The sequence below is a fragment of the Lynx canadensis genome, chromosome C2 (assembly GCF_007474595.2).
Source record: "Lynx canadensis isolate LIC74 chromosome C2, mLynCan4.pri.v2, whole genome shotgun sequence".
Lineage (NCBI taxonomy): Eukaryota > Metazoa > Chordata > Mammalia > Carnivora > Felidae > Lynx > Lynx canadensis.
This window is the reverse complement of record NC_044311.2, coordinates 144,677,726-144,743,328: the sequence shown is the minus strand read 5'-3', so window position 1 is coordinate 144,743,328 and position 65,603 is coordinate 144,677,726. Positions and strand designations below refer to the sequence as shown.

The 65,603-nt window shown below is 37.6% G+C and overlaps 3 protein-coding genes across 3 annotated transcripts; 1 reads left to right on the top strand and 2 right to left on the bottom strand.

Moving 5' to 3' along the window:
* Positions 1-4,955: 4,955 nt before the first annotated feature.
* Positions 4,956-17,354, bottom strand: LOC115522946 (keratin-associated protein 21-1-like). The gene is made up of 3 exons (XM_030328488.1): positions 17,311-17,354; positions 14,289-14,564; positions 4,956-5,151 (listed from the first exon to the last, which is right to left on the bottom strand). The coding sequence occupies exons 1-3, from the start codon at positions 17,352-17,354 to the stop codon at positions 4,956-4,958; spliced, it is 516 nt and encodes a 171-aa protein (XP_030184348.1).
* A 1,178-nt stretch (positions 17,355-18,532) lies between these two features.
* On the top strand, positions 18,533-18,679 carry LOC115523664 (keratin-associated protein 22-1-like). The gene has a single exon (XM_030329843.1). It carries the CDS (start codon positions 18,533-18,535, stop codon positions 18,677-18,679), a length of 147 nt encoding a protein of 48 aa, XP_030185703.1.
* Positions 18,680-26,581: 7,902 nt separating this feature from the next.
* Positions 26,582-33,710, bottom strand: LOC115522945 (keratin-associated protein 21-1-like). Its single transcript, XM_030328487.1, has 2 exons — positions 33,639-33,710; positions 26,582-26,893 (listed from the first exon to the last, which is right to left on the bottom strand). The coding sequence occupies exons 1-2, from the start codon at positions 33,708-33,710 to the stop codon at positions 26,582-26,584; spliced, it is 384 nt and encodes a 127-aa protein (XP_030184347.1).
* Positions 33,711-65,603: the final 31,893 nt, after the last annotated feature.

Sequence of the window (65,603 nt, the reverse complement as noted above, 5' to 3'; positions counted from 1 at the left end):
TGACATCCAATTTCCTGGATTTGGTATCAGGGTAATGCTGATTTCATAAAATAACTGAGAAATATTCCCTCCCCTCCTACCTTTTTAATTTTTTCTTCTCTCTTTCTTTTCTGGAGAGATTCCATATGGCTTGCATTGTTTCTTCCTTTCATGTTTGGTGGAATTTACCAGGGAAATTATATGAACTGTGAGTTTTCTTTTTTGGAAAGACTTTAATCACAAAATGTAGTTTCCCACGAGTCATTTGACCCTTCAAATATATATTTCCCTTTGAGCAAGTTTTTGGCAATGTCCTGCCTTTTAAGGAACAGATCCATTTCACCTAAGTTGTTGAATTTATGAACATGATATTGTTCCCTGTGTCCTCTTACTGTTTTTGATATGATTATAGGGTCTGTAGTGATGTCCCTATTTTATTGCTACTCCTGGCATATGTATCTTCTTTTTTTCTTTTTATCTTTGTGAGTCTTGCTACAGGTTTATCTTTTTTTTTTTTTTTTTTTTTTTTTTTTGAGAGAATGAAGGCATGCCTGAATGAGTTGGGGAAGGGCAGAGGGAGAGGAAGGGAGAGACTCCCAAGCAGGCTCCATGCTCAGCACAGAGCCAGATGTAGGGCTTGATCTCATGACTGTGAGATCATGACCTGAGCTGAATTCAAGAATCACACACTCAACTGACTGAGCCACCCAGGCACCCCTGGTTTATCAATTTGATTGAAATGTTCAGAGTTGGTGTTTGGTTTCATTTATTTTCTCTATCTTCTGTCTTAAATTATATTAATTCCAGCTGTTAGTTCTATTATTCCCCCTTCCTTTTTTCATACTTTCTACTAATTATTTTGGAGGAATCTTGGAATACTGATTTGAGAACTTTCTTAATTTTCAATATAAAAAATTGACTGCTATAAATTTCCCTTTAAGCACTGCTTTATTTACATCACACAAATTTTGATACCTTCTATTTTAATTTTCATTTAATTCAAATATTTTTAACATCCCTGTAAATTTTCTCTTAAACACACACACACTTTGTATTTGAAGTGATTTTCTTATAAATGATACATTTATTATATACTTTAGCCAATTGACAGCCTAATTTTAGCCAATTTGACAATCTCTGTCTTTTAATTGATTACCTGAATATTCACATAGTATTTAATTATTGTTACCATGGGAATTATTTCTACCATTTTACCATTTATTTCTGTTTCTATGTCTCAGTTTCACTTCACTGCCTAATTTGTATTATTTATGTATTTTTAATATTAGATTTTGTCTTCTGACTTTTTGGCTATATCTCTATATTTTTTAGTGGTTAATCTTGAGAATGCAATATCCATAACTAATATTTCAGAGTATTCTCAGAGCTCATATTTTGCTACTTTAACTAAAAGGTATACACCTTACAAACTTAAATGTCTCTTTACCATTGCTTCTTCTTATTGCATTTGTTATATATATATCAATATACCTTGAAACCCCCTCATTCAATATTATAACATTTTCTTTTTAGTAGTTATACATATTTGAAAAATTTAACAGGGAAAGAGTTATCTATTTTATTTACTCAATGCATAAAATTTTCTATTGCTTTCCCTTTATTTCTGAAGTTCTGAGTATCCCTTTAGTATTATTTTCTTTTAGCTGGAAAATTTCCTTTAACATATCTTTTAGAAAAAAATCTCCTGGACACAAATTTTCTTATTTTTCCTTCATCTGAGAAAGTGTTTATTTCACTTTTGTTTCTAAAGCATATTGTTAAGTATAGAATGTTGGATTCTTTTCTATTAGCATGTTAGGTATATTTTCCACTATCTTTTGGACACTGTTTCTGACAAAAAAAATCCACAGTAATTTGAATCATTTCGTATATGTAATATATTGTTTATCTCTAGCTGTTTTCAAGAATTTTTCTCTTTTTTTGTATATCAGAAGTTTGGTTATGATGTATATGTGTCACCAGTTAGACCCCAAGACCTGTACTTTACTGCCCACCCGCTTGTACTCACTAACCTTTTTCTTACATATTCCTCTAAGCTCTTCTTTCTGGCTTTCCTTTAACTCAGACAAATGGAACCCAAAACCACCCCCAGGTGATGGCAACTGCCTTAACAAAATCTCCTGCCTGCTCAACACTGGTTGAGTTAACCTGACTTGTGCCTTTGCAGATGGACCAGGGAGTGACCTCTGGAATGACCTACAATAGTCTTTACCTCCTTATAATACTAAAATCTCTGTCCAGGGAGGAGCCTCAGCCTAATTTATGTGACATGCAATGTATGTATATGACTGTTTCCTCAAGGTGCATGCAAGACCTATGCCTGCCTCTACAAATAGGAGGCTTCCCTCTCTGAATATTCATCCTAACTCTAGAGAAAAGGAACCTATTCACCCTCTCTAGGGGAGTCATGGCTTTGGAAGCCATTCTCCATGATTTCCTTATTTGCTGCAAATAAGTTTCTTTGTGTGACCCCTCAGCCTGATGCAGTTTCTAACTCACCAAGGAGTGAAACTCACTTTGGTTCAGTAACATAGAATCGTAATTTTTTTTTTTAGTTTATCCTAATTGGGATTTATTACTTCTTGACTCTGTAAATTTGAGAATTGTACCAAATTTGAGAAAATTTAAGCCATTATTTCTTTATGATTTCTCTGCCAATCTATACTCTTCCTCAATTTGAGATTCCAATGCCGTGAATGTTAGAAATTTTGGTAGGTCCCACAAACTCCTGAGGATTTTTATTCATATTTTTAAACTGTATTGTTTTTTGCATTCAATAATTTCTCTTGATTTATCATCATATTCTCTGACTCTTTCCTCTGATATCTCAGTTCTGCTAGTGAACCCATCCAAAGAAACTTTTTTTAAAATTTCTGATATTAACTTTTAATTTCTGATATTTTTAGTTATAAACTTTTCATTTGGTACACTTAACAATTCCATTTCTCTTTTGAAGACACATTTTTTTTCTTTTCATTCAATGCTTATCTTTACCCCATGGATCACGGTTATAAAATTGCTTAAAACTCTGATAATTTGGAGGTTGGCATCTATAATAGTTTATCTGTTGTTGTTACCACAAACTTAACATCTTAAAAATCACACACTTACTTATTATTTTCGCATTTTTTGTTAGTCTCTGCTCCAGGCATGGTTTAGAATGGTCTTCTGCTTAAGGATTTTTCACAAGGCTGCAGTCAAGGTATCATCTGGGTCTTAAAGCACAGAATTTCCTCAAAGATTGACTGGGGAAGGATCCATTTCTAAGCCCACATGTTTGTTGGCACAGTTCAGTGACACACAGGTTATGGGACTGAGGGCCTCAGTTTCTTGCTGGCTATTGGCTAGATGCCACTTTCAGTTCCTTCCCAAATGGACCTCTCCGTTGGGCAGTATACTACATATCTGTGCGCTTAATCATAGCCTGTGAAGAAGAAAATATGGAAGAAAGATGGACATTATGGTCTTACATAACACAATCATAAAAGCAACATCTTATTACCCTTCTACACTTATTGATTAGAAGATGCCACAGATCCTGTCACACAGAAGTGTGAAGGATGTGAATATCAGTAGGTGGGGGAAATGTGGACCATCTTAGTATATACACCAGAGCACCTCTCTCACCTCCCTTGAGAATGCATCATAATTAGTAGGTTTTTGTATGCCATATGATTTCATATTGTACCTTGGACATTTTGAATATTATGTTGTGATTATCTGGATCTTGTTAAAAATCTTGTGACATTGTTATTTGTTATTGTTGTTTTCGTTAGCAGGAGATCAGCCTGGTAAGCTTCATTCTACTACAATTTGTCTCAAATTCATGATTGAGTATATCAAAGCTAAAGAAGAAACCTGAAGCCAGAAGGTAAGATTTTATACATTCAGCTATGTTCATATAATATGTTCTGAGGCTGCAATATCTCCTGTCTATTATGAACCCATAAAAATTAGTGTCAAATAACTTGCTGAAATATTGATACTAACCCGTATCTATGGCAGATTCTAAATCTTCTGAATAGAGCACTTGGGCAAACTGAGCCATATTATTTTCCCCTCCACTCCTAAATACGATTTTCTTTTGCTGATCTGAATGGTTGATAGGGCCTGTGAGCAACTAGGTATAAGTGAAGATTAGGGTTCTGTGTGGATTGCAGTGGAGAGAATTCATACAGGGCTTTCTGCACTGTAGGTTTGGCATGCACTTGACAAAGTTCCATATGTCTTATGTAAGTACTATAAGTGAAACTTAAAGACAGCATCAGTAATCTTAAATCTCTGGCCACGTAGGGGAATGTCAACTTCAGCCCCACATGCCAGGTCTCTGTTGAGACTGGAGGCAGCCTGAAGTAACCATTAAGCAACTACAGAAATCTATAGAGCAAGAAACATAAAGAGCTAAAATCATTATAAGGAAAAAATATATTTCCTTCTCTTTACAAGATAAGAAATAATATTTACAAAGGTCACAGATTTTTCTGTAGTCACAAATCTTGGAAGCACTACAGTAAAACACAAGGTGATATTGAGGACAGTTATTTCCTGAAGAAAAGTAATTGTTACCCCACTAGCGACCAAAAAAAAAAAAAAAAAAAAAAAAAGAGTCAAACTCTGCATAATACATAAGTAGAAAAAAAAGTTTTCTCTTTCAGATTTACGAGGAAATTCAAAATTTATTAGGAAAACAGAGAAGCAAATTTAGCATAAAATTACAAAAACAAGCACTATAGCAACGTCATCTTGTTGGAATATGAATTCACAGGTTGAGTTTTATATTCTTCCAGACATTAAGTGACATCAGTTCCAGATATCAGACTTTTAGCAAATCATGTCAGAAGTTTACAGGGTAGTGTAGAAAAAACATCACTTAGGGGTGAGGCAGAAAATTTGTGTGGTTCAGAACGGCTGAATCATTAAGTGATGGTTCAGAGGGTGAATTTCTCATGGTGTTCTCAGTAGTAATAGCCACAGCCAGAACCAAAGCCATAGCCACAGCCTAGTCTGCGAAAGCCACAGCCATAGCAGGAGCCATAGCCACAGCCCAGGCCTCCATAGCCGCAGCCTCCATAGCCACAGCCTCCGTAGCCGCAGCCTCCATAAGAGTTTCCGTAGTAGCTTCCACACATGGTGTTGGTTGTTGAGGTTGTGCTTGGGTAGAGAAGGTGAGGAGAAGTGTCACTTCACTGTGGACAGTTCCCCTGCGGAAGGCCTTTTATATGTCCTCACCCACCACACATGTCTTGTCATTGGCTAATTTGTAGGACCAATGTGAGTAATTTGTTGACTTCTGGTTTTAGACATGGCTTCAGAGGCAATGACAAGTTCTGTTTTGTTTCACCACATCTGAACCAGTTTGTGGGCCTTTAATGAGAATCAGTTGTCTCAGCCTCAAAGCTGTACTCACAAGATCTTTAGTTGCCCTTTGTAACCAATCTCTATGGCAAGAAATAGCTTTTTTATTGACAAACTCTGACCTGCTCCCAACAAATAATTTTACCTTCACGGTATTGACATTCAGCAGATCATGCTATTCTACCTTAACCTCAAATCTCTCCACCTGTTATTACCTTCTGCTCCAAACCTATTATTTTCCATGAGGGATTCTTCCCATTTTCACGTGAGCAATGCTTTACCACTAAAAGCCAAAATTAGTTACTTGGCTTCATGAAACTTTTGATAAAAAACAAATAGTTTGGTATTCGGAAATACTTAGACTTTCTCATTTGCATTAATGTTTCTTAAGCTTTTAACACTCTATTTTTAAAGCATGAAATATTTTCCTCATGGTTTCAAATTTATATCCCGAATTCACAGTGAGGAAAAAGGGAAATGATGAGATTTCATTTGATTTATGCAATGACATTTTCATGAAATATTTTTTAAAGAATTAGATGTTTATACTCTTTGTGATCTGATGGGAGTATGGCATTTTTAATTTAAAACAATAATACTGGCAGAGATAATGTTTCATGGAACCTACTAGATTTTCCCTAATAAATAAACTCTTGGTAAAATATCCCATACCATGGGAAATATGAGAAACACATTGTACTATTATAATTATTATGTTATTGCTTTTACTACAATGAAGTTCATTGTTGAATTCAATGATAAAGTCAAATAACCACTTTGAACTTCTACGTTCCTAGAAAAATCAAATCATAGGAGTCAATAGAGCATGTTTGATATGTATAAACTGAGTGTTACTCTATGTTTTCACATATTTACTAAATTTTTCTTCAGGAAAAATTTTAATTTAATTTTTACTAAATATAAGCTCCTTTGGAAGCATATTTTTAAAATGTATATTCATTAATCTCCACCATTTCTCTGTGTGAAGGTATGTGTATTGTATCTGTGTGTGGGCATGCGTGTGTGTGTGTGTGTGTGTGTGTGCGCAGCTGCCACCTTTCTTTTAAAGGGGGTTGGGGCACTTCAAATCTTTTCCACTTGCAGGGACAAAGTCTTCAGGCTGAATGCAAGGGGTTTCAGTAGGAGACTTCCAGCATGACTAAAATGATTAATGCAAAGGAATATGGTTGACTTACACAGGTATCTACCTCCTATAAGAAACTGGAGATTCAATCTGCTTGTTGACCTACCTACAAAAAGTTAGGATGAAAGATAATTGCAATAACTTACGGGTCTGTGTATAAGAAAGCAAATCTCACCTAGGGAGAAGATAGAAGGAATCTGAAGTAGAACATCAATGAACATGTGTATAAAGTCTTTTACCCGGTATTAGAAATAACTAACTCTGCCTGCCCTGAGAGTAATGGATATTCCCAATGAGGCAAACTAAAAGGAGGTAATCTGAATACTTTTCTTTAAGTTGTCTATGTTTGAGGGGTTTACATATGAACACACATACGTTCTGATAGAATAAATCTCTAGTTTCAGTAGTGGGTGTGCATAGATCAATCTTTTTATGAAAGGAACTAGCAGTTCCAAATCAGAAGATCAATCCGGGGATGCGTAATGACTCCAGCTTTCACAAGAAGACAAGGGAAACACTATCGGCCATTTTTTTTTAAGTTTAGAATGTTTAAGAGCCACATAATTTAGAAAAGCATAGCAAGCATCCATGCAAATGGCAAAATCCGAGAAGAGAAAATACATTTGTCATGAAAGAGTCGATACCCAAATGTAAACATTCATTAAAGGCAGAAAAAGATGAATATGGGGTGAGATGGAGGGCAAATTCAGAAATTCTAAAATCTCGACTAAAAGGCTAATGAGAAAAATGATACAAAAATATCCCGTGCCGGGCTCTGCGCTGACAGCTCTGAGCCTGGAGCCTGCTTCTGATTCTGTCTCCGTCCCTCTCTGCCCCTCCCTCACTCTCCCTGTCTCTCTCTCTCTCTCTCAAAAATAAAATGAAAACATTAAACGATTTTTTAAAAGAATCGTACACACGCAAGGTGACAAACAGAGAAGAGGAGCAGGGAAACATTTAAGGGCATTTTCAGGAGGGGAGTTCCTATTTAGCTTCATCATCAGACATTAATAATTAAAGGATACTAATATTTAAATGTCCCGGGAGTTGCTTTGCCTTTCCTGGGGAAAATAGCACCCAGGAAATATTACCTAAGATATTTTCTAAAACAATATTACCTACACAATATTTTATATTTACATACAGGAGACAAAAATCAGGTAGTGCTGAGAACTGCCGCTTGAGTCTGTTACTCCTCTTTACTTTTTCGCGGGTGTAAAATGTCAATGGTTTTTACCACATCTCAGAGTCTTTCTGAGGATTATGTGAGGTAATGCACCCAAGGGGTTTCACGCAGCAACTGCTCTGTGGTAAACAGCTAGTAAGTGCTGTGGAATGGTCATTATTATTAAAATAATAATTATACATTGTTACACAGAGTTCTGACGTAAGGATTCCATGAACAGCCCCAGGCAAGATAAACAGACAATATTCCCATGTATACAAAGAAGCAGAAAATACACCATGCATATGATAGTGCATGATACCCCATCGACAACATTTATTAAATTCCAGGCATGGTTTAAATGCTTTACATGTCTTAACACATTTCATTCCCATAAAAGCACTAAAATGTAGGTGGTGATTTTTATATTAGAATGGCGAGGCCCAAGAATTTGCATAATTTGCCCAATGTCATAGGCAGCAAAGTGATGGAATCGAAGTCTCACACAGTGCAATGTTGCTGGAAGCCGAGCTGTCCCAGCCTGAGTGGCAGGGCCCGGGCTGTGGACGGATTGGTGACTGCAGGCGGCCCGCCGACAGTGAAGCTTCTTGTCCTCCCGCTTTTAGGTAATTTGGCCTTAATAAAGTACCTGGGGTATTGTCTGTTGGGGAATGGCCCTCGGCAGGCCCCCTGGGAAAAGAACCATCAGGGAAGAAAATAAGCTTCCGCAAGAAATTGTGCGGCCTTACGTCTAGCCCTTGCCATCCCCTAAGGAGACTCCTCTACTTACAGGAAGGATAGCCTCATACCTTTGCCAGCAAAGACGGCCTGTAAAGGAGAGACATATGGATTTGAAAGCCCCACTCCGGCAACTAAAGAGTGTATCTCTGGGCACAGGTGACTTCAACCCCTAGACCCACCTGGCCTCCCGGAGGCATTCCAGATGATGACTGAACCTAGCCGGATAAGGTACAGAATGGTTCATTGGTCCCTGGGTGCACTGTCTCTCTGAGAATGTATGGGGCATGGGTTTCTAAGGCTTTTTCGGCCCCTTCCTGGCACCTCAGACGGAGGCAAACACATTGTTCTTCTGGCCTCATGGGGTTAGGAGGTCACGTCCCTGTAACTGTTCCACTTGAGGTGTTCAGAAATGGAGGGCCTTCCACGAGAACAGCAAAGCAAATGCTTTGTAGATTATAGATAAACGCAGATGCATAATGGAATAATGTAAGAAATTAAGAATCAAAGGGTATGTAAGAACTTTACGAGAAAATCCCCCTGTTATTTCTTAAAGGTTGATCACGCATAGGAACATTTTTAAAATGAGGCAATGTTAGAAAAACATAGATGACGTATGTTACAAGGAAATCACTAGCATGTATAACACCATGTTTGCTACAATAAATCAGCCAGTTCAACACACCGCTGTTGTCTGTGTCCCTTTTTATTTTTGTTTCAGTTTTATTTTCACCTTTTCGCGACGCCGTTCATCCTTTGGGAACCCCTGGGCCTGCTGGAGCCGGACTCTGGCACAATGTATTTATACATACTTTTTGTCTCGTGAGACAGCCTAGGAGTTGCGATTCCTGCTATAATAATGGATTATTTATAACGGAAATCCATGAATTTACGCTGATGTAAATAAAGGAACAATGAAGCAGAAGGAAAAAGTCCCTTGCAGTAGAATGCCAGCCAATGTAATGAAAAAAGATGAAAATCAGAAAAATCAACATTTGCAATCCATCATCATCATAAATAATTCAGGCAAGGAAGAAAAATAAGTGCTAAGACTAATGATCAATTGGGGGATTTGAATGGAATATTTATAAAGTCACAAAATATCTCTACCAAATTACTTCTTAATGGCTAACAGAATAATAAAAATACCTTTCAAGTCGAGAAACCTGGTCCTCACCATAAGGATCAAGTGTAAAATTATCACCATCAGTATTGGAACAAATCAACTTCGAGTGTGAACCGATAGAGTATAATGACAAGAAAACATTTGCACTCCCTTTATTTGCTTGACAAAATGCATAATCTTTTTCTAAAGTAGTTACATTTTTTTTTGTTTATTTATTTTTGAGAGAGAGAGAGAGAGAGACAGAGACAGAGAGAGACACACACAGAGTGAGAGCAGGGGGAGGGGCAGAGAGAGAGGGAGACACAGAATCCAAAGCAAGATCCAGGCTCTGAGCTGTCAGCACAGAGCCTGACACAGGGCTCGAACTCATGAACTGTGAGATCCTGACTGGAGGCAAAGTCAGCCACCTAACCAACTGAGCCACCCAGGCACCCTACATAACCTTGTTCTAATCATGAGGAAACATTAGGCAAATCAGAACTGAGGACTATTCTAAAAGAAAAAACAATCTCTGGTGATCTGTAAAAATATTAGGGTCATAGAAGAGACTAGACAGTGTGACAACTGGGTGCACTGTGTGACCCCAGATTAGATTATTTTTCTATGAGACCATTGTTAGAGCAATTAATTCCTGGAATGAATATTGTAGAAATGAAGAGGCAGAGGCAGACTGGATGGGGTGGGGGGAAGCTGAGTTGGCTGTAGGCTCAGTGGAGGGCTCAGGAAACAATATGGGAGATTCTGAAGTTGGGATTTCCCTGAAGAGTAGTTGGAGGTTGGGGCGAGAAGGCATGTCATTATACCCTACACTGATCCATCACGGGAGGCTGGCTGCAGGAAACAGGTATTGTTTTGTGCCAGGGGTACTCTTCAGCTGAAGGCACTTTGCTTGTAACACCCCCAGCAAATGGAGAGTCATGTCTTCATTGCTGAAAAAGATACAGTACTATTGCCCCCCAAAATTCGAGGAAATGGGGATCCAAGGTGAATGCACAACATTGAAACTTACGTGTGTTAGGGGTATAAGCATCATAAATGTAAAAAAAAAATTAGTGTAAAGTTCTTAAGTAATTCACCTATTACCCAGGACTCTCGGAGATACAATTTTGATACTTCATAGGTGGAATTTTGGTCTCAGGATTTATTATAAGGCACAAAGTTGCCTTATGTGCACTCAATGCTTGATTGACCTTTCGGTTTCCTAACTTTTGGCATATCTAATGATCTTAATCTTTGTTTCAGAAAATATTGGTTTATGAGGGGCACTTGAGTGGCTCAGTCGGTGAAGCGTCCAACTTTGGCTTAGGTCATGATCTCATGGTTCTTGAGTTCAAGCCCCACCTCAGTCTCTGTGCTGACAGCTCAGAGCCTGGAGCCTGCTTTGGATTCTGTGTGTGTCTCTCTCTCTGCTCCTCCCCTGCTCTTGCTCTCTCTCAAAAATGAAAATAAAAATATTAAAAAATTTAAAATATGTATTGGATTATGAAATATATGAATATTATAATTGATGCAATCAGAAAAAATAGATTTTGACATGTTCTAGTAAATAATTATCTTGCAATGTTAAGAATATATTAATGTATTGGGGCACCTGGGTGGCCCAGTCGGTTGGGATTCTGACTTCTGCTAAGGTCATGATCTCGTGGTTTGTGAGTTCTAGTCCTGGGTCAGGCTCTGGGCTGACAGGTGGGAGCCTGGATCCTGCTTCAGATTTTGTGTCTCCCTCTCTCTCTGCCCTTCTCCTGCTTGCACTCTGTCTCTCTCTCTCTCTGAAAAATAAACATTAAAATTAAAAATATATATATTTATTAACATTGTGAAATAATAGAAGACTGGGAAGTGCTCTAGATTTCATGAAATGCTAGATTATAATAAGCAATAAGTTGCAAAATATGATAGTTTTTATGAATTGAATTCTGTATCAGAAATAAAAGCTATATAGGGGGTGCCTGGGTGGTTCAGTCAGTTGAGCATCCGACTTTGGCTCAGGTCATGATCTCAGGTTTGAGCCCCATGTCAGCTTTGTGCTGACAGTGCGGAGCCTGCTTTCGATTCTGTCTCCCTCTGTCTCTGCCTCTCCCCAGCTCATGCTTGCTCTTTCTCTCTCTCTCTCTCAAAAATAAATAAACATTTAAAAAAGAAATAGTAAAAAACTGAATCTGACTATGAATTATGTAATAGTATTGTTCAGGAATGATTGCATGTGCTTGTGCATTCGTGTGTGTGTGTGTGTGTGTGTGTGTGTGTGTGGTGAGAGTCAGACACAGAGCCACAGAGAGAGACAGAGAACAGACAGGCAGAAAGGGGGAAACCAACGTGGCAAAATGCTAACAATTGTCAAATCTAGGTAGAGAGTACTTAGCTCTTCATTATACTGCCTTCTCCACTTAATTGAGGGTTTGAAATTTTTCAAAAGTAAATGCTGGGAGAAATGAGTTTATATAGAGAAAAATACTATTTTTTGGAGTACCAAAATCTGCAGTGAGTCACTTCTTTAATGCCTAAATGTAAGTGACTCCTGTTTGAAAGGCTGAATAAAAGCATAAAGGATAAAAAAAGGAAAAAGGAAAAATAAAACCCATAAAATAGAATGATGAAAGAGTGCAAAAAGTATGCAACCTTTGGGTAACACAAAAGGAAACTAAGAATACATAAATACAATATTTATGCTTGCTTCTGCACTAAGAAAGCAGAAGAAAATGAAAATACAAGTGGGGTGAGTGCAAATGGATGGGAGGGATAAATATAGGCGTGAGACTTCTCTGAATATATCTTTTTATATAGTTTTGATTTCTGAACCATGGAAATACTTAATATATTAAAAAAAAACAGAATAAATACACCTGAAATTGAATATAAATGGAAATAAAAGAATGTCCCCCATAAAATGAATAGCATAACTACTCAGGAGGAAAATTAATTCATATAAATATTGAACACAATAATCTGTCCATTCTTGGTGGGATCTCTTCTGATGCTAAAAATGCTGCTAAGAAACTTTAGAGGTTGCTCACGGGCATTGCATTCAGTGTGGCAATTCAGACTGTATATTGTGCGCAGGTTTGAATAGAGTTAACACAGCAATGTGTTGGGGACCAGAGTGTTCACTGTAAGAAAAAAAAAAAGAAGCAATGTGGAACAGGGAAATGTAAAGGAATCTTATGTTTTCCAGTTTCGGTTGGAGTCATTCATAATTTGAAGCTATTAAAGAAGTGAACAAACCAATGTGAATACAAAGTAGATGTTCGCTTGGGGCTGTTAGCAGTGGCATTTAACCCAAAGTGAAATATGTTAGAGAAGATAACAATGTCAACCAAAGATGGTCATGTTAAGACCGTGTAAGGGGCAGGGGTGCCTGGTTGGCTCAGTCGGTTGAGCATTGACTTTTGATCTCAGATCAGGCCTTGAGTTTAAGTCGCATGTTGGTCTCTGTGCTAGGTGTGGAGCCTACGTTTAAAAAAAAAAAAAAAGCTTAAGGGCATATCTTGGAAAATTATAATCAGCAACAATTTTGTCTTGTGAGTCTATAATGAGGGGCCTATTATCTAATTTGCATCAATATCTAATTTATTTGTGTTCAATTATTATGACCTATGAGGCAGGCCAAAATAGTTTTAAAATCTACCATTTCTTGGGATGGACAGCATAGACCATCCAAGCTTTTGCATACTATGAAATAGAAAATTCTAAGCTTCAAGAGTAAAGGAAATTAAGAAAGACAAGTTTTCATAAAATAATGGCTTTCTAAAGAAAAAAAGAAGGTGCTTTCCTTCTGGGTTATGATTTTTCCAGGGATCTTAATTCCTTCTTACGGTTTCAACTTTTTTACTACCTTGGGCCAGTCAAAATGAATTGGGACATATCCATTATCTTGCGCTAAAACACTACTTAAACTCATTCATGTCTAACACAAAAGCTTGAAATGCTCTATCAAGAGAAGATAATTGGCCAAGTTTACAGGCACATTAGTCACAGAAAATTAGTGGAAAAACAAGTGATTACAGCTACCACTGTGAAATCACATAAATCACAGGAGAAAGAAATCTCAAGAAAACAAGAGTATAGAATGCCATCAAATGGCTGTAAAGTTAAATATGTAATGGATTTTAGGAAAGTTGTCACTTAAAAAAACTATGTATTTTTAGATACATTGGAGTTATGTAGAAGAATAGGTTTAAACCTCTCTACCTCTTGTGTCAAACAAGCATAGGAAATGCTTCTTATTTATGCCCCAAAACAGATTAGAACTGGAGAATCGTATGCCAACTTTCGTATCTTCTAAAGTATTTTGCCGGTTATGGTTTTGGTGTAAAAGCACTTGGAACAAATAGCGTTTCCAGGCAATGTTTAACTAAATCGACAAACATTATCTTTTCTCCTCCTCACAATAAACCAGCATAACACGTGCTATCAGTGCCTTACCCAAGTAGAAAAACGAGGACATTAAATGAACAGAAAGCTAGGTTTATTATTTCAGACCGAATAAGTTTATTAAGAAAACAGAGAAATAGTTCTTGCATGAAAATCGAAACGGAGAATCTGTGACTGCATCAAGGCAAAGAGGAATCACGCAGTGCTCAGGGTGAATTTCAAATGCTCCCACTTTTCATGAGTTGAATACAGGAATGATAATTCTGTATTTGACCAAAAGGGCACCAGAAGGCAAGCCTTCAGCAAAGGTCAGACCGTGTGGGGCTCAGATTTGGTGAATGCCATGTCCAGTTGTAGAGAGTGACAGTCCCCCACGGTGCCCTCGTTACTAGTAGCCACAGCCAGAGCCACAGCCGTAGCAGGAGCCATAGCCACAGCCCAGGCCTCTGTAGCCACAGCCTCCGTAGCCGCAGCCTCTGTAGCCACAGCCTTTGTAGCCAGAGCTTCCATAGCCGCAGCCTCCGTAGCCGCAGCCCCCGTAGCCGCAGCCCCCGTAGCCGCAGCCCCCGTAGCCGCAGCCTCCATAACCGCAGCCTCCATAGCCGCAGCCTCCATAAGAGTTTCCGTAGTAGCTTCCACACATGATGTTGGCTGTTGAGGTTGTGCTTGGGTAGAGAAGGAGAGAAGTGTCACTTCACTGTGGACAACTCCCCCTCCAGAGGGCCTTTTTATATGCTCTCGATGTGGGTGTCACCCGCCATATATATCATGCCACTGGCTAATTTTATGACTAATCTAATTAGTCTGTTGTTCCTCTACCATAAAATAATTCTTGGAGGTGTTTGGGAGGCTTGTTGTGTTTGGCTGTCAGTTTGGACTCTCCTTATCCAATTGAAGGCTTCAAAGAGAGGAGATACACCCTCACACCAAGGCAGTGTTGTCCCAAATTAGACTTTCATTTCAGCTTCATATAACCATCCTTTATATCAAGAAAGAATACATTTATTAGTCTCAATCTTATTTGCTCTTGGCATCGGTTGGTTGCACTAACATTTTTAACATTTCATAAGAACCAAATTACTTTTGACTCATCAGTTTTTCTTTTTCTAAAGAAATAAGGTTTATTTATTCATTTTGAGAAAGAGAGAGCAGTGTGGTCGGGGAAGGTCGGGGAAGAGAGAGAGAGAGAGAGGGAGAGAGAGAATCCCAAGCAGGCCCTGTGCTGTCAGCGCAGTGCCCAATGCAGGGCTTGAACCCACGAAATGTGAGATTGTGACCTGAGCCAAAACCAAGTTGGATGCTTAACCGATGGTGCCCCATCTTCTCTTGATCCAAGTTAATTGTTTTCTTCAGGGTTTCAGCTCATTTTCTATACTAAAACCATAATGTAACTTTCATCCTCATGATATTGATAATAATCTAGTTAAATTTTTCAAAATACCAAGTCTGAGCAAAATGTATTACACTTTTCTATGTATACCAATAGGTCTGATTCTCACTTATGTTCAGTCTCTACCTAAGAACTACAAGACAGACGTAATCCCTCGGAATCCAATTGCTCTGCTTTTTTCCCCTCTAAATCAGGCACACAATTATACAAATTAGGATTCTCATTAATGTTAGAATTATATTCTAAGTAACTATCCAACAGGTTTAACATCACGTATTTATGTTTATCAGTGTATCACACAGAGGTCCGTTCCTTTAGCAAAACACCCAATCATTATTCTCTTTGTAACCAATCATATTGTGTTCTCTTGCATAACCTTGGCACTATTATTAGTCTTTATTCAAATTAATGTGATAATGCCTCCCATTGGGAGGCACAGGAAAAGTGAGAATAGCTTCACATGACAGACTTTACAAGAATGAATTTGGGGAGGTGTCGTTACCCACACATCATGTGTAATCTGTCAGTATATTTCTGTTATTGTATTGATATTTCTGAGTCAAACTATTATTTTTATGTATCCCCTCATAACCATAGGTGGGGACAGAGAGAATAAGCAGTTGGACACTCTCTGTATTTTAGTTAACTCTTCTCCAGAGATCATAAGAATGAAGACACAAGATTTAAAACTTTTCCAATCCATCTGTCCTTTTAAGTATATCTAATGAGTCAATGCCTCTTAATAAAATAGAACGTTTTCAGGGGCACCTGGGTGGCTCAGTCGGTTAAGTGTCCGACTTCGGCTCAGGTCATGATCTCATGGTTCCTGAGTTCCCACATCAGGTTCTTTAGCACAGGGCCGGCTTCAGATTCTCTCTTCCCTTCCCTCCACTCCTGCGTTCTCTCTCTCTCTCTCAAAAAAAATTAAACATTAAAAAAATAGAGTGTTTTCATACTAAGGATCCTATGAAAAACATTCAACCTGTAATTTAATGTGTGTGTTTGAATGTTCTGTCCATGCATGTCTTTTGGTAGCTTCATTTTTATAAAATAGACATATTATTGGGTCATTTTATTCACCATGTACCGGGTTGAGATATTACAAGGAGAGGACATCTTCACTATATCATTTTCAAATTTTTCATAAAGAAAATAAAAGTAATTTCAACTGTCACAGTACAATCAAGTAATAACTTAGAACAAGTTTTCAAATAAAAACTAATTTAAATAACGTGATGATCAGTCTTCCTCGAGGCTAAGTTCTTAGAACATCACCTGAAATTTGTATTGCTAAATGGTAACAGTCAATTAAAAAAAAACCCTATAATTAACTTTTAAAAAAAATTTTGGTATTTGATTAATGTAGCTGCAAAAGACATTACTGTTCTGTGCAATACAATGTCTCTAATAACAACATTCACTAGGTTATTTCTCTATAGAATTTACTTCCTGGAGCTAATTTGTTTCTTCTGGAGAACTGAGTTCTTTCTCTGATGATAGCAGTAAGAGCTTGCCAGCCCAGTGAGATTCCATTGACAATTTGTTTTCTGCTGTGATTTTCTGAACTATGTTTGGTTCTTAAGTACATCCCATAATCAAAAACAGAGTAAAAGAACGCTCCTTGCGTCCTCCTTTGCAGCTAATATCCCATTTTCTTCTGTTTCATTGCAAACCTTCACACGTGTTTCCATCGTAGCTTTCTGTTCTCTCTTTACATCTTTTTTTTTTTTTAATTTTTTTTTTCAACGTTTATTTATTTTGGGACAGAGAGAGACAGAGCATGAACGGGGGAGGGGCAGAGAGAGAGGGAGACACAGAATCGGAAACAGGCTCCAGGCTCTGAGCCATCAGCCCAGAGCCTGACGCGGGGCTCGAACTCCCGGACCGCGAGATCGTGACCTGGCTGAAGTCGGACGCTTAACCGACTGCGCCACCCAGGCGCCCCTCTTTACATCTTTGATCACACCTTTTGGTCTTTGGTCCTTACCACGCCCCACTAAAACCGCCCCTGAACGTCTCACCAACACCCCAATCTTGTCACATCTAGAGATTCAGCCTTCTTCATTTTACTAAGTCTCTGAGAAGTGTTCAGATTCACCCGTTTCTCTTTTCCTTCCTGAAAGGCTCCCCGACACTTACCTACATCCTACCACACACATTTGATTTAATTTCAGTATCTCCAGTTGCTCCCTCTTAGTATTTTATTTCTTTTCTCTTTTTCAGATTTTGTTTTCAAATATGAAGGTGCCCAGCTAGGCGCTTGGCCCTCTTATAGTTTCTATAGAAATTCTCTTCTTTTTTTTTTAAAAAAAATTAGCGTTTATTTAGTTTTGAGTTGAGAGAGAGAGACTGAGCATGAGCTGGGGAGGGGCAGAGAGAGAGGGAGGCACAGAATCCGAAGCAGGCTCCAGGCTCTGAGCTGTCAGCCCAGAGCCCCACATAGGGCTTGAACTCACAGACCACGAGATCATGACCTGAGTCGAAGTCGGACGCTCAACCGCCTGAGCCACCCAGGTGCCCCAGAAATTCTCTTTTTTTAAATTAAGTTTTTTCAATTCTGGTGTAGATAACATACAGTGTTATTTTGGTTTTAGGTGTACAATATAGTATTTAAGCTCTCTTCAAGGATTACTTTACATACATTATTTTAGCCGATTGATCTCGCTTCACATTTCCAATTCTGACACATATCCAAATGATAACTTGACATCCCTCAAAAATTTAATAAAATGAAACTAAGTTCTTGATTCTTCATACCCTCCCCCCCAAATCTTTTTCTGCCACATCTTCTCCACAAGTTTTCCATCCTTCTCTACCTCTGTGAAACCATTCTTTTGTTTCCAAAGGTGCATATTTGCAGATGGGAAGGAGGATCTTATTAAAGAAAAAAAAAGAATTTTGAAGAAGTGAAATCTGTATGGGTTATGTGATCTCGTGGTAGTTAGTAATATACTTTAGATCTCACATCTGGAACAAACAAGTCACCACAATAGGTGAAAAAACTTTCGTTAAAACGCATGATTTCATTACAGGCATCCTGACACATGGCAAAATTGTGTTATAGATATATTGGTTACACGGAATTCTTGAGATGATTATAATGCCACTTAGTTTGAAACATGAATCCAATAGCTTGTGGTTTGCCCCATATATCACTCAATTGACATATAAGGCCCCTGTAGATTATAAACTTAACACCCTAGAAAACGATTTTTCTCTTCATCTGAGCCTTCTCCTCACACTATGAACTTCTACAACAATTACTATGGTGGCCTGGGCTATGGCTATAGTGGCCTGAGATGTGGCTACGGATGTGGCTATCGTGGCTATGGATATGCCTGTTATCGTCCATGCTGCTATGGTGGATATTGGTATTCTGGATTCTTCTGATAAATTCTAGATTGCTAATCTATTTAGGAAATTTTCCCATGAGGTACTGTATGTACCTCCTTTATTATGTATAATAGACATGTTACTTACTGTCTATTCAAATAGTGACAATCGAATCTTAGACTACCATGTAACATCAGAACTTTTTTGATTGAAATCACTGGAGTTTTCAACAATTTAGAAATGTATTCATTTGATCTTATATTATTTTATGATCGACACAAATAATCTTCACCGTTCCCATTTGGGAAAATGTCTAAATTCATTTTTCATTAAAAGCAATCTGTTTTGCATACCTACAACATTTTTGTGTATATTTATTTACCTAGGTTTCATGTGTGTGTGTGTGTGTGTGTGTGTGTGTGTGTGTGTGATTGTTGACCCTTTGGATACCTTTAGTTTGTAAATTAGAGGTGTGGTTGAATAACTACATTCAACCACTGCTTTTTTTATTTTTAATTTTTTAAAATTCTGATACAGTTAACATACAGTATTATATTAGTTTCAGGTGGACAATATAGTGAGTCAACAATTCCTTACCACCCACTGTTCATCAGGACAAGTATACTCCTTAATCCTCACCACCTATTTCAAGCATCCCCCCAAACGTCCCCTCTGATAACCATCAGTTTGTTTTTCACAGTTAAGAGTCTTTCTTGGCTTCTCTCTCTCTTTTCCCCTTGCTCATTTGTTTTGTTTCTTAAATTCCACATATGAACGATATCTTATAGTATTTGTCTTTCTCTGACTGACTTATTTTAATTAGCACTATACTCTCTAGGTCCATCCATGTCGTTGCAAATGGCAAGATTTCATTCTTTTTTATGGCTTAATAATATTCCCTGGTATATACATGCCACATCTTCTTCATCCATTCTTCTATTGATGAACATTTGGGATGCTTCCATAATTTGGCTATTGTAAATAATGCTGCAATAAAAATAAGGATTAATTATCTTTTTGAATGCATGTTTTCATATTCTTTGGGTGAATTCCTAGTAGCAGAATTACTGGATCATATGGTAGTTCTATTTGTAATTTTTTGAGGAACCTCCATAATGTTTTCCACAGTGGCTACGCCATTTTGCATTCCCAACAAGAGTGCATTAAGTTTCCTTTTTCTCCACATCTTCGCCAACACTTGCTGTTTCTTGTGTTTTTTATTTTAGCCATTCTGACAGGTGTGAAGTAATATCTTACTGTGGTTTTGATTTGCATTTTCCTGATGATTAGTGAGGATAAGCATCCTTTCATGTGTCTGTTGTCCATTTGAATGTCTTCTTGGGAGAAATGTCTGTTCATGTCTTCTGCCCATTTTTAAATTGGATTGTTAGTTTGTTGTTGAGTTGTGTCAGTTCTTTATATATTTTGAATACTAACCCTTTATTGGATATGTCATTTGCAAATATCTTCTCTCATTCAGTAGGCTGTCTTTTAGTTTTTGTTTTGATTGCTTCCTTTGCTGTGCAGAGGCTTTTCATTTTGATATTGTCCTAAGGTTTATTTTCACTTTTGTTTCCCTTGCCTCAGGAGACACATCTAGAAAAATCTTGGTACAGCTAATGTCAGAGAGATTACTGCCTGTGCTATCTTCTAGGATTTTTCATTTCAGATATTCACATTTAGATCCTTAATTCATTTTGAGTTTATTTTTGTGTATGGTGTAAGAAAGTGGTCCAGTTTCATTATTTTGTATGTAGCTGATCAGTTTTCTCAACACCATGTGTTGAAGAGACTGTCTTTTTACAAATGTATATTCTTTCCTCTTTTGTCAAATATTAACTGACCATATAATCATGAGTTTATTTCTGGGACTTCTATTCTGGTCTATTGATTTATGTGTCTATTTTTGTGCCAGTATCATACTGTTTTAATCATTACAGGTTGGTAATATAACTTGAAATCTGGAAATGTGATACCTCCAGTTTTGTTTTTCTTTTTCAAGATTGCTTTGGCTATTCAGGGTCTTTTGTGGTTCCATACTAATTTTAGGATTATTTGTTCTAGCTCTCTGACAAATACTGAGGAAGATATAGAATCAGTGAAACTTTCAAGGGGTCAATCTCTGCTTGCCTCTTGGAAAGAGACCTATTTCATGACAAGGCAGTGGCTTGTGTGGACTACATATTATGTAAACATAAGTCTGATCCAAGATACAGGATGCAAAGTGTATCCTTGATCCTGGTAGTCTGTTCAGTAAACGTGTTTATGGTAACTTCTTTTAATTCACTAGATTTATTATTATTATTAATAATAATGTCAACGATAATAAAATATGAATCAACAGTATCTATTAATATTTCAAGAAGTAACACTGGAATTTTGTAAAATGAAGACTGACCATGGGTCCACACAAAATTACTTTCTGAATAGAGATGAAAATATGAGGCTGACCAAAATCTTATCCTGCCCCCAAACACATGTTTTCTAAAAGCATCTAAAGAAGAGAATTAGGTAGATATGTCTTCCTCCATCAGCTGAAGATAGCACGTGGGACTATGTATGATTTCAATTATCTTAAATTCATTAGCTCTTGTTTATGACCTAGCATATGATCTATCTTGGAGAACATTCTATACATATACTTGAAAGAAATTTGTGTTTTCTTGGAGTTGGGTAAATGCTCTCTAGAAGGGTGTTAGGCCTAGTTGGTTTATAGTGTTTTTTTCTTTTTCAAGTTTATACACATTATAATCTTTTATGTAGTTGCTATATCCTTTATGCAAAGTGAGATATTGACATCTTCAGTTATTATTATTACAGTCTCCCTTTTCCTTTCAATTCTGTCAATTTTTTATTTACTTCAGCACTCCATTTTTAGCACCAGGTGGATTTAACACCAGTACATATGCTGTATCTTCCTGATAGATTACTCTACTTATCTTTGCAAAATGTCTCTCTTTATCGCTATTAAATTTTTTTGGCTTTAAAGTATATTTCATCTGATATTGTTATAACCATTCCAGCTTTCTTACTAGTTGTTATTTGCATAATATGTACGTATATTCCTATTTTACTTTCAAGTCATTCGTTTCAAGAGGATTTGATTGTTAAAACATTTTATGATGGTTACTTTAAAATTTGTTCATATAATTGGAAAACCTGATAGTGTTAGGGTCAGTTAATTATCTTTGCTCATCTGAGTTATAATTTTCTTGTTTCTTGGTGTGATGGTATGGTGGTAATTTTGTGTATTAAAAGTATCCTGATCCTATTAAAAATGTTTTTTCAAAATCAGGTAGTCACCCTGTTTAGGTTAAGCACATGGGTCTTGTGGGCTATGATTCATTATTTTCAGAGTTGCTGCAGTGTTATTTTGGTCTGTTTGGTTTATCTTGCACTGCCGGTTGTCCCACTGGCCCCTGCCATTGCTACCTGAAAGTGTGGAAGGAGTTTTGCCAGCTTATCTGCTGTGTGTCTCTTGGTGGAGCAGTGACATGGTGGGAATCCCCACTTACCTCCCTCACTGCCTAGAGGTCTTTTGAAAGGAGCATGAGAGCCTCAGGTATATGAGGACAGAGCCTTCCTGGATCGGGAAATAACTCCCATTAAATAACATATAGATGAAAAGAAACTCACATAAGAAGTTCGAAGATATTTTGAGTTGATTAATAAAGAAGTACAACATACCAAATGTGTGGCTTACCATCGAAAAAGTTATTAGAAGAAAATTTATAGCTTTATATATTTATGTCAGAAAAAAGAACATTTTAAAACTCAATGCTCTAAGATTCTTTAAAAAGCTAGAAATGGAGGAAAGATTAAATATAAAGTCAGAAGAATGAAGGAAAAATAAAGACAGGAGAGGAATCAATTTAACAGAAAATGAACAAACTATAAAGAAAATTAATAATATGGTATTTACCTTTCTCTGAGTTATTTCACTTAGCATAATACTCTCCAGCTCCATCCATCTCATTGCAAATGGCAAGGTTTCATTCTTTTTATGACTGAGTAATATTGCATCTTACATATCTGTACCACATCGTCTTTATCCATTCATCAGTTGATGGACATTTGAGCTGTTTTGATAATATGGCTATTGTAGATAATGTTGTGATAAACACTGGAGTGCACGTATCCCTCTGAATTAATATTTTTGCATTCTTTGGTCAACTGCCTAGTAGTGCAGTTGCTGGATCGTAACGCAGTTCCATATGATTTCACTCATATGTGGAATTTAAGAAAACAAGCAAAGGGAAAAAGAGAGAGAGAGAGATGCAAACCAAGAAACAGACTCTTAATTATAGAGAACAAACTGATGGTTACCAGAGGGGAGGTGAGTGGGGGGATGGGTTAAATAGGTGATGGGGATTAAGGAGTGTACTGTGATGAGTACCAGGTGATGTACAGAAGTGTTGAATCACTGTATTGCACACCTGAAACTAATGTATGTTAACTGTATGTCAACTAACTGGAAAGAAAAAACAAGAAAATCAATAATACCCAAAGTTGGCACTTTGAATAAATCAGCCAAATTGATAAATTATAGACAGATTGATCAAGAATATAAGATAGAGGGACACCTGGGTGGCTGAGTCGGTTAAGCATCTGACTCTTGGGTTTTCGCTCAGGTAATGATCTCACAGTTCATGGGATTGAGCCCCACATTGGGCTATGTGCGCACAGCATGGAGCCTACTTGGGATTCTCCCTCTCTCCCTTTCTCTCTGCCCCTCCCTTGCTCTCTCTCTCTCTCTCTCAAAATAAATAAATAAGCTTAAAAAAATAACTTTTGAAAAAAAATCTGTAGGCCCAGGTGTCTTCACTGGAAAATTCTTTTAAATATTTATACCACATTCTTACGTGTAACTTAAGAAAATCGCAGAAGCCTTGGTACTTGAACCCCAATATTTTTCTCCCAAAGTGATACCGAACAAGAGCTATTACGCTTGTGAGTATTTTACTTTTGTGCCCAAAACACAGAACACAGAAACTGTTCTGTTCTTTAAATGATTATTTATTTATTTTTGAGAAAGAGAGAGAGTGTGAGTGGGGGAGGAGCAGGGAGAGAAAGAGAGAGAGAATCCCAGGCAGTTTCTGCACTGTCAGCGCAGAGCCCAATGTCGGGCTCAAACTCACGAATAGTGAGATCATGACCTGAGTTGAAATCAAGAGTCGGATGCTAAACTGATTGAGCTACCCAGGTGCTCTGGAACCCAGAAACTATTTCTATGAAGAACACATGTCTATGACTCTATCCCTTCTCTATTTTTCAAGGAGATGTAAATAGAAACACACTAATAATGAAGTCTTTAACATACCATTCTCACAAAAAAGTTAATCAAAGGTAGCACTTAAGGATATCTATCTATCTATCTCTACATTGATAGTAGAAAATAAACCTTCTCAAGCTTCCACATGAAATACACAAAAATTAATCATATATGAAGCCACAAAGGGGGTGCCTGGGTGGCTCAGTCAGTTAAGCATCTCACTTCGGCTCAGGTCATGATTTCACAGTTCATGGGTTCCAGCCCCATGTCAGGCTCTGTGCTGACAGCTCAGAGTCTGGAGCCTGCTTTGGATTCTGTGTCTCCCACTCTCTCTGTCCCTCCCCTGCTTGGTCTCTGTCTCTGTCTCTGTCTCTCTCAAAAATAAATAAACATTGAAAAAAAATTTAAGTCACAAAGAAAAAATTAGCAAATTTTTACAGTAAAAATACTGCAAAAACACTCCTTGATTTTTATGCAGTATAGCTAAAAATTGTTAACAAAAACAAAGAATAGAAAATCCCCTTCACCTGGAAAGTAATTCTTTGGTTAAACAATTCTCAAGTGAAAATAAAATATAATATGAATATTATATCATATTAATATACATAAGAGTATATATTAATATGATATAAATGCTATAGCATTTTAAAATAACAGTAATAAAAAGAGTAGTTAACAGAATTAAAGACAATTCAAGCAGTAATTAGAGAAAAAAATCGTAGCACATAACGCTAAACACTGTCAGTGAAAAGGAAAGAAATAACATGAATGAGTTAACAACCCAGTTAAGAGAAGCTTCATAACTAACAACTAAGTAAACCAAATAAAGTGCAAGGAAACATTTTAAATAAATGATAACAAATAGATAAACAGAACTTAGTAGAGAAAAGACAAAAAAAGAAATTTTAAAAATGACTCAGAATGCTATTATTTGAAACAACTAACATTTATAAATCACATGCAAACTTGGTCAAGGAAAAAAAGGGAAAAGGCATGTACAAAATAAATAACAAGAAAGAAAGGAATACAGAAATAAGTTTTAAAATTATACAAATCTACTTTGCTCGTTTTTATGGGTATAAATTTGAAAACCCAGATTCCTAGGGGAATACGGATTATCAAAATTGATACTGTTACACTGAGGAATTACAAAGAGATTAATTTTCTTAGAACAAACAGAAAATTATTAAGGAAGTGACCCACAAAATATTCCAGATTCAGATATTTTCTCAGAGAAATTCTACCAAATCTTTAGAGACAAGGTATTCTGAATGTGTTATAGATGGTTCCAGAGCATTGCAGGCGAAGGGAAGCTTCCTACTCCCTATTAGGAAGGACACACAGCATTGATAACAGTGGTGGACAGACAATTAAGGTGCCTCTGTGATTTCTGCCTCTTGGCAGTGCCTTGTATCATCCCCTTCTCTTGAGTTTGAGCAAATCTTGTGACTTACCTATAATAAATAAAATGTGGCAAAGATAGTAAGACATATGTAATTGTGTGTATGTGATTATGTTGCATAGAATTGTGTCGTATTGTGGCACCCTTCTTGTTGGAGTCTCTCTGCCTTCCTTCCTGGCTTTGAGAAGGCAAGCAACAGTATATGGGGGTCTACATGACAGGCACTTATAGGCAGCCTAGTGGAGCTAAGGGTAGCCTCCAGGAGACAGCCTGCAAAGGCCTGTAGCCAACAGTCAATGTTGAGCTTCAGTTACACATAAGGGACTGAATTCTTCCGAGCATGTGAGCTTGGAGGCAGATCCTTTTTCAGTTGAGACTCAGATGAGACCAAGCACCTGGCAAACATCTTGGTTACTGCATTGTGAGACCCTGAAACTTTGCCTATACCTTCAGTGCTGTTTTTATCCAATTATTATGGCCCACCATGCATGCCACATAGTTTTACAATCTACTCCTACCTTAGGAAGTAATAGATTATAAAAATTTTCCTTAGGTTGTTTCTTTTATTAAAATATTTTTTTTAAAAAGAAGTAGAGAAGAATATAACCACATCCATTTATTTTAAGAGATACATGAATATAACATTGGGGAAATTACTATTTTTCTTAATTATTTACGATGCACCGCACAAAACTTAACTTATAATTTATAAAATAATATCTCATTTGGTGTTAAGAGATACGCAGCGTGAAAAGATTATTCCCTCAGTAGCAGGGGAGGAAACTGAAGCTTCCAAAAAATAAGTTACTTTCCTAAGAATTGACAATGGAATTGGTCAAGAAGCTGACCTAGGAATATCAGGAAACTATCTCCCTAAGGAGATAATTGTTACCTTTCTTGTAAACTGAAACCAAAATATGTTAGGAAGACACCTGGGACAGCAAATGAATGACATAAAAACTAGGGCTGCTGTTCAGACTGGACAATTTTATTAGGTCAACACAGAAACGAACTCCAGCATGGACATCATCAAGGCAGTCGCTGTGACACCATCATCCTTATGAAGGCGGAACTGTGGGGTCACAGGTGAATTTCACCATCTTCCACTCCACGAGGTAAATCCAGGGAATCTGTAGGTTAGGCTGTAGGCAGCAACAGACCTACTAGACTTTCATCCTGCAGGATATCGTCACCCAAGGGAAAGGCTCAGAACGTGTGGGGCGCAGAATTGGTGAATCCCACGTCCAGGAGTAGAGGGTGAGAGTCCCCCACGGTGCCCTCGTTACTAGTAGCCACAGCCAGAGCCACAGCCGTAGCAGGAGCCATAGCCACAGCCCAGGCCTCTGTAGCCACAGCCTCCGTAGCCACAGCCTCTGTAGCCCCAGCCTTTGTAGCCAGAGCTTCCATAGCCGCAGCCTCCGTAGCCGCAGCCCCCGTAGCCGCAGCCCCCGTAGCCGCAGCCCCCGTAGCCGCTGCCTCCGTAGCCGCAGCCTCTGTAACCGCAGCCTCCGTAGCCGCAGCCCCCGTAGCCGCAGCCTCCATAAGAGTTTCCGTAGTAGCTTCCACACATGGTGTTGGCTGTTGAGGTTGTGCTTGGCTAGAGAAGGAGAGAAGTGTCACTTCGGTGTGGACGATTCCCCTGCAGGGGGCCTTTTATATGCCTCAGGGTTGGGGGGTGGCTCCCACACGTGCTCCTGTCATTGGCTAATTTTTTGACTCATCTAATTAATGTGTCGTTTCAAGACCAGAGCCCAATGCCTGAAGGCATTAAGGAGGCTTGCTTTAACCACCCGAAGACCTTTAATAAGATGGTGGAGTCACACTTACAAAACTGTCTTTCATAACAAATCTTCACTTTAACATTCTATAACCAGATATCATATGATGCAGGGAACATTTTCAGTAGTTTCAATTGACTTGCTCTTGACCGCAATTCTTTTTTCTCTTTGACCTCCCCAAATTCTATTGCCCTCCATAATATAGTTTTACCTCTTGTTCTGGCCTGAGTCAAATTATGTTTTGTGGATTACGTAACAGTAATGAGATTAAAGTAGGGAACAAAGATTAAATATAGTATGAAACTAATTTGGGAGATCCTCTGTATCTCAATCAGCTCTCCCCTAATTATCAGAGGTGCGAGGACACAAAATCTTTATGTTACTGATTTCATCTGCCTTGATAAGAAATTCAAATAAGGAAAGAGGATTTTAACCCAGTCAAACCTATAAATGAAACAACTTTTTTCTTTATTCAAAATGTTTCCTTTCAATGTATGTCTTTGTAAATATATTTTTGTAAACAAAATACATAAACACATGATTGTTGTGAAATGTTAGTGTCCTTCTTGATAGGAACATATTAGCAGACAGATCTTGACCATGTCAGTGTGAATTTCCCAGTAAACAAAATGGAATTTTCACTCTGGAAATATTATACAATATTGTTATCGTCTGTCCAAATTTGACCAAATCTAATCTTTGACTACTGTGGGTCATAAGTGCACTGATTGGTGGACTTTCCTATCAATTAGGGGGAAAAATACTTTGATATTTTATTACTCTCATATGTTTATGTATAGTGTTAACAATTTTCATGTGGGAAAATTTCTAGTTTTACTTTTCAAGAAAACTAGTAACTTTTACAGGATATAGTACTTATCATAAATATTCATGTCTCTCCATCATTTGCACCCTCGTGTGTATGTGTGTGTGTGTGTGTGTGTGTGTGTGTGTGTGTGGTGGTGTAGGGGGAGGAGGAGGAGACAGATACTGCTGCCCTTGTAGCTATTTAACTACTGGTGTGGCAAAACAGGTAAGTCATGACTAATGGTTTTTCTAATGGGCATCTACGTAAAAGTATTTTCACGTGCAGCTCCAAGACCTACTATGCTCTACATTAATCTAATGTAAGTCTCATTTTAGGAAAATTCAGTGTTTTATCCAGGTCATTGGGTAAAAATGGTAGCACTATTGCCTATGAAATATTCTATTTTCCACCCCAATCTTCTCTATACTGATAGTATACATTTCAACATGCGCTTCTAGACAGATATAATATCACCCCTACCTTATGTATTCTTATATCTCCTTTTCACTCACAGATAAGAATCTCTATGCAGCTGGTTGATATGCCTGATAACCCGGTATTCCCCCAGCAAAGATGATCTCATTTTAAGGTCAGTCTCAATGAGTCTTTTGAGTGTGTCAGACTCTGGTCATCTCCTGGCAGAGTCCCTATTTCCAGGAAGTGGTGGCTCAGGTAAAATCACATCATACAAAGCACATGTTTGGCCCAAATGGAGGCTTAATAGTATGGTCTCAATCCTGGTAGCTTAACTGACTTTCAGTGAAGCTCCTGGTGATGAATCCCTACCTTTATTTTCCTTATTTATTGATAGTCTTAATTAGGCACTCATAATATGAAGAAATGGCAGTAAAATATAAAGAAACAATGGTGACTATTTTTTATTTGCCATTCTTGTAGATAGCAGGCCTGTTAATGAAAAAGGATCCATGTAGGGATTATACTTAGTAGATCAACATGAGAGGCTGGCATTATCCTCTCTGGTCCCTAACTGCAGGCTTTCTAAAAGCAAACAGAGGCAAGAACCCTGTGTTGGCATCTACTCCTTCCTCCACAAAGTGAAAAAGTCAATCCATTATGAAGTGCTAACTTGACTTTCCCAACTAGTGACTGGGTAGAGAAGCTGGTGATCATTCCTTTGAGAAAATATGAAGAGAAGAGGGAAATGATTTCTCCTTACTAAAATATATGTTGGGCCAATGCTGAGTATTTGCATACACTATCCCATTTAGTGGATCAACAAATTTATAGGTGAAGCATTTTAATTTCTATTTTAGCTACGCCAAATTAAGCCAATTCTCAGAAATGGAAATTTGAAGGATTTTTGGTGACATTGTGCAGAACTGAACATCAAATATATTTATTCTTGAACACACATCTGATTCCTGATACAAATTGGTGATCTAGAATGTGATGGAAGCCATTGTAGTCTTGAATAATATTTCTTAATTATTAACATGTTGTGAAAGTGGGTTTCAGGGTATTTGTTCCGGCAGCTTGGAACACAGGACCATAAGACAGCGAACAAAATATTTTGTATCTAATATACAAATCATGTATACCGGTGCCAAATATACAGCCAATATACTTTTATTTATATAAAGTTATAGGAAGCTAAAGGACAGGAAAAACATTAATTATCAGTGATAGCAATACGAATAGTGGTTACCTCTGGCTAACATGAGTGTGAATTCATTTCTTTAAGTGTTTTTTTCTGCATCTGTTGGGACGATCGTTGATATCTTTTGCCTTATTTATTCTGTCCATATTGTGAAATCTATTGATTGTCATATGGTAAAAAAAACTTTGCATTCCTAGTTTAATTTTATTTGACAAAGATTTATTATGCAAATATTTCTTAAAACATTTTTGTTTGGTAATATTGGTCTTATGTATTGTCATGGAAAAATGTTCCCCCTCCCTTAATGTGACATAGATATTTTTAAATTCAATATTTGATGTAATTTATCATTTAAGAACTTTGACCTGAATGTTGTATGTGTGTGTGTGAACATTTAAAAAAATATGTGTATATTTTAAAGATACAAGGTTATTTAGATTTCATATTTATTTTGTACTAGTTTTGATTATGTGAGTCTTTCAAGACATTTTTCTATTTAAGTTGTCGAATTTATTGTTACAAAATTATTCACCCATCCCTGTATCTATTAATCATGTCTATAAGATCTGTGGTGATGTCATTTGTTTAATCTACATACTGATCATGTAAATTTGTAATCCTTTTAAATTATCAATTTAGATTAAGATTTTTCAAAAAATCTTAATGTTAGTTTCATGATCTTATTCTTTGTTTTCTATTTCATTGATTTCTGATTTTATCTGTTTTATTCCCTTCTTCTACATAGTTGATAGAGTTTGTTCTTCTTTTTTCTAAGGTAAAAGCTTAATTGTTGATTTTAAAACTTTCTTCTCTTCTAAGATATGCATTTGAAGCCATGAATTATTCTGCAGTCACCGCTGACATATAATCCCACAACTTGTAGTATCTTTTTTTATTGTCTTTGTAATTCTTTCAAAAAATTTTTTAAGTTTCTTTGTGATTCATATTTGATCCATGCGATTTCAATTGTGTTGTTTTGGAGACATCCCAGATATTTCTGTGTTCTTAATGTTTTACTTAATACAGTGGAATTTATTCCTTTTAATTTATTGAATTTAATTTATTAGAACTTATTTTATAGTCCAGCTTATGATCGATCTTGGAGGATTCCATATGCACGTGAAAACAATGTACATTCAACCACGGTTGGTATAATGCCCTGTTGGTGCCAATTAGGTCAATTTGGTTGATATCTTCCTGTTTCCATAAATATGACTTTCTGTCTACTGAGTTCTATCAATAGCCAAGATAATTGTTTTGAAATCTCTAGTTAAAATTATGGATTTTTCCATTTTTCCTTTCAGCACTTTTTAGTTTATGCTTCACCTCATTTTGAAATTCTGTCATTAGGTGCAGGCACATTTAGAATTATTATTAAGGAATTGATTTTTCTATCATTATGACATATTACTCTTCAGCTTTAGTAATATGCCTTTTTCTGAGATGTATTTGATTGGTAATGATATATATCTGCTCCACCTTTATTATTATTTAGTCTTTCTGTGTCTTTACATTTAATGTAGATTAATTCTGGATAAGCCACGTTTGATTCTTATTTATAGTTAACATATTTTTACTTCCAAATTCAATGTATCTTGACACAGTTTTATTTAACTCTATACTATCTCATTATTTGTTTTCCATTTCCTAACCTATCCTTCCCCCCATCTGTTAATTTTTTATTGGCTTATTTTATTGTTTTATTAATTCTACTTTATCTCCTCTACTGGCTTATGAGATATAATGTTATTTATTAGTCGCTACAAATAGTACAGTATGCATCTTAATTTATCACTTTTTTTTCAAATAATGTGATACTATTTCACATAAGATAAACTTACAGCAATGCACATCCTTTCTTCTATCCCATTCTTAATGCTATTGTCAGGATTCTTAGGGATTTTGTGTTTCACTGAAGAATTTAGTTTTTGAATTATTTTTTGGTTTGAGGCTTACTTTATCTGATATTAATATAGCCTCTCCAACTTTCTTAAACTGTGTTTACTATATATTAATAATTTATATGCATAGTATATATTTATTCATCCTTTTATTTTTAATTTATCTGCATTTATATATGTGTTGTGGGTTTCCTTTAGAGCATAGATATGGGTCTTATTTTTAATTGTCATGTTTAGACCATTTTAATTAATGTAATTTTTGTCATGGTTGTGTTAGGGTCTATATCTTGCAATCTGGTTTTATTTTTTTTTCTTTAAAATTATTTAATGTTTATTTTTTTTTTTTCAACTTTTTTTTTTTTTTTTTTTTTTTTTTTTGGGACAGAGAGAGAGAGACAGAGCATGAACGGGGGAGGGGCAGAGAGAGAGGGAGTCACAGAATCGGAAACAGGCTCCAGGCTCCGAGCCGTCAGCCCAGAGCCCGACGCGGGGCTCGAACTCACGGACCGCGAGATCGTGACCTGGCTGAAGTCGGACGCTTAACCGACTGCGCCACCCAGGCGCCCCTATTTAATGTTTATTTTTGAGAGAGACAGAGATAGAGGCAGAGCACGAGTGCGGGAGGGGAAGGAGGGAGGAAGACACAGAATCCGAAGTAGGTTCCGGGCTCTGAGCTCTCAGCACAGAGCCCAACCCGGGGCTCAAACTCAGGAACCATGAGATCATGACCTGAGCTAGAGTTGGCCTCTCAACCGACTGAGCCACCCAGGAGCCCCTTGTTGTTTGTTTTCTACTTACTACATTTGTTATTTCCTTTTCTTACCTTATTTTCTTGTCTCCTTCAGATTTTTTTTTAGTGTTCCATTTTATTCCTCCATTGATTTATTAGATATATTTACGTTTGTGATTTTAATGGCTTCTCTAAGGATTACAGTCCATATTTTAATTTGCCACTCCATGCTGAAAGTAATATTATACCACTTTATACATATATACTAACCTTATATATAGTATAACATATATACTAACCTTATACCAGTGTACTTCCTTCCTCCCACTTTTTGCTATTATAATAATATTTACTATTTTTAGTGTAAGGTTAATTAGCATTTAAAGAAATTAGAAAATGAAAAAAAATGTTTCAGTTTATCCAAATATTGATTATGATAATACCTGTCCTGGTTTTCTTTGTGTTCTTATTACTTGGTGCTTGTTGAGTTCTTCAGTCTCTGAGTTTATGGTATCTTTTTTTTTATTAAAATTTTTTTTTAATGTTTCATTTATTTTTGAGAGACGGAGCATGAGCAGGGGAGGGTCAGAGAAAGAGGGAGACACAGAATCTGAAGCAGGCTGTCAGCACAGAGCCTGATGTGGGGCTCGAACCCACAAACCATGAAATCACGACCTGAGCCAAAGTCAGATGCCTAGCCAACTAAGCCAGGCGCCCCTATAATATCTTTTAAAAAAATTAACTTTAGGAATATTTCAGCCATTGGTTATTCAAATATTCAAAACTTGTGATGTTTTTGAATGGGCGTGTTCCTATGCGATACAAGTCACAGCCACTCATATTCCTTACATTCCAGACATGTCACATGGCAAACCCAGCATCAGTGGTATTGGGAACATATAGTTGTTTTACAAAGAAGAGAGAGATTTTGGGGAAACAATAAAACATTTCACCGCACTGTACCTGTACGTGCTGTTACAGGTACTGCTCTGGTGAAAGTTTTGCCCATATACACTTGCACTGTGGTGAGCTATTTACGTAGAAGCTTCATTAGTGTCCACTTAAACAAGAAACCTTCCGGTCAAGTGAGCCCGAGGCACTTGTCAGTCTGTTCTCGACTTCCTTCCTTCTAGTCTATTCTCCTCTTGCTGCCTTTTCTTCTAGCCCTTTCTACATTGGCTTTATTTTTCATAGCACATCCAAATACAGTCCCCTACATGTATAGCATGCAACATTTTAGATTAAAAGTCAGAGGGAAAGGCTTTTATTTATTTATTTTTTTTAAGTTTATTTATTTGGAGATAGAAGGGGGGAGGGCAGAGAGAGAGAGAGAGAGAGAGGGAGAGAGAATCCCAAGCAGGTTCAGCACTATCCATGCAGAGCCTGACGGGGGCTGGAACTCATGAAATGTGAGATCATGATCTGAGCTAAAAACACGAGTCGGATGCTTCACCGACTGAGCCCCAGGCACCCCAAAAGGGAAAGGCTTTTAGATTCCACATTCAACTTCTAATGGCGTGATGATGATGTTGATGATGATAATGGTGGTGGTGATGCTGATAAATGTTAACACCTGCATAATAGTGTGCAAATCTAAGTGTTTGACATACATAAACTCATTTCATACTTTAGATAATGCTATGAAGCAATTGAAAATGTCATTTTAACTTTATAGATAGGAATGACCCAAGATACAAGTGTCAGAAACAATGGTTCCCTCGGAACAGACTTGTGGTAGGAAAAGGAAGTGGAAGGTGATCATTTTGTTCTCTACCGTATTTTTGAAGCTGACCTCTTTAGCCACTTATTAGCTGCTTTTTCCCCCCCTGTACTGAATCAAAGTGTGGAGAAGGAGAATAAGAGGATAGAACAATCTTATTTGGCCGGTGGTCTTTGTGTTCTCCGTGCTTAGCAGATGGTTAAAGCTGGCATCTCTGGCATTATGTCCTGGGAGACACTAAGGATGACATTTCTCTCACTGGGCACTAGGAGACTGCTCTCGTAGGTTCCCGAATCCTTACTTCCCTTGGTCCGGCATCTTGCCACGCTTTCTGGTATGTGTCGTTTACCACCATCACAGGCTCTAACTCCGAAGCTTTGAAGATGTGGCACCTCGCACTGAATTCTATTCTTACGCTGAATCCATCAAATCACATGTTAATGCAGACACTGATTTTAAGCACTCTTACCTCAAAATCCCTTGGTACCCTCGTCACGTTTGCTCTACTAGCAAATCACTCCCAGATCCACACTTGTCCATCTTAGAGGGTGCTCCTTTTCTAAAAATGAAACCAATATTCCTTACCCTCTTATTTTTTCCCAATTCTTCACACCTCACTGAAGGCCATGTCATTTCATCTAGACAATCAATATAATTTTTGTTCTGGATCACCTCATTTTAATGTTATGCTTTTCACATAATTTCTGATACATGCTCTGGTTCATAGCTATTGTCCTGGGAGTATTCTTAATAGTGCCACCTTTGATATTCAAGTGTATTTAGTGTGGACGGCAAATTATACGGCCTTCTGTCTACAGTTTGTCTCATTCATTACCTTTCTTTCAGCAACCTCTTTTCTCCTTCTAGCCCCCTTACCTGGTCAAGTGTCATCTGTGCATCAATGCAAGTCTTCTCTACTCCAAACCCAGGCTCCCACCTGCTGCCGGAGGAAACCCCAGTGACACACGGGGTGGCGCCACTTGCGTTGACAGCATTCTCGGTGTAGGCTGAGTCCCCAGTGCCGCTTGATCATCCTTCCCCTTGTTCTCAGAACTCTTTCTTTCTTTCTTTCTTTCTTTCTTTCTTTCTTTCTTTCTCTCTTTCTTTCTTTCCCCCACAGCTATTCATTCCACCCTTCACCATCAGCCCTAAAGCCTCTTCAGTGCTCACTTCTGCCTCCGCCCTCCTCTGTCTGTAACTCTTGCTTCATATTTCACAGAGAAAAGAGAATCTATCAGGGGAAAACTCTATCAACTCTCTTCCCACACACTTATCTACATTTGCACCTGTCTCTTAGCCTTTTATCTTAGTCTCAGAGGAAACCATATCCTCCCTCCTGTCCAAAAAATCATTCTTCCATTTTGCGTTAAATGCCACCTCTTTTAGCACCTTGTTTGATAAATTATCCTCTCTGTTGCTATATTTCCAGCTCCTTTTTTTTTCCACTGACACCTTCCCTTCAGTCTATAAACATGCTCAAGTCTTTTGATAGTAAAAAGCCGGTCTCAACACCAGATCGCCCCTAGCTGGCTTTCCCTCAACTTCTTTCATGCCGAAGGTTTTAAATAGTTTCCTCTGATGCCTTTCAGTCTTCACTCTGCTCTAACCTGTCTCCAGCCCTCTATAAGCCAAGGATTGTTCTCCCTCAGGTCACCGACAGCCTGTTGACTGTGCAGTCTCCTTGACGTGTCTCGTGTTGGTCCTCTTTGTTTTAGGACATTTGGTGCCGATGACCACTCCTTTGCTTGGCTTCCATTATATGCTTTTCCTCATTTTATTCTCTTGCTTTGATAATGTTTCTTACCAGTCTACCTATAGGTCTGTTCTTCCTCTGTCAGCTGGTGGTCTGCTCCTGGTCCTTGTCTCCTCCACTAAACACACAAAATGGAATCTCATAAGCAGGACATAAATTCCATTCTGATGCACCTCCTGGGTTAGTATCTAACACCATTCCCAGCTAGTCCCTCATATGCCAATAACTGTTTTATCCTGTTTTCCCTTAGAGTTTTCTGATTGTGACATTCATTCATAGACCTTCCTGTCCGGCCAATCTCTGAATCAACTGGTAAGTCTCAACTTGAGCATCACACCATCTGAGGAGAGTTTCCTTGTCTGCCTCATACACAACCTACTTAGGCACATCAGCAGATCCAGGTAATTTCATCAGTCATCATCCACAGAACCCTGACCTTTCGTTACTATCGGACTTAGCATTTGTATTACGGTGGTTTATTTTAGGCCTACTTCAATAAGATTTATTAATTCATTAATACGTTCATTCATTAACGCATACATATTATATAAACTGAACACATCATAAAAAGAGAAATAAAGCATAACCCCTGCCCTGAATGAGCTTGTATCCTAGTGAGTTGGACAGACAGGTGAGTATACACTTCAGGTAGGTGCTCCGAGAGAGGTGGCTATGAGGGGTATCATGGGATCATAAAAAGGGAGACATCAGACTGATAGTAAGGTAAATGATCCAGAAGAAAGAACGCACAGATTGAGTTTTCTATGACAGTGATGGAAGTCAAATAAAAACAAGATGGGAGGTTTTTCTGGGTAGAGGGCATGACATATAAAAAGGCATAGATTTACCAAACAACCTTGTTTTTCAAGAGATATACGTAGTGATTATAAATTCCTTAAATGTCTTGTCTTGTTTATTTCTGTATTCTCAGCATTAAGCAGAATGTCTGTGACAGAAGTTTGGCTCCTAAATTAATAAATGAGTTACCAGATCAAGAAATAAAATACTAATTATTAGAAAGGCCAAATTGGGGCTGTGTCTGTTTCTTGAGTAACAAAACACTGCCCAACAATTATTATCCCCTCAATAGTTCTGGACATTGATAAAGGTTTTTCATAGTTCAAAGTCAGCAGAAGAATGAGATTCACTGTACCTGACATGTGAACTCTACCGTCGTCACTTCTGTGCCAACTGATAGATGAGTTTGGGTTTGATACATCGCCACTGAGAAAATGTGATAGAACTACAATTCCGTGGGATGCATAAAAAGCTATGCTACAGACTTCATATTATATTTGTAAACAATATAGTGCGCATATGTGTCTGATGTCTCACACATCCTACTTCTTAAATTAAAACATTTTTCTTTTTTTGCCAGAAGGCGCTGCCTTGTCAGTGAGGTTGTCGAAGATGATGACAGACTGAAAGGGCTCTATGAATAAATTCTACCAAAACCTGATAGTGTGAATGCCTCTGGAGGGGAAGTTGTTTGTAAGAAAGAGCTATGCTTAGCCAAATTTGGTGATGTAAATGTAGTAACTAGGTTGGAAAGGAATCTGTGCTCTAATCGGAATGTCAGAATCTGAAGGAATATTTCTTTAATAAATTAATAGAAAGTAGACTGAGGTAAATTTATTGAGTAAAATTTGACAATAGTGATATGTATCTTGATTCTGGGCATTTTTTTTTTTTTTTGCTGTCAATTATTAGTCACATTAAGATTCTAAGCAATATGGTTTTTATTCTTAAAGGAATTTGTCTTATTTGTATACAAACTTTGAGCTTTTAAACAATCTCTGTAATTACTTTTATGTAAATACACTTAAAGCTTACTGAGGTGCCTAAGTTGTTTAGTTAAAGCTGCCCAAATATCTCCCTCTTGCTTTCCTCTTGGTACTAAGGTCCAGGAGCATGCGGTAATACTGTTACCTAAATGTGCTATTATCCAGATAAAAAAAATTATTGTAACACGCCCACAACGATAGCAATGATGCCTTTGAGTGACATGGTATTCTTAGCATTACTTGATTCTTAAGTATAAAATGTATGTATATCACTAATTCATAAAGGATGTTGGCCATCTAGATCCTTAATTGCCCTTCAAATGTTTGGAAACATTGAGGAGGTCCCATAGGTGGAGTTCATGCCAGCTAATCAATACCTGTTAAAATATAAGAGGAGAGAACGACCTTTTGGTTGTAGAACAATTTTGGTCCTAAGACAACAAAATTGTTTGTCAGATTATGCATTACATTATTTCCCTTGTACCTCTAATCAAATAGGTGTTCTAAACTGTAAACTGATTCTGCGATCTCAGATATCATTAAGAAACCACTCAAATTGGGGTGAGCTGGATACATGTGATCCTTTGAAAACTGGTAGTGGATTGGCACAATCCATTGTGGGCAAATAATTTAATTGGCAGAATTTAACCATAGAAGGTAGTTAATATGAGTTATCTAGTATAAAGAAGTTTCTTTATTTAGAGTATTCAGATCAGTCAATGCATTTCTTGTGAAACTTCATCCATCTGTCCATCCATCCATCCATCCATCCATTAATTCATTCAGCAAATACTGAAGTACCTACCATGTACCTGACACTTGGTGAGACAATGGGGTATGGAGATGGGTAACCTAGGGTCTGTGCCCTGAAGTAGCTCATAGTTTCTTATGTGAGACAAGAATATAAGCAAATAATCAAAATAGAGTTGTCACGTTAGGGTGTCAGAGAGATACAGTGTGGACCTGCTGAACTGTCTGAAGGAAGGAAACGGAGAAGAATTTAGAAATGATGGGTTATTCAGGCCATACCATTAGGACGCCAGGTGTGCCTCTGGTTTGCTGCAGTCACTACTGAGCATATAAAAGGTCATGTGCAGATAAGGACATTCAAACTCAGGAGCTTGACTCTGTTCTTTGAATTGACCTTGCACTCCTTATAACATGTGTTATTAAGGCTACGATTATCGTGGTTTGGCCTATAGGGCCATTTTTATAAATGCTGCCACCCTTCTGGTGGTGGCAGATGTTGGTGACACAGATTCTACTGAAGAGCCTCCAAAACCCGTCAGCCTATTGGATTCATCTTCCTGTGAAGTGCTGTTAGCTCTTTTCCCAGGGTCCATCATCTCATCAATGTTATCAAAAGGTCAACAACCCACCTAGACATACAGTTGAATGGCTTTAGAATAAAAATCTGCAGAATATGGATTAAACAAGAAGTACCTCAAAATTTTTATTTCGTTTGAAATTGTACTGTTTTAATAATCCCACACATTGCCAGTTAATATTATTTGTGCGAGAAGTTCTGTTTTTTTAATTAAATATTATGTAATCTTGTAATGATCGTTTTATTTTTATTTATATTTGTTGATTGCAATAATTTTGCATCAGTGTTTTTATACTTGTGTTTTCATGACCAAGAATGCTATTGGTACTTTGAAGTCAATTTGGTTTAATTACACAAGTATTTGTGGGATGGTTGCTTGCTAGGTACACGTTACCATCCAGGCCTCATAGATACAGAGACAGACAAGACGGATATGGTCTCTCTCCTCTTGGATGTACAATCTACCTGGGGAGGTACTCTTTATCTATTAGGCAATTATTTTACAATTTGATATTTGAAATTCTTAGAATAGCATCAGATATCCTGGGACCATAGATTGCAGAGAGGTGAAAGCTTCCTGGAAGAAAGTTAAGTAAGTGAGTGGGAAGAGTGCTGGATGAAGAACGTGGGTCCTGTGTGTGTGTGTGTGTAAAAGAAATGATGGCAAGAGGGTTGTGGGTTCTGGAATGAAGAAACAGGAGAGAAATAGAAAACATCATGAGTTAAAATAACTAGTAGACATTCAATGTGAATGGACTCCTAAAGATTCCATGAGAATGAGAGAAAGAAAGAGAAAGACTTAATATTGACACTGCCATATTTTAAATCTTTGAATCACTGTGGAGCTGAAGTGTCATGTGTTTTCAGCATTTTTTTTCAAGACTGTGAATACAAACATCAATCCTTTTGCAAACAGGGCTGCGACTGTTAATCACAGCTGAATAGATTAAATCATCAACTTCCTAGACTCACCTTGAGGTGAATGGTATTGCTGCAAAATAGGACGTCTTTTCTTATTGTCACATTTAATTAATTCTGCTATTAATTTGCCAAACATTTACTGAATATGAGCTCTCTGTCAGCAACTATCTTGAACCTGGGGAAAACTGAACAATGGACTGTCTCGTCTAACAGGATTCTCCTGGTCTTGTACGTCTCTTTCACTTGCCTCTTTTCCAAAGAGGCTATGTTCTTAAACTTACCAGAACCTTATCTCTCCACTTTTCTGTATGCTATCACTTCCTGCCTTATTAGGAGCTCTGCTTCTCTTGTGCCTTAAATATTAAATCTCCAGGGTCTTCACATTCTCTATCTTCTGTATCCTCCTGAAATTCAAATATTATGGGATAATGTAAAATGTGGAGTATGTAACATACAAACACACCAATAATAAATAAACATAAAATTATAACTTAACAGAACTTCTGCAAAAAGAACAAATAATACACACTAAAGATGCCAGTTCTCTAGAGACTCATTTCTTTATTTTCTCTCAGGGGCAAGTTTCTCAAAACAATCATGTGCACTTATTGTAACCAGTTCTGTCTACCCAGATCAATTCATTTTAATCTGTTTTTTGTTTGTTTGTTTTTGTCCTGACCACCACTGAAACGTCCCTTGATGATGTGAAATTTGATCCACCATAGACTACACTTCCTTTTACTCATCTACATTATTTCCTGGGTCCCTGTGGACATTTTCATGGGAAGTCTCTCCTTTGTACTTCCTTTATAGTTGTCTTAGAACAGGTTTCACCCAAGTGGAGCTGGAGAATGGGCCTTGTAGACAAATGTTTTATTGGGGTACTCTCCAAGGAGAATTCTCTAAGACAGCAAGGGAAGCAGAATAGGCCATGGAAGAAGGCAAAGCAACTATATTCTTGAAGCTGAAGTCTAGCCTCTGCCTGATCTCATGGGAATCAAAAAATTCTGAAGGGTACCCCAGAATTGTCTCCCTTTGAGGCAGGAGGGTGGGCCTTGTACTCCCATATCAATTAACCATTGGCTGTGGGCTACTCTTCATCAAAGAAGGGATGGATCTCGAGGAGAGGTGGCTCTTATCAGCTGAGGGCAATTCTCTGAGGAAGAGGACAGCTGTGGGCCATCCAACACAGTGCTTGGCAATGGGTGCCCCAACTGATAAGGGGGAACTGGATGATGTAGCTGCAGCATCTTCCCCATTAAGTAATCTTTGCCCCCCTCTCTGCTTTACACACTGACTACATGCAACACACTCCACATGGTCATTGTTAGCCCAGACCTCTCAGCGTGACTTGCATATCTAATTACCATCTTATCAAAGACGCATTTAGACATTTCAAACATAATCTTTTCCTCATATCCTTAATTTTCCACCAATACTTTAGATCTCAGAAAATTCAATAACTTCCTCCAAATTCATCATGCCCAAACCCTGGAATTTGTTGAAGATAATCTCTTTCTCATCCCTGAATTGAATCCATTACCCATTTCCATTGATTGTATTTTGGAAACATCCTAAAATTATCTGTCTTCATTGTCATGTCCCTCGTCTAAAATGCATCATTCTCCACTTGGACTATTGCTATAGACCCTTGTCTGTCTCTTCACTTTATTCCTGCTCCCTCTCTAGAGAATATTTTCTTTTTTTTTTTTTTTTTTTAATTTTTTTTTCCAACGTTTATTTATTTTTAAGACAGAGAGAGACAGAGCATGAACGGGGGAGGGGCAGAGAGAGAGGGAGACACAGAATCGGAAACAGGCTCCACGCTCTGAGCCATCAGCCCAGAGCCTGACGCGGGGCTCGAACTCCCGGACCGCGAGATCGTGACCTGGCTGAAGTCAGACGCTTAACCGACTGCGCCACCCAGGCGCCCCTAGAGAATATTTTCTAAAGCCTATCTTGTACCTCACTCATAGGAGGGCTGGGCCTTGTACTCCCATATCAATTAACCATTGGCTGTGGGCTACTTTTCAAACTTTTCCACAATGGAGCTTCTAAGGAAAGAGTATGTAAGATCTATAAAAACAGGTATTCATTTTGCTTCTGCTGTATCACCAATTCCAAAGTAAGACTGTCTTACACATAATGGGGGCCCAATAAGTAATTTTAAGTGAAGTAAAGTTTGAAATCACAACCATGCAATGCCTGGGATCATCTCCTGAGCAACTCATTCCAAGCATGGTATTTATAGTTACTTTTGTGATTTTTCCATTTTTTTTCTTTTTCAGATTTTGCATTATATTTATATGTAGTCATATAAAATCTAAAAAATACATAAGTATCAGGGGCGCCTGGGGAGCTCAGAAGGGTGAGCATCCGGCTTCGGCTCAGGTCATGATCTCACAGTTCGTGAGTTCGAGCCCCACGTTGGGCTCTGTGTTGACAGTTCAGAGCCTGGAGCCTGCTTTGGATTCTGTGTCTCCCTCTCGCTCTCTGCCCCTCCCCCACTCGTACTCTGTCCCTCTCTGTCTCTCAAACATATAAAAACAATAAAAAAATTTAAAAAACACGTAAGTATCATGAACTACTTAGGCTTTTAATACCTTAAAAGTTGTGTTCTAGGCAGATGCTCCTTTTTTGTTCCGTGTCTTGGGTAGCCAAGGCACAATGAATGAACACTTCAGCGTGGACAAGAAAGATTGACTTGTAGGGCATTGCTTCAATGCCCCAGCACGACATATAAACTCACCCATACTGTCATTTTTGCTTGATTTTTCCAGCCTCACCTCCTCCTTCTGTTTCTGTTATAGAGCTTACTGATATAATCACATGCACCTGAGTTTTAGAATGAAACTTAAGCACAGAAGTTCGCAAAATTAAAACTACAAACAACATAGCTTAGCAGAGTGAAGGTTTAAAGGTTGCAGTAATGGTACGCCATTCCTGTCAGAGTCAGTGCCTCTTTATTGGATTAATTTCTCTTTGTTCTTGTAGGTGATGGAATGGAGTGACGGATAGTGGAAATCTGGAAACAGGCTGTTAAGGTTCATGTGTTCTAATACTTACTACCTGTAACGTTTGGGGAAACTTCCTACCAATCTTATCTTCCGTAAAATGAAAATGATACACATCCTGCTTCAGAGTGTTGAGAACTAAATGAGATGATGTCTATAAAAGATATAGCGTAGTGCCTGGAATATAGGAAGTGCTCAAGATATATTAGCATTTTTATTAATACTAGCTTGTTACTCCAGGCTAATGACCACATATTGTTTCTAGACACTTGTTTTCTGCAAACTATAAATAGAATATGTATTTTCTTTTATAACACTTCAATTTCATGAAGATCCTGACCTCTTTTTAGAGACGTAGAACATCATGGCATTGGAGCTGTGCCCCTTCTATGACATCTCACTATAAAATTAAAGTGAACACAGCCACAGAATGTACTAAGCTCTTGGTAGCTCAGACAAACAAAGTTGAAGTCACTTCAAGGTTTCCTGGTGCTATGGTATTTATTAGATGGGAGCTTGTAAGAAAGCAATTGGTTTCACTGTGTTTCCTGTATAATGGATGTTAGTTGTCTCCTACATATTGTTTATCTATTTGCATAATCTCAGCTTCTGGAACACAGGAAAAATGTGGGAGTGGATGCAAGCAGCAGTAACACTAAAGATGACTTTGTTTCTTCGGTGAACCTTCCAGTAATGCCTCTAATGGTAAAATGAGGCCGTTTTTGTTTGTTGCCCTTGGATTATGAGCAGAAGTGAAAATGAAGCATATTAACCCCATAACCCAACCACCTCTCGAGTTACCCAAGCTCTTGTATCAAGTAAATTTGTCAGAAAGTAGTTTACTTTGATTACAATGAGTTTAGCTGTTTTGAAAAAGCAGTTGAAGTTCTAATATTAATCGCCTTAAGTTTTGTTGTACATAGGGTCCAATGATAAACATTATATAATGTTTTGGGTCTTTTCTACAGCCACTGTGTCTTGTGTTGTCCTTGAGAATTATACAGGCAAAGGAGGAAACAGAAGGTAATACACGGAAGTGAGAAAAAGAGTAAGAAATTCTGGGGTCACAAGGATTCACAGGTTCACTGAGTATTAAAACTGGAAATAGTCTTACAGTTTTGTTCCAAAGAGAGTATATGAAAGTTTAGATACAAGGGAGTCTCATGGCAAACCCACAATACAACAATAGGACAAAAGGTTTAAGAGGAACCAAGTTCCTACATACATTTAAATACATCCGGACTATGTTACAAATAGTTATTTTGGGGGTCATGTGAGGATACTGATAAAATGTTCTTAAAGTAACATACATGTGGGTGAGCCAGGGGTCTGCCTCTATTTTTGATGTTCTTCTGGCTTTGAAACTGCCAGTGAGATGCAAACTATTATTTCCTATTATAAAACAAGGTATGGCTTGTATTAAATATGTGATATAACTGGATTTGAAGACAACTTGTCAGAAACTCTATCTTGTATCTCTCTTGCCCTAACCCTCAGCACAGCATCTGGCACATGGAAGGGGTTCAAATGTTTGTGACTGATGAGTGAGGGATGTGCTGTAGGAACTGGGGTAGGAAGGAAGCAAAAGACTTGTAACCCACATAATCATTCTTCAGTAAAAGTATATGGTATGAAAGCAGAGTAACCTTTAGTTTTAATGAGCATGCAAACCTTATCTGAAGAAATATATTAATGCCATCTCCTCCACACCATACAATTAGTCTGGAGACAGTGATGGGTGCTTGCTTCATATCCCTTCTCCTGAGCGAGTATAAGAGGACTTGTGTGGGGGGTTCTCAGAAGATACTCCTGAAACTTCATACTACTATGGCAACTACCAATATGGCCCGAACTGTGGCTCTGGATGGAGATGTGACTTTGGCTGTGGTGGATGTAGACGCAGCTGTTGACAACCATGCTACTTTGGAGCATGTTGGTCCCATGGATGCTACTTAAGGTCTTATGGTGTAGTGTATGCCTCTGGATTCGTTTCTCTTTGAACCTATGATTTTACCTCTAAGTTGCTTTGTATCTTCTGCTTTATGTTCAGTTGGGCAATAAATCCTCACCTACAGCATGCAAAAGTATAGGATATCAACCTCAGCCACCAGAATGAGCAAACTATGTTTTTGAAAATTGAAAAAAATAGGTAGGTTCCATTTTATTTTTTACTTTAGCTTTTCCCTCTTATGTGACCTTCACACATTCAAATAGTTTTAGCTTAATATCTAATGTAGAAAAACTTTAGTCTTCTTTTCCATTGTCACCTGATTTCGACCTCATGACAACACGTTACTTTTGGTTATTTCTCTCAATGATATTTATTTGCATCTGTGGCTTTGTGATTATTAGAGTGAAAAATTTCCCTCAATAGTAAAAGGTATAGATGAAGAAGATAGTTTTAAACACGCTAATGTGTTTTTGTTTTCTTTTGCAGGTAATACTCAGGTACCTGGTATTTACTATAAATAGTTCAATTGTTCTTTATTGGGTACCTGAGAGCATATAACCACTCACCGCAAAAAGTTGAACGTAAGATTACTTACTGTTGATAAATAGACACATGGAAACTAACATAATACGTTGCAAACTTATTAACGAGAAAGGTGGTTTTAAATAACAACCTAGCTGGAAATCCCTCCCTCTCTTTCTTCACCAAATACTGAAGACTTATAAAATCCTCATTTCTTTACTAAGTTGGAGGTATAGAATTGGGAAGGGAAGAACATAGACTGCCGTGCCAGAGAAGATATTAGGTAAGTGTCCCCAAGAGACTGAGCGAAAGCAGGTCAAAGAGGAAAAGCAGGAGCTAGGACTTTCTTGTAACTTTCCTAAACCAATCAGAACAACTTTTCCTTAATCTTATCAAGCAGAATTCACTTTCTTTCCTTTGAGGAATTTGTTAATCTGAGTCATTGCACTGATTTTTCAAAGCATCCTGTAGCTTAGTGATCTCGTTTACCCTAATAAGGCTAAACATCATTTGCATTCCCATGAAATCTTTCTTTCCAGCCCAGATCCCTCATTTAAAAACCAGACTCGTACATCTGACTTTTTATATAAATCATACATATCTCATAGTTATTTTAAGCAGAACATGTCTAAAAATAAACTTTTAATCTTTCTTTACCCCAAAGACAATTTGACCTACCTTTCCCATATACGCTAATGACATATTCATATTTTCAGGCCAAAAGCCTTTGAGTTCCTTGACGACTCTCTCTTGAGGTCTACATCCAATCTCTCCAAAAGTCATATTAACTCTACTTTAAAAATATATCCAGAATCCAGCTGTTTCTTGCCACCTCCAACTCCATATCCAGAGTCCTGGTCCATGGTGCACATAGTGGATTTTCTTCGTAGTCCACACATATCTCCTTGGATCTCTTTGCCAATGGCTGAGCACAGTGGCTCCTTAATTGCTTTTACCACTCAAGTCTCTTTGTTGGAGGCTGCTGACACCTACTGCTGCCTGCCCTCAGGGAGAGTTGGACCTGTTTGGGAATTAGTGCACTCTCCTTATTCCTGCAGGCAGGCTTGAGGAATGAAAGATGGAGAAAGGGATATAAATCATGCAAGACCATGGCACTCTTTTCTAAATTCTCCTCTAGCTACTCACCCCATTCCATTCAGGGTAAAAGCCAGATTCCTCCAATGGCCTCTAAATGCATCTCCCCATCTGCCCCTCCCCAACTCCTTCCCCCACTATGGTACTTCTCTAAAATGCCAGCCACACTCTCCCTATCAATGCCCTGTCGCTTACAGTTCCTTCGAACTAGAGTGAACTAGTGTGCTTCCAAACGTCAGCACAATTTTCTCCCCCATTTTGTCCCACAATTGTCTCAAAATGTCCTTCTCTGTGAAGCTTTCTGGGCCACTGTGCTGAAAACGTCAACTCCCTGGTTGCACTTTCTAACTCCTTTCTGTACTCTGTTTCCTTCCATATAGTTTAATGTCACCTGGTATATTTGTTCTCACCTGGAAGAATGTGTGCTCCATAGGGACAGGGACATTTGTCTCTTGATTTTATTTTTCCCGTTAGAGTATCCCCAAAGTTTCAAAGATGACTTTACCATTCATGTTCAATATACAGGTTTGGGGTGAATAAATATGAGAACGAGTGGATTTCAAGCTACAGTGACTTACTAATTTTATATAATTTCATGTTGGAGAGCTGACTTCAGGTCTCATCAAAAGAATTTTGACATCTTCATGTCGGCTACAACTCACTGGTCTGCTCAGTTATGTTTCCTGGGAATCCAGGATCTTGGCAGATTCTGTCTTCAGTTATGTGCCTTCAATCTATTTTTGAATTCTTTTAACTAAATGTTCCATTTCAAGTCCTTGCGCCAGCTGCTTAAGAGGCATCCTCTTGTTCTGTGCACATATCCAGCTGAGAGAATTATCCTGGAGAACATTATCCTTACTCTGGTAAATGAATGTTTTCTTCTGTCGATTAAGGCTTTTAGGTAAATATTCTTTATATGCACCTACCTTACAGATGATGTCTGTGTTCTATATGTCTTAAAAAAGAGCATTCACCTACATTTTGCACAGTAATGAAAGCCAACACTTAATGAGTGTTTATGTTGTGGGAACCATCATACTAACTTCTCATATCCTTTTTGCTCTCACAACAATCCTGCAAGATATACAATATTATTAACCCCTGTCCCCATATTTTTCTTTGAGATTTTATGTAACTTAGATTATTAAAACCATACAGTGATTTTTGTGTACTGCCTTTGTTAATTAGCATTATATCACTAGGGATTTCCCATGGCATTAAAATCCCTTATAAACATTGTTTTTAATCATAACAGAGTATTCCATGCTGTCTGTGTACTTTATTTTACTATTACTCTATTGTTGTACATGTGGATTATTTGCCACTTTTGTTCTTAATATTATACAAACTATTATAAAAAACTGAGATAAACATATTTGTGCATATACTTTTATCATTGTTCTGTGTCTTATCTTTGGGATGAATTATTATGATTATCACGTGCATTGTATACTTTGAAGTCTTGTTTGTTTTTTAGGAACGATCCATGACTTTGGTTTAATATTTTCTGGCGAATATCATAGGTATTAATTATATGAGTTAGTGTCTATAAGATAAGAGTAAATCTGCTTCCCATATGATATTATGTCTGGTCCTGAGAGCTAGAAAACATACTTGCATGAATGTTCATCATAAACTGTAAGCTATATAATGTAGTAGATGATATCTATACTGTAAGTAGAATGTAATGTACAGATCCATACTCTTTGAAGTCAAGTTTTATTTTTCTTGTCATTACAAGAATAAACTTCAGAAAACTTGCTCTTATCAGAGTGCTCAACAATAACAGATGGCATAACTCCAAAGAGCAAATCAATAAATGTAATCCTATTGTGGCTGGAGAAAAATGTCATCATCCAGATGTTTAACTCTCCCAATTTGAATTTATCTTAGGATATATTTTAGAAAACTGTACATAAAAAAATCATGAGCATCACATTCAAGAATCCTGTATAAATTTTTTTAGCTTCACTAAGTTCAGACAACTATCTTATTTCACTGAATTCTAGGTTAGAATTCTGGAAGAATACCAGGGATTCAGAGATTCTACATTGTGGTTAAGTGCGAAGCATGTGCTTGAACAGTTAGCTACCTTGACTAGAATTTTATGAAAGTCACTTTGCCTGCCATGGGTTTTGTGTGTTTGCTTTTTAAGAATATGAGCATTATATTTGTAATACTGCAGTACTGTGGAATTTGAATCAATCTGTTTTTTGGTCTCAGAGGAAAGAGCTAAAGAAAACTCAGATTTAACCACGACTCCCCACTAGTTAATGCAGTTTGTGATTTACTTTACATTACTGTTTCTATATGAACCATCTCAGTATTTTCTGAAACAGTTAGGGTTAGACAGTTAGGGTTAGGCTGCCAGGGTATGAACATGAGAGTAATTGTCTTGTTTACAGTGTAGAGGCCTCTGGGCAATACAAGGGAGAAATTTCAAGCACATAAAGCAAAAGGTCAGGTAGTCCTGATGGTTGGTTTATGGGGTTAAAAAATGGTAAACAAAGATATAACGAGCTTCGTGAATTAAACAAAGACAGCTAACTGTAAAGGAGAATATAATATTTAACCTACTAATACATTAAGGTAGAAACCTGCAATAATATAAGCAAAATCAATCTGTAGTTGCCATAGAAGTGTAGGTAGTGGAGCACATCCCTGAGACATGCACAAGGGCAATGACAGTAACTGCTATGCAAGTTTTTGTGCTTGTCCATCAGGCTGTTCTAGAATATTGTTCAATAAATGTGTTAAAGAAATGGGCTGGGTAAATATATACCGTGGAATACAATGGGTATGGGGGTTAGCCCCAAGCACATGTTGACCAAAATAATTTCATTGTATGCTAAATACTTCTTAGCTCACAGAAGACAGAAGAAGAATCCAGAATCTCCTGAGAAGAGAAAAAAAAAGTCTAATCCCCAGAAGACTCTAGGGAAAACATCAATTGCCCTGATAAGTTTATCCCTCTCCAAAATCTAGTTCTTTGGGTTGTAGGCTCAGTTAGATGGTTTGGTTCAGTTAGTACGTTGAGAACAAATCCATTTCTAAGGGGCTGACTAACATTAACAAGTTCAAGTGAATCATCTATAAAACATAATGCCAACTCATTAATATACAATAAGAAATAATTGTTGCAGGAACTGTAATACTTGAGTTTGCTTGATTTGTGAATTCTCCTTATAGCTAACCTACATGGAAATCCAAATTATAATTAGATCACTTTATTAATTTACGAGACAAATTACTGCTACAGGGAAATGGAAATACTCAAAGCACATTTTATCACCATATCATCTCTATTTTATTTGGGGAACGAAATCATTATCAGAGGCCAATTTATTAATGTACCCTGAGAAATCACTGTCAGAATGGCCAAAAGGCTTAAACCCAATATAATAAGCTTACTTTCTTCCCAAAAGGAAAGGCAAGACTAATAATAATCAGAAAGTTGTGTTCTGGGCCAAGAATTAGAACATAGGGAGTTACATAAACTGAATGTTTAATGATATCAGACTAGGATAACTTAATAAAGTCATTACACAATGTATTTGATCACCTTAATGTGACTAAAAGTACTTGAAGTCTTATATTAAGGTCACTTTTGCCCTGAAGAATACTTGTGTTCTTTACCGTAACCCCAAGATCCAAAAGAACCCCACTAAAGCCTTGATGGCCCTTTCTCAGTCAATACTTGACCTGTGCTAGATGAACTTCACACCGTATGCCTAGATCCAGTCAACATTTTCCTCACCGACTATAGTTATTACTAGTAAAAGACCCCAGTCCCAAGATATTCCAAAACATGAGACAAATTTCCTTCATAACAATCCATAACTTTCATTTTCAAGTGGTTAATCTACTCATCCCTTTCTGAAAGTAATCACAAAGTTCAAAAAGTTGACTGTTACAAATACGTAGGACAATGACTATTTTCCTTTGCCTATGAGTGAAGGGAATTTGGAAATAGCAAGATCAATGCTCTTTGCTATTAAAAAAAAAACTTCATATCTCAATACTTTAGTAATTTGAGTGTCCCACACTAGGCTCCAATTGCCTGGCTTCTGAAATCATCTAATGTAGCTTTTGCTAACTTCATGTGCCTTGAACTACTGGCTGCCCATTCATCTCTTGAGATCATATTTAAAATGCTGTGTTCACACATTTTTCTTTGTAAAAATAATATGCACAATTTTTAATTACACGGTATATTGAAGGATACATAACCTTCAGAATTTTGTGACACTGCCTAAGGCACCATTACTTCATTGTTACAAATGTAATCTTTATCTAATCAGTGATAATTCTGGCAAATAATATAATTACTTCAAGCATTTGGAGTATATATCTGCTAGGTGTTGGTAACGGTCATCAGTTTCAAACACAATAGAAGTCAGTATGTATTTTAAAAAGATAACCAAATGAATTCTACCAAACATTCAAAGAAGAAAGACTTAATACCTATTCTCAAACTAGTCCAAAACAAAAAAAACAAACAAAAAACAAAAAACAAAACAAAAAACAAAACAAACAAACAAAAAAAGAACAGAAAAGGAAGGAAAACTTCCCAATTCATTCTACGCAGTATTACCCTGATTCCAAAACCAAATAAAGACTCCACTAGAAACAAAAACTACAGGGGGTCCTGGGTGGCTCAGTCAGTTGAATGTCCGACTTCGGCTCAGGTGATGATTTCGCAGTTTGTGAGTTCTAATCCCGCATCAAGCTCACTGCTGCCAGTGTAGAGCCAGCTTTGGATCCTCTGTCCCCTCTCTCTCTGCCCTTCCCCTGCTCACTCTCTCTCTCTCTCAAAAATAAATAAACATTAAAAAGAGAGAGAACTATAGGCCAATATCTCTGATGAACATGGATGCAAAAATTTTCAATAAAATACTAGCAAACCAAATGCAACAGTACATTAAAAGAATCATTCACTATGATCAAGTGGGATTTATTCCTGGTTTGCAAAGGTGGTTCAATATTCACAGAAAAATCAATGTAATACACCACATTAATAAAAGAAAGGATAAGAACCATATGATCCTCTCAATAGATGCTGAAAAGGCTTTTGACAAAAGACGTCATCCTTAGTAAAAATGCTCAACAAAGTAGGTTTAGAGAAAATATACCTCAACATAATAAAGGCCATATACAAAAAAAAAATGAAAAAAAGAAACAAAACAAAACAAACAAACAAACAAAAACCAGAACTAATATCCTCAATGGGGAAAAACTGAGAGCTGTTCTTCTAGGGTCAAGAATAAGACAGGGATGTCCACTCTCACCACTGTTATTTAATATTGTATTGGAGGTCCTAGCCACAGAAATCAGACAACAAAAAGAAATGAAAGGCATCTAAATCAGCAAGGAAGAAGTAAAATTTTCACTAGTTGCAGATGACATGATAGTACATATACAGAAAACCTGGAAGAGTCCACCAGAAGATCACTAGATTTGATACACGAATTCAGTAAAGTCACAGGATACAAAATCAACATACAGAAATCTATTTCTATTCACCAATAATGAAGCAGCAGAAAGAGAAATGAAGAAATTAATCCCATTTGCAATTTCATCAAAAGCCAAAAGAGACCGAAGAACAAACCTAACCAAAGAGGAAAACATCTATCCCCTGAAAATTATAAAACACAGATGAAAGAAACTGAATAAAACACAAAGAAATGGGAAAATAGTCCATGCTCAGGGCTTGGAAAAACAAATATTATTAAAATGTCTATACTGCACAAGGTAATCTACACATTTAATGCAATCTGTATCAAAATACCAACAACATTTTTCACAGAGCTAGAACAAACAGTCCTAAAATTTGTATGGAACCACAACAGACTTTGAATAGCCAAAGCAACCTTGAAAAAGAAAAGCAAAGCTGGAGGCATCACAGTTCTGGACTTCAAGCTATATTACAAAACTGTAGTGATCAAACAAGTATGGCACTAGCACAAAAATGTACACATAAATCAATAGAACAGAATAGAAAAGCCAGTAACAAACCAGAGAGCTATATGGCAAATTAATCTTCAACAAAGCAGGAAAGAATATCCAATGGAAAAAAGGCAGTCTCTTCAACAAATAGCATCGGGAAAACTGCACAGCAACATGCAAAAGCATGAAACTGGACCACTTTCTTACACCATACGCAAAAATTAATTCAGAATGGATTAACGATTTAAATGTGAGACAGGAAGACATTAAAATCCTAGAGGAGAACACAGGCAGTAATTTTTTGACCTTGACTGTAATAACTTCTTACTAGGTATGTCTCCTGAGGCAAGGGGAAAAAAAGCAAAAATAAACTATTGGGACTTCATCAAAGTAAAAAGACTTCTGCACAGTGAAGGAAACCAGCAACAAAAGTAAAAGACAACCTATGGGATGGGAGAAGGTATTTGAAGATGACATATTCAAAATATCTAAAGAACTTATAAAACTGAAAACCCTCAGAAATGAATAATCCAATTAAAAAATGGGCAGAAGACATGAATGGACATTTTTCCAAAGAAGACATCCAGATGGCCAACAGACACATGGAAAGATGCTCAACATCATTCATCATCAGAGAAATACAAGTCAAAACTAGAATGAGATATCACCTCACACCTGTCAGAATGGCTAAAATCCACAACAAAGAAACAACAGGTGCAGGCAAGGATGGGGAGAAAGGGGAACCCTCTTATACTGTTCATGGGAATGAAAACTGGTGCAACCCTTCTGGAAAACAATATAGAGTTTCCTCAAAAACTTAAAAATGGAATTTCCCTACAACCCAGCAATTGCACTACTACGTATTTACCTAAAGGTTACAAAAATACTAATCCGTTGGGATACATGCATCCCGATGTTTATAGCAGCATTATCAACAATAGCCAAATTGTGGAAAGAGTCCAAATGTCCATCAAATGATGAATGGTTAAAGAAGATGTGGTATGTATGTATGTGTGTACACACACACACACACACACACACACACACTGGAATACTACATGGAGATAAAAAAGAAAGAAATCTGAAATATTGCCACTTGCCACAACGTGGATGGAACTGGAGTATATTACACTGAATGAAGTAAGTCAGTCAGAGAAAGACAAATATATGATTTCACTCATACGTGGAATTTAAGAAACAAACCAGATGAACATAGGGGAAGGGAAGGAAACATAAGATAAAAAAAGAGAGGGAGGCAAACTATAAGAGACTCTTAAATACAGAGAACAAACTGAAGGTTGCTAGAGTGGAGGTGGGTGAAGGGGGATGGGCTAAATGGGTGATGGGCATTAAGGAGGGCACTTGTGATGAGCATTGGATATTATACGGAAGAGATGAATCACTGGGTTCTTCTCCTGAAATCAATACTACATTGTATGTTAAATAATTTGTGGAAAACTACCTTCTTTTTTTCAGATAAATATTAAGATAATTTTGGAAATTTCCCCCCAAATTACACTGTGATGTTGATGAGGATTCTATTGTAGTTATGAATTAAAATGAGAAGGGCTATAATCATTTCTATATTTTATCTTCTCATACAGTGAAATACATGGCATAACTCTTTATCCATTCTGGCCTTCTGTAGTCGTTCCATATAATTTTTTCACCAATGTCATGCACATTCCTCCTTAAATCCATCACTCTATCTGACATTGTTATTCAAATTGAAATAAGCTATTATTCAATTATACTTTCTAAAAGACTTTGTTAGGATACATAAAGGTCTGTAATCATGTAATGTTTATTTTATAACTACCCATCTAACTATAGTCTCTTGTTACTCTCTTTGGTAGTTGGTTTGATTTTGTTGTGTTTTCCAACTGTGACCATACCATCGATTTTCTAATGATATTTCCATTTCACTATATTATCTCTTGGTCTATTTTCTTTTTCAGGTGGATTGACATCCTCTACAGAAAGATGTTCAGTAACAGCGGCAGTTACAGAAATCCTTGCCTTATTTCAGTGTTCATTCCTGAAGTATACACATGCTTTTAACATTGACGATAAAACTTAATAGTACACTTAAGCTGAAGCAATCATCTTGAACAATATAGAGATAAAGAATGGTTAGTTTTCCTATAACAAAATGTTCATGGAGTTATTTAATAATAAAAGTTATGTCTCTATCTTTTTCAATTATTATCACCATTGGAATTGTGTCAAGAAAACGATCTAAAGATTTAATATAGATATTTTTTAAATCTCCATCCATTGAAAATTAATGCTTTTTTGCCTCAAATAACTCTGTTTCATAAAGACTCTGATCCTTTCTGGGGTAGAGTGTTCCTGCCATATTTGTACTATACTTTTTATACCATTATTATTTGTTATGCTATAAGCAACCCCTAGATATTACCACATTAAATCTACCTCTCAATCTATACACTTTACTACACACACCTCAATATACACACACACACATCTATATTATATACATTTTACTCTACATACCTCTATATACACAATACATCAATATTACACACATAGTTTTTACTGGTAAACATATTTTAGATATCTCATGCTTAAGAAATGTCGATGCATATAAAACTAAACACCATACAACCACATAAAAAACATGCAAACTAATAAGAATGACAGTGTTCATGAATTTGGCTACACAAATTACTTGTAACCAAGTACCAGAATCAGTCCTGTCAGAAAACTGAAACAAAACAAAAAGCAGTGTTTCTCTGGACATTGAGGCTCTCTCTCAAAACAAAATTCAAGACAATGTTGATTTAAATCCTACTCTTGCAACCTCTGGTTTCTGTGCATTTGTGCTTTAAGTCTGAAGAGGGATGATGTTATTATTTCATGGCAAGCGTAAATAATACGTGCGGTTTTCAAGCCATGCAAACTCATGAAGCTTCGTTATAGAGATTAAATAAGACAGTAAATTTGTTTTCACTATGAAGTATATACTATGTACTTGAAAGCATTTGGAGGCAGCAGCAAAGGAATCCTCAAATTAATGGGTGTGAGGGCTTCTCCTGTAAATGAATGCACTGTTAATGACATGGTTTTCATCCAGATTAGTGGATAAAATGCACGGCATTATCACTTGTGGTTTGCCACATGCACTACTGAGGGTGTATAAAAGGCCTCGAGGAAACAGAAGTTCATATTCTGTAAGCAGACACTGCTCTCACCTAAATCGTCAACTCTTGAAACCATGAGCTACTACTACGGCAACTACTATGGCGGTCTGGGCTATGGCCTTGGCGGCCTGGGCTGCGGCTATGGCTGTGGCTGTGGCTATGGTTGTGGCTATGGTGCTGGCTACGGAGGTTACGGATACAGCGGCTATCGCCCATGTTTCTATGGAAGATATTGGTCCTCTGGCTGCTACTGAGAAGTCTTGAACACAACCTTGCACACGACAAAGGACTTTCAGCTGCTTTTCCTCTTGCCGACTCTACCTTCTAGATATCTCATTCTGTTGGTGCCTCTTTTCTATGAAATAATGATGAGCCAATCCTCGGTTATTGGGATAGACCTTCCTTCAGATTTGCCATGCCAAGACTGGCTTGATAAGAATCATCTGAATTTGCAATTCTAATATTGGAGGGAGATGGGGAGACGTACAGTTTGGGTAATGATTCTCCTTTGGGATACGTTTTTGTGGCAGAACTCTCATTCCCAACTGTGCATGAGAGGCTTGTGAAAATTCACTTTACATTAAACTTACTTTGCCTGGCATTGTCGATGGCCACAGTGTCTCTTCTCTCCCTCATAGACAAGTGTTCTACATGTACAAGCACTGAGTGTGAGTTTATGCCTCTGTATGTCTGCTGTGTGTGCCCGTGTGCTTTGTAAAAGCTCCTGACGATGCTCTTAGACCTGTAATCCTGAGTAACCATAAGGGAAAAGAGACTGTCCAGCGGTTCTTTTCACACTTTGTTCAAAGTATATCAACACAGCTGTAGCCGATCTTACCCAGCCTCATAGCCTCACAGTGGGATCATTATGCAACATTATAACACCATTTTCCACTGTTGTCCTCAAAACCCTGCCGTCTTTTACCGTTTCCAAGCAGGACAGGACTCTATTCTGTTGTTGGAAGCTGTGTTCTTTATGGATTTTGTCTCCTGTGGCTGCTATTTGGGCCTCACTTAAACAACAGTTGAAGAAGCTCAAACAGCCTTCAGAATTACATAGCAATTGGTTAGCTGAGTTGCCATCCTTGTTTCCAGGTGCCCAGAGCTCTCTGTTATATGTGGATATGTAGTTCTGTAAGTGCCTACACTGGGAGTCCAAGTAGACATTTGTCATACTGTAGATATTTGGTCCTTCCAACGTCCTACCTTGATTAATTTTGTCCCCTTGATAATCAGACGAATTACACTTGCGTAACTTGGTTTGTGATGCTATTTAAAGGGCCAAAAGTCCGTCTATGAAATGTGTGTGTTTGAACATCATTTCTGTTTCTAGGCTTCCAGAAATACCTGCATTGTCCTGGTTATTCTGTTTACCCATTGTTTGTACTTCCAGTTGCCATCTTCACCTTTTATTCAACATTTTTAAAAAAATTTTAACAAGACTTGCTTCACTGAAGTTAAAACCCTGCAAAAATGGCAATGGTATGGAGCTCTATTGTCTTTCTGAAGAACTTTTTTTTTTTTCAGTTGTCAAGAGGCAAGTTCTCTTGAAATGTCTTAAAATGAATGACAGCTTTTGGAAGGCAACTGCATTCAAGATATAAACACAAAATAGGTCCACATTTAACCTACTTATATTTTAATTTATGAGAGTGACATCCTGAGGTCTGGGGTCTATAAACAAAACTGCTCACAAACAAAAGCGCATGAAATCTGGAATAAAGTGGGGAGGGAAAAATTCTGAAAAATTTTTCGTTATCCATTCATCAGTCAATGGACATTTGGGGTCTCTCCATAGTTTGGCTATTCTTGATAATGCTGCTATAAACATTGGGGTGAATGTACCCTTCACATCTATATTTTTGTATCCTTTGGATAAATAGCTAACTGTAAAATTGCTGGGTCATAGGGTAGTTCTATTTTTAGCTTCTTGAAGAATCTCCATACTGTTCATCAGTCAATGGATATTTGGGGTCTCTCCATAGTTTGGCTATTCTTGATTAATGCTGCTATAAACATTGGGGTGAATGTACCCCTTCACATCTATATTTTTGTATCCTTTGGATAAATAGCTAATTGTTCAATTGCTGGGTCATAGGGTAGTTCTATTTTGAGCTTCTTGAAGAATCTCCATATTGTTCTCCAGAGTGGCTGCACCACTTTGCATTCCCACCAACAGTGCAAGAGGATGCCCCTTTCTCCTCATCTTCACCAACACCTGTGTTTTCTTGTGTTGTCTACCCAACATTTAAAAAGAATTAATACCTATTCTTCTGAAACTCTTCCAAAAAATAGAAATGGAAGGAAAACTTCCATACTCATTTTATTAGGCCAACATTACCTTGATTCCAAAACCAGACAAAGATCTCACTAAAAAGGAGAATTATAGGCCAATACCCCATGATGCAAAATTTCTCAACAAGATACTAGCAAATCAAATCCAATAGTACATTAAAAGAATGATTCACCACGATCAAGTGGGATTTATTCTAGAACTACAGGGGTCGTTCAATATCCACAAGTCAATCAACATGATACAGCACATTAATAAAAGAAATGATAAGAACCATATGATTCTCTCAATAGATGCAGAAAAAAACATTTGAAAAAATATAGCATCTTGCTAAAAATTCTCAAGAAAGTAGGGATAGAAGGACCATACCTCAGCATCATAAAGGCCATATACAAAAGACCCACAGTGAATCATCCTCAATGGGGAAAAACTAAGAGCTTCTTCCCTAAGGTCAGGAACATGACAGGGATGTCCACTCTCACCACTGTTGTTCAACCTAGTACTATAAGTCTTAGCCTTAGCAATCAGACAACAAAAGGACCTGAAAGTCATCCAAATCAGCAAGGAATATGTAAAACTTTCACTCTTCACAGATGACATGATACTCTACGTAGAAAACCTGAAAGACAGCACCAATAAATTGCTAGAACTGATCCATGAATTCAGCAAGTCACAGGATCTAAAATCAATGTACAGAAATCTGTTGCATTTCTATACACAAATAATGACGCAGCAGAAAGAGAAATCAAGGAATCAATCCCATTTACAATTGCACCAAAAACCATAAGATACCTAGGAATAATCCTAACCAAAGAAGTAAAAGATCTGTACTCTGGAAACTATAGAATACTTATGAAATAAACTGCAGAAGACTCAAAGAAATGGAAACATTCCATGTTCGTGGATAGGAAGAACAAATATTGTTAAAATGTATATACTACCCAAAACAAACTACACATTCAGTGCAACCCCTATCAAAATAACACCATAACTTTTCACAGAGCTAGAAAAAACAATTCTAAATTTCTATTGAACCAGAAAAGACCCCAAATAGCCAAAATAATGTTGAAAAAAAAAAAGCAAAGTGGGAGGCATCACAATTCTGGACTTCAAGCTGTATACAAAAGCTGTAATCAACAAGACATTATGGTACTGGCACAAAAACAGACACATAGATCAATGGAACAGAATAGAGAACGCAGAAATGGACTCACACCTATATGGCCAACTAATTTTCCACAAAGCAGTAAAGTCTGGAAAAAAGACAAACTCTTCTACAAATGGTGTTGGGAAAACTGGAGAGTGACATGTAGAAGAAGGAAGCTGGGCCACTTTCTTACACTGTATACAAAAATAAATTCAAAATGGATTAAAGACCCACATGTGAGACAGGAAATCATCAAAATCCTACAAAAGAACACAGGCAGCAACCTCTTTGACCTTGGCTATAGCAAATTCTTACTAGAAATATCTTTGTAGGCAAGGGAAACAAAAGCAAAACTGAAGTATTGGGACTTCCTCAAGATAAAAAGCTTCTGCACAGTGAAGGAAACCATCAACAAAACTGAAAGGCAACCTTTGGAATCAGAGAAGATATTTGCAAATGACATATTGTATAAAGGGTTAGTATCCAAAATCTATAAAGAGCATATCTAAGTCAACAACCAAAAAATAAATAATCCAGTTAAGAAATGGGCAGAAGGCATGAACAGACATTTCTCCAAAGACATAAAAATGGCTAACAGAAACATGGAAAGATGCTCAACATCACTCATCATCAGGGAAATACAAATAAAAACCATGAAGATATACCACCTCAAACCTGTCAGAATGACTGAAATTAACAACTCAGGAAACCATAGATGTTGACCAGGGTGTGGAGAAAGGGAAACCCTCTTACACTGTTGGTGAGAATGCAAACTGATGCAGCCATTCTGGAAAACAGTGTGGAGGTTTCTCAGAAAGTAAACATAGAGCTACCCTATTAGGTATTTTTCCAAAGGATCCAAAAATGCTGACTTGAAGGGGCACATGCACCCCAATGTTTATAGCAGCATTATCAACAATACCCAAATTATGGAAATAGCCCAAATATCCATTGACTGATGAATAAAGAAGTTGTGGTATATATATAAACAATGGAATATTGCTCGGCTATCAAAAAGAATGAAATTTGCAACAACGTGGATGGAACTAGTGTATTATCATAAGCAAAATAAGCCAGTTAGGAAAGATAAACATCATATGATTTCACTCATAGGTATAATTTAAGAAAAAAAACAGATGAACTTAGGTAAAGGGAAAGAAAAATAAAACAAGATAAAAACAGAGCGGGAGGCAAACCAAAAGAAACTCTTACATACAGAGAACAAATTGAGGGTTGCTGGAAGGGAGTTGGGTGGTGGGATGGGCTAAATAGTTGATGAGCATTAAGGAGGGCACTTATTGGGAAGAACAATGGGTATTTTATGCAAGTGATGAATCACTGAAATCTACTCCTGAAACCAATACTTCACTATGTGTCATATGGTAACTAACTTTAACTTAAATAAAATCCTGGAACAACAACAACAACAACAAAAAGATACAGCATGTTGCATGTAACCCAAGTTCAAGTTCAGCCCAATACAAAGTTTTTTTGAACTTTACAATATGATTGTAAGTTAATCTACATTCCAAAAAAATCCATATCATAGGATGCTCTGGGCTTGGGCATCTAGAAGTATCTGTGCCCGCTGTGTCAACAAGAGCCTTGGCTTATTCAGTGTGCTAGGGTTGGTGACGTCATGGTGGTTGATGGCTCACATGATGGGTTCAGATATCTACCCAGGGGAATGTATCATCACATTGTATCCGATCTACACTAAGTACCAGAGGTAGAAAGACACAAAAAATTTCCTGGGATCTTGATGAGCTCACAGTTCAGATGGAATTCAGATAACAAATACATAATACAGTGATCTGTGTTAACTTTTTAGAAGTTTATTTATTTATTTTTGGAGAGAAAGAGAGAGCATGAGCAGAGGAGGGGAAGAGAGAAAGGAAGAGAGAGAATCCCAAGTAGGCCCCATGTTGTCAGTGCAGAGCCCCATGTGGGGCTGCATCTCAGGCACCGTGAGATCATGACCTGACCCAAAACCACAAGTCGGATGCTTAACCAGCCCACTGAACCACCCAGGTGCCCCATATCTGTGTTAACTTTTCAGAAAGATCTATGTTTTGAGAGCAATGGGACCTCATGGGAGGGATATCTAATCAAGCCTTGTGTAGTCAGAGTTTTCAGAAAAGATACTACCTGAACTTAGTATTGAAAAAAAGTGGAGAGAGGGGGGATTTGGAATGTGTTGGGGTGCAGTGTTTGTGCTAGCTGTGTGCTCTGTAGAGCCCATTTTGCCATAACCACTAACCAGAAGCTATTTCTCTAGTAGACATGCACTTGTTCAACATTTTCAATAGAGATTCATTTAGAAACTAGAAATTGAAAGGTGGAGTTAGATTGCCTGGAAAGCTCTTCGAGCTTCATAGGTGATAACCACCATCAAAAATAATGGTGGCAGTTTTCTAGAAATTGCTGTGAGTACGGATATGAAACTGAAGACAGATGATTTAGAAGAATCAGTGTCCTGTTTTGTAATTATTACAAGTCTAAAGAAGATTTAAGTTGGAGAATCGATTGTAGCAGAAAGCCATTACAGTCTGCCCGCCCTCCCCCTGCCCCACCCACCCTCGCAGCCATCCTGAAAGAGAGCATTCCTAGGAAACCTTTCATCAGATGAACTGGCATAAAGTGAAGATGCAATTACCATTAATTTATATGGAAAAAACGTCAAGCATTCCTAGACCCCAAAATAACCTCTTTTAGTCTTCTCTAATACCTTGGGACACATCTTGTTAATGGATACGCAAAATCAATGGAGGTACAGCACAGGTGCTCACGAATATAATTCAAAGCTCTACTGGCTGGTACTCAGACGCTGAGTGTAGTTCCTGAGGAGGCCGCTGGGGGCGCTACTGTCATACCTCGGGGTGCACCGAGCCTTTATAATGACACATTGCAAAGCCAACGGTGATACAATTTTCATAAGCAGCCATTTTTTTTTTTAAGGGAAAAATCCTCTTAATATTTCTTTGGGTTAGCGAAAGCAGGTACAAATGTAGTTCTTTCATAAAAGCGAAGGGGCCTAACAAGAAGTTTTGAAAAAAGACCACCTGTATTTTGTGATCAGCAATGTCTTGCTGAAAGCTTTCAAGGAATGCTCCTTAAGTGACTTCACTTAAGAATATTGTTATTTAGTGAGTTCTATTATTTTTTCCATTTTCAAAATGGAAATTTCCGATGTATTTTCCTTAACATTTGGAACAGAGTTTTTGAATTATACAAAGCCATTTTATCTTACTTTTCAAAATGAATTTCAACTTAACATTCAATGTCACATTATATGACATAACCAGAACTGAGGCTAACGTGTAACTGTAGTTGGAAGAATTCTAAATTTTAGCTTTTGTTTACCGGTCTGTACAGAGAAGAAAGCTTTCTCTAAGAACAGCATGCTTTTCTGAAGTTTGACAGGTAGAATGTGGCATTAAACTAGCATCAATCTCCTATCCACGCGAAAGAGTCATAAAGCAGATTCCCAGAAGGTCAACCTCTAATGTTTACTTTGACATGTATAATCAGATACATAATATTACAAATTTAGCATGATACTATTTTCCTAATTCTCTTTGAACCCCTTCTGACTCGTACATGTGTGACAACACTTATTCCTGATGAAGTTCAGGAATATTACTAATGATTTCAGGGATTGAGTTAAACATATTTGAGATTGTAAGGTTAAGAGACTATATTAGTTTTCTCTTGCTGCTTAACAAATCACCACAAATTTATCAGTTAAAGGTTTTTTTTTTTTTAATGTTTACTTATCTGAGAGAGAGAGAGAGAGAGAGAGAGAGAGAGAAGTGGGGGAGGGGCAGAGAGAGACACACACACACACAGACCCTGAAGTAGGCTCCAGGCTCTGAGCTGTTAGCAAAGAGCCCGACATGGGGCTCGAACTCATGAACTGTGAGATCATGACCTGAGCTGAAGTCGGACGCTTAACATCACAAATTTCCTCATTTAAAAGAGCACTCATGTCCTCACGCCCCCACCTCTCCTGTAGACCAGAAGTTTGGCAAGGTGTTGTTGGGTTCTCTGCTCATTGTATCCCAAAGCTGGGCTGAGTTCTCACCCGGGACTAAGGAAGAATCTGCTTGTTGAGAGAATCCAGTTCCTGTGGTTGGAGGATTGAATTCCCATTTCTATGCTGGCTGCCAGCAGGGGGCTACTCTCAGCAATGAGATGCCACCTACATTCCATGGCACATGCCCCACCCACCCCCCACTACATCAAAGTCATGTCAAACCCTCCTCATTCTGAGTCTGTTACCAGCCAGAGAAAACTATTTTTACAGGGCTCATGTGATTAGGTCAGGCCCACCCAGATAATCTCCATTTTTTTAAGACACCTGTGCTATGTATGAAAGAGCCTAATCACAGTAGAAAAACCTATTATATTCACAGTGCTGAAATAATACAGGGCATGTATATCAGGAAGGGGCAGATCTTAAGGACCATCTTAACCTGCTACCTAACCAAGTGACATGTTCTCATGTTGCCCTGAGCAACCACTTTCCACCTCTTTCAGAGCAAAGCCAAAGCTTTTAAATGGTGCTGCTAAGAGTATAACTGATCAGCACAGACCTAAATGATCTCACATCTCTCATGCAACCTTCCTCTCTTCTCTCTCTAGTTTGTTCCACTTCAGGGAACATGACCCTCAAGGAGCCTAGCATGACCCCATATCAGGGCACCTGTGTTTTTGGTTCCCTCTGCCTGTCTGCTCTTCCCCCGACAGCTACGTGGCTTATGAAAATTCACTTATATGGGATGGGATGAGCCTTCCTTACCCATCTACCATTTCACTACCCCCAGTGGGTCATTGCTTATCTCCCACCTCTGCTTTATATTTTGTTCTCATTTTGTTCTTTGTTCTTATTACTATTATCACTATGAAATATACTCTTTTGATGGATTGATTGATGGGCTCCTGTCCCATTAGAATGGAAGGAACCTTTAGGAAGACAGGCTTTTGTCTGCTTCGTTTATTACCTTGAAATGTGCTTCCCAGTGCCTGGAAAAAATGTGGAACACAAAGTAGCCACTCAGTAAATATTTGTTGAATGTATACAATCAGTCCCTTTTGTTTATGGTTGTCTCCGCCACTAAAATGTTAGTCCAGGGGAAATGGGGAATTTGTTTTTCTTTTACTACTTTATCTTTAAGACGAGTAAGTAAATGTTCTCTATTATTTGTCCAATGAATGAATGAAAATTAATTTGAATTTGCGGAAAGAAGAAAGAAGCTTGGCTAAGGTATGAGTCCAGGTTCCTGGCTTGCATAACTGGTGAATTTTGAAGCTCTGTGTCAAGATAGGGAAGAGAAAAAACATTGAGTGCTCGGTGCATAAAAGGTTAGATGGGCAGCGTTTTGTTTTGTTTTAAAGATTTTATTTATTTATTTTTTTAATGTTTATTTTTGAGAGAGACAGAGAGCAAGTGAGGGAGGTGCAGAGAGAGAGGGAGACACAGAATCTGAAGCAGGCTCCAGGCTCTGAGCTGTCAGCACAGAGCCCGCGGTGGGGCTTGAACTCACAGACCGCGAGATCATGCCCTGAGCCGAAGTCAGACGCTTCACTGACTGAGCTACACAGGTGCCCCAAGTTTCTTTTTTTTTTTTTTTTTAATACATTTTTCACATATTGAATCTGAAATGGATTTCAAAGCAAATAAGTGTGCCCAGGAGACAGAGAAGGTGGGGAGTGGCAAGGATTGCTGCCTGATGGTAACTGTCTGCTTTGTGAAGTACAACTTGGGCCAGAGCAAGAGAATGGGAGTCTGTTTTGAAAGACAGACAGACATTTGACATGACTGTGGGGAATCGGGGAAGAAACCAACTTGGGCACAGAGATGGATTTATGGGCAGCAGTGAGGGCTTAGTTGGGTTCAGATGCAAAACATTTGTATTGTGTTCAGTTTTATGCTTTTTTATTATTTTTTTTGTTTGTTTTGGCCATGCAGAATAGATCTAGTATAATTAACTTGCTAATATACTTCACCACTTATGTTCACTAATGACTTTTTCTTTAAATGCAAAGCACGTGCGTGGGCGTGTAAAACATTTTTTTTTTCCAGCCCATGCTAAGACATACTCTAATGTTAAATCTAGTCATTGGCGGGGAAGTTCCTGCAAATACTGTGGATTGTATGAAGGGGAAAAGAATCAGCAAAGAGATGACATTTGGAAATTTAAACAACTACGGTTCCTGAAAGCAGAGAGAGAGGGTGTGTTTTATTCACTGGCGTGTGCTCAAGACACAGGACCCCTGTGGACCATATTAGGCAACTCAGTAAATGTTTCCAGAGGAAAAATTTGCAGTTTGATCAGGTACAATATAAACCTGAAATGAGAAGTGTGTTTTTCTACTGGCCCTAACTGGCAACTCTAAGGCCCACTGATGTTCTGAAGAGAAAGATCGATAAAGAAGAAGGAAAAGGAATGAAAATTATGAAAATGGAAAAAAAGAAAAACAAGGATAAACTAGAAAACACAGTTTTCAAACGCAGCAGGATGAGGCCGCAATCAGAAGCTTCTGGTTCAAAGAAACAAATTATTTTGTTTGTGTCAACTCCTTTGAAAGTATCAAGAAGTGACAATAGAAAAGCTGTGGTCTTGAGGGAAGAGAGAGAAAGAGACAGAAATCCACATGGTGCCCTGTAGTTATTAAGCTAAAGGACTAACCAGTCTTCCAAGTCAATATCCAATGATTATGTTACAGATTGTACCACAGGTAAGATAAGTGCCTAGACCTCTGGACAGAGCTCTTTGCTCATTTTATTTTCAATTCTTTTTTTTCCCCCACTCAAATTATTAGTTTTTTTATT

Coding starts and splice junctions, on each gene's coding strand:
- LOC115522946 (XM_030328488.1), bottom strand. CDS start 17,354: ATGAAGAAGGCTGAATCTCTAGATGTGACAAGATTGGGGTGTTG. Junction 14,565..17,310: donor GTGACAAGATTGGGGTGTTG/GTGAGACGTTCA, acceptor TCTCTACCCAAG/CACAACCTCAACAGCCAACA. Junction 5,152..14,288: donor GGCTCTGGCTGTGGCTACTA/GTAACGAGGGCA, acceptor TCTCTACCCAAG/CACAACCTCAACAACCAACA.
- LOC115523664 (XM_030329843.1), top strand. CDS start 18,533: ATGAACTTCTACAACAATTACTATGGTGGCCTGGGCTATGGCTATAGT.
- LOC115522945 (XM_030328487.1), bottom strand. CDS start 33,710: ATGCAGGTGTTAACATTTATCAGCATCACCACCACCATTATCATCATC. Junction 26,894..33,638: donor TCATCATCACGCCATTAGAA/GTTGAATGTGGA, acceptor CTCCTTCTCTAG/CCAAGCACAACCTCAACAGC.